The 60948-nt window shown below is 44.9% G+C and overlaps 3 protein-coding genes and 1 pseudogene across 3 annotated transcripts in view; 1 reads left to right on the forward strand and 3 right to left on the reverse strand.

Annotated features, from left to right (window-relative positions):
- Window positions 1–924, reverse strand: part of LOC109751218 (protein FAR1-RELATED SEQUENCE 5-like) — a 2236-nt gene extending 1312 nt beyond the window's left edge. Inside the window, exons 1-2 of the mRNA XM_020310108.3 lie at window positions 785–924; window positions 1–366 (exon numbers count right to left, since the gene is read on the reverse strand). The exon at window positions 1–366 is cut by the window's left edge and continues 661 nt beyond it. Of these exons, the coding sequence (XP_020165697.1) occupies window positions 1–366; window positions 785–924 (506 nt within the window). The remainder of the gene's footprint in view (window positions 367–784) is intronic.
- Window positions 925–2581: 1657 nt separating this feature from the next.
- On the reverse strand, window positions 2582–3220 carry LOC109751224 (uncharacterized). The gene has a single exon (XM_020310113.3). It carries the CDS (start codon window positions 3203–3205, stop codon window positions 2582–2584), a length of 624 nt encoding a protein of 207 aa, XP_020165702.1. The 5' UTR covers window positions 3206–3220.
- Window positions 3221–29132: 25912 nt separating this feature from the next.
- Window positions 29133–30822, reverse strand: LOC109751219 (uncharacterized; annotated as a pseudogene).
- Window positions 30823–54883: 24061 nt separating this feature from the next.
- Window positions 54884–59950, forward strand: LOC109751228 (uncharacterized). The gene is made up of 2 exons (XM_020310116.4): window positions 54884–55380; window positions 59614–59950. The coding sequence occupies exons 1-2, from the start codon at window positions 54980–54982 to the stop codon at window positions 59831–59833; spliced, it is 621 nt and encodes a 206-aa protein (XP_020165705.1). The 5' UTR covers window positions 54884–54979; the 3' UTR covers window positions 59834–59950.
- The last annotated feature ends 998 nt before the right edge of the window (window positions 59951–60948 follow it).

Genomic DNA, 60948 nt, shown 5'->3' on the forward strand with positions numbered 1-60948 from the left:
ATTGCAAGGTCCCCATCTGTGATCACAGATATCGGATGCTTCTGTGCCATGCAATCAGAAAAGGTCCGCAACATCCACTCGTATGCTTGGCTTGTTTCATGAGAAATTATACCACAGCCAAAAATAACAGTGTTGCGGTGGTGATTCAACCCGACAAACGGCACGAATGGCAGATTGTATTTGTTGGTTCTGTATGTGCTATCGAAAACAATCACGTCTCCGAAAGCCTCGTAGTCAAGTCGCGATTGACTATCAGCCCAGAACAGTCCCTTCAGATGGCCATGCTTGTCTACCAAGTACTTGAAGAAAAAATCCACATCTCGCTCTCGCCTCGCCATCATGTGCATCACCGGCACTGATTGTCTCCTGCTTATTAGCATGGCAGAAATTATAAATGACCCTCTTTATGCATCCAACCTTATCAAATCCACCGTATTGAAAGCACAAAATATCCATAATACGGTATTTGCGGATCCCACATTTTTCCATGTCCGCAATGTCCGCTTTCTGCTCATCGCTAATTCATCTGTGCAAACACAGCAGACAAGAAAGATCCCGTGGGGCTAGAGGATGGCTGTGCTCATCGATGAAATCCTTGACAAACCACCGACCGGTTTCCTCCTGTCTAGTAATGACCAATTTAGCATTACACCCAACACGAGTTAAACTTCGTGGCCTCCTCTTTCTATCTTCCATCTTTCTTTTCATGTGCTTCTCTTCGCGAAACCCTTGACGACTACACACAATTTTCCTTAAAATTATGTATTTGTTGGATCCATCCCACTCAACGTAGCTTCTCCTCACACTAAAACCTTTTTCAAGAGCATATTTGTTGTAGAATTCATAGCCTTCAGCCTCACTATCAAACATCTTGCTGACAACATTTAGATACTCGAACATACTCTCATCACTTGCATACGCCATGTCTTCCTGCATATGACATGTGAGGGAAACCAATCATCAACATCTTTCTGTTTATCAATGTTGCAGGTGTAAAATAGCTTATAGGCAAAGACAAGTGCATGGAAAAGACTTTGCTCGTTTGACATGTGAGGGAAACCAATCATCAACGCCCAACAAGTACTATCCTAGCATGGATGATGACTCTAATAAACTCAAGTTTAATTCCCCGCAAGATCGGACGGCTAATAAAAATCAGACGTGATCAGAGATGTAAGTACTGCTAAATTGAATTGCATGCACTAGGGAAACCTAAATCGATGATGACTAAACAAATCTAAGTAGGAAGTGAAGGCTACGAATCAAAGTAAGTTGAGATTCAGACGATTCATACCTTAAGATGCAAGTCCGGAAGCGATGGGATCAGTGGGGGGCTTTCTCCTATACCGCCGCCACCGTCGCCACCGACACTGCCGCCGCAGATGTCACGCCTTATTCTTCTTCCTGCCGCCGACCACGTCTTTTATAGTGAAGGGGACCAGGAGGAGGACGAGAACGACGCCGACGACGGTGAATTGGTTCCTCTCGCCGGGCTCGTCGGACAGAAGGAAGAGGACGAGAAGGAGGACTTGACCGAGCTACTAGATCTAGACGTGGTTCTGGTCGTGGACGTGATCGGTTGAAAAAAAAAATTTACCCTGGACCATTATGCCCTTCTCTGATTAAACTAATTAAGTTAATTCATTTTTAATCCCCCACCAGATCAGACGGCTAATAAAAATCGAAGGGGTAAGTACTTGAAAGTACTCCCAGTACCGCCCCAATCACCGTAAAAGGGCTCAAGTATAAATTATAAGTTTCTGGTGAATCACAAAACAAAAAGTATAAGTGAACAATTATCATACTGAAACTGTGGAGTTTTTTATTTAAAAGTTAGCATATGTGCCAATAAACAAATAGCAAAAGAACAAATCATTAGAACATGACCAAATAATTGTTCAGTCCCTCGATAACTCGAATGACATATTATTGCTTGCGATCTCTGAAACATTTACACCCGACATCCTAACACAAGAACAACACCATAGTGCTTATAAAAAATAGGCTTGTAAGATAAAATTATGTGAACTAATATTCAGAATAGTGGCTTTTTGGCCTAATCATTTACTCAAAAAGAAAAGAATCTATAAGCAGGTGATTCGAGAAATAAAAAATGAACTCCTAAGATTATTTTTCATAAACATAACCTCCTATTGTAGGGAAAATCAGTACAGACAATGTGTTCTTCACATGGAAATGTCTCCATGTTGATTGATGGAGCACAATCGAGACACAGTCATGCAAGGACATCTCATTGTTTCTTGTAAGGAAAATTAGTGATAGGTGAGGAAAATGCAGGACAGTACAATATGATTATGACGTGCGTTCACCTATATATATCTGATGGTTGCTCCTAGCTAGCTCAATCATACTGTTTTCTAGAAAATATATGTATGGTAATGCGAGGTTAGACAGATCCTCTCATTTCATAATGCGAGGGAGACGTTCCGGGTGCAATTCAAACAAGCGAGTTGAGGCTCAGAGAAAAAGAGAGAGAGAGAGATATGAATACATGTTTTTTCCTTTGAGTCCAGATATGAGTACATGTGAGAAGATGAATGTAGAACAAATGAATGCATTTTCAAGCGCCATGGGGCGGGGCCGAGACGAGGGCAGGAGAAATGAGCTTGCATGAAACGAGGCACTTGTCATTCGTGGCATCCTTTTCCTTTGCACAACGCTTGAAGCAATCCATGTCTTCCCCTATGGCTTTCTTGTTGGCCGGGGTGGCCATGATGTAGCCGAACCTCGCGGCCGTGTAGGGGCAGTCGATGTAGCAGCGGTCGGAGCAAGCAGGATCCTTGCATGCCATGTCGCAGTCCACGGCGCAATGGGAGGAGAATGCATAGACCGTCTTGTTGCCGGGGCAGCCGCCATGCTTGTCGACGGATCCGTTCAGGGCATCCTGCCCCCCGGACGTGGGCAGGGTGTTTGATTCACGCTTCTTTTGGCCGACCGTGGCGAGCTCGGCAAACAAGCGCTCGATGAAGGCCACGCTGTTGGCCTCGGTGCCGCAGGCCTTGTCGACCATGGTGGCGCACGCCACGTCCTTCTTCTCGTCTTTGCCGCAGAGCTTGGAGTACTCGCTGAGGCAAGCGGCCTTCGCCTCCCCCCTGGCCACCGGCACGGATGATGGGGCCGCCACCACCACGAGGGCGACGACGAGCAGCTGCCCGGCAACGCTGGCCTCACGCTTGGCGGCCATCTTCTTGTCGATTTCTCTTTGTGAGTTGTGACAGACGACGAATGCTGGTGTTGATCGAGATATATGCCAGCGTTGCATTATGTTTATATTTAGGCGAAGCCGATGGCCAATGGTCGGGTGATATGATTGTGAGGCCATGATCCATTAGACTCCATATATGCCAAATTTGTTGCATGCATTTCTATAAGACCGGCCAAAACGACAACGCACACACGACGATATAATTTTAGTACTAATACATACTAGTAAATTGCACATGATTTGCACGCCGCCTATCATTATAGAGACATATGCCTAAATAGATAAAAGCCCGCATGTAGCTGCGGGAATTTTTGAAGGATTTAAAACATACTCCCTCCGTTCCTAAATATAAGTCTTTGTAGAGATTCCACTATGAACCACATACGGATGTAGATAGATGCATTTTAGAGTGTAGATTCATTCATTTTGCTCCATATGTGGTCCATAGTGAAATCTCTACAAAGACTTATATTTAGGAACGGAGGGAGTGTACATGAGCAGATCCATCCCAACAATAAGTATTTTCAAGTGTAACAGATAATAGCATGTATTTTTTTGGAAGAAAAAGATATTATCACGTACTCCCTCCGTTCCTAAATATAAGTCTTTGTAGATATTTCATTATGGACCACATACGGATGTATATAGATGCATTTTAGAGTATAGTTCACTTATTTTGCTCCGTATGTAGTCCATAGTGAAATATCTACAAAGACTTATATTTAGGTACGGAGGGAGTAGATGGAGAAAAAGCTAAGCACGCGTGTCATCTAGATGGAGAAATGGAGAAAAACAATTTGCAAGGACACGCATGTCATCTTCAGGATAGAATTTACTTCCATGCAAGCACGTAGATCCAAAGGCTTGAAATAAATGGTATGCAAATGCTACCGTCAAAGGACACTGGAGCAGGAGGCGGAGGAGGTCCTGCTCATTGCTCGGCTCCGATGTCAAACACTCCTGGCTTTGAATTCTATCTACTTGCATGCGATCCGATCTTGCTCCGCACATGACGCACAGCTCGCCTCTTTGTCATGCGGATCACGGCCTTCTTCTCCACCTACCGGCCACCACGCTACTAGGAAAAGGGCTATTGATGAAATGGCCACTAATGGCGCACCAGACATGTGGTGCGCCACTACTATATAGCAGTGACGTACCATGTGCTAGTGCGCCATTAGTGTGAAAGACACTAATGGCGCACCAGACACACGGTGCGCCACTAGTAATAAAAAAATTATTATTTTTCCAAACATACTAATGGCGCACCAGGGCACAGTGCGCCACCAGCCTCATAGTGCGCCACTACTATATTTTTTTTTGCAAAACTACTAATGGCGCACCAGTGTATAAACTAGTAATGGCGCACTGTGCCCTGGTGCGCCATTAGTGTATTTTTTTATTATTATTTTTTTGCAAAACTACTAATAGCGCACCACCAGCAGGTGCGCCATTAGTAACCAGGGTTACTAATGGCGCATTTGTAGGTGGTGCGCCATTAGTAACCTGGGACCAGCTAGATATTTTGAACAGCCACACCTACCCACTCATTTTCCCCACTTCATTCTCTCCACCTCCTCCTCCAAGCTTGTCTCGGCTGCCTCCTCCTCCTCACCTCATTTGCACCATAAATTCATCCAAATTAAGTGGTTAAATTACCTTTTTTGATAGGTAAGTAAGGGGGAAGCCATCTTTATGTTGTTCTCCCTCCAACAACGTGCACATGCACTTTTTATGGCCTAGCTAGATCTATGTATGTTTGTGGTGTTGGATATGTTTGTGGTGTTGCATATATGTTTGTGTTTGCAGGTACCGGTATTTGAAATGCGATAGTTGCCAATATTTTGCCGGAATGTTGATTTATTTCCGTTTCGGCGAGAATTTTGGCACTATGCATTTTTTTGGTCCTATTTTTAGGGGAAGTCATGCCAAATTTTTTTCTTGGTTCTAAAATATCGTTTTGCTCTACCCCGCAGGCGACCATGGTCCGCACGATGACCGAAGGCATCGTGAATAGGTTTTTGAGCTCCGCGAAGGCCGAGATGCTTCAAAAGAACGAGACGGAGATAAGATGTCCGTGTTGAAGATGCAAGCTGAAGAGCCTTATTGCGGACCCGGATTCCGGGCAGGTGCGGGACCACCTGCTCTTGCGTGGTTTCATGGATGGCTATCGGTGGCAAGGTGATGAAGATGACTATGAAGTCGTCCATGGGGGCCGGGCAAGAAATGAGGAAGGGCAGCAAGACAACCACCGCGGCTCGGGCGGGCGAGAAGACGAAGAATCTCTAGGACATGATCACGACGGTGATGCTGTACACAGTCATCATGTAGAAGATGCCGGACATGATGATGAGGAAGATGCCGGAGCAGACGAAGGGCATGATCATGAAGATGAAGATGCCGGCGGAGCAGACGACGATGGACCATCGATGGGCTGGGTGCAGGACCCTCATATTCAAGAGCTTCTTCTCAAGCAGACGGATAACACAAGAGCTGCCGCCCGAGAAAAAGCCAAGCTGGATCAACTGGAGATAGACGCGGTTACTCCATTGTATGAAGGATGCATGCCCGAGGATACCCGCCTGAAAGTAACGCTCATGGCTCTGGAGATGAAGGTAAAACACAAAATGACCGACGCATGCTTCGACGAGAACATGTCATTCTGGCACGAACGTCTTCCCAAGAGGAACAAGTGCCCGACCAGTTTCGAGGAGGCGAAGAAAATCGTGTGTCCTCTGGATTTACCGCACGTGAAATACCATGTGTGCATGAACAATTGCATCATTTATCGGGACGAGCACGCGGAGTCTACCATATGTCCGGTGTGCGGCGTCACTCGATACAAGAAGAGGAAGAAAGCTCCTCGAAAAGTGGTGTGGTACTTTCCGATCACTCCTCGTCTGCAGCGGTATTTCGCGGACCCTAAGGTAGCAAAGCTCCTGCGTTGGCACGCGGATAGGGAGGAGAAGAAGCGAGAAGATGACGCAAATGATCTGGAGATAAATAAAAAAGACAAGATGCTGAGTCACCCTAAGGATGGGAGCCAGTGGCAAGCGTTGAACTTCGAACACCCAGAATTTGGGAAGGATCCAAGGAACATCGTGCTGGGCGCGAGCACCGATGGAGTCAATCCGTTTGGTAGCCAGAGAAGCGCACATAGCACCTGGCCTGTGTTTGTGTGGATGTACAACCTTCCCCCCTGGTTGTGCATGAAGAGGAAGTACATTCACATGAGTATGCTAATTGAAGGACCGAAACAACTAGGGAACGACATCAATCTGTATCTGGGGCTGCTGAAAGAGGAGCTAGACACGCTGTGGAAAACGCCAGCCAATACGTGGGACGCCGCAGAGAAAGAATATTTCCCTATGAGAGCCGCACTGCTCACGACGGTGCACGACTATCTCGGTTACGGATATCTCGCGGGGCAGGTGGTCCACGGATTTTCTGGATGCATCAGGTGCATGGATGACACAACGTATCGCTAGCTATATAGAGATCCCGGGTCTTCGAAAACCGTGTTCATGGGACATCGAAGGTGGCTTCGCGACGATGACCCGTGGAGGAAACGCAAGGATCTGTTCGATGGTGAAACCGAACCCCGAAGACGCCCGCGTACGAGGAGCGGCGAGGAAATAGACGAGCTGTTGAAAAATTGGAAAGATTGCCCACTGCCGGGAAAGAAGCAAAAGGCGCCAGAGCCGGGAAAGAAGCGAAAGGCGCTAGAGCCGCTGCTGAAGGTATGGAAAACGAGGTCTGTTTTCTGGGACTTGCCGTACTGGAAGATCCACCGTGTGCCTCACAGCCTTGATGTCATGCATATCACGAAGAACGTGTGCGAGAGTCTGCTTGGTACCCTGCTCAACATGCCAGAGAGGACCAAAGATGGGCCGAAAGCAAGGGCAGACTTGAAATCAATGGGCATCAGGGAGGAGTTTCACGCTAATGATGATGATGATGATGAGGCGAAGCAGGACACGGAAAGTCGTCGCGGAGGAGATCGATCAGTTTTTCACCTGCCTCGTACGAGTAAAACTTCCTTACGGTTACGCGGGGAAGATAAGCAGATACCTAGACTCAGCGAAGCAGAAGTTCAGCGGGATGAAGTCTCACGACTGTCACGTGCTGATGACGCAGATACTTCCAGTTGCAATCCGTGGGATCATGGACGCGCACGTCCGTGAAACGCTATTTGGCCTATGCAACTTTTTCGACGTCATCTCTCGGAAGTCGGTTGGCGTGAGGCAACTCAGAAGGCTACATGAAGAGATCGTGGTGATACTATGCGAGCTTGAGATGTACTTCCCGCCCACATTCTTCGACGTTATGGTGCATCTGCTGGTCCATATCGTGGAGGATATCATCCAACTCGGGCCGACGTTCCTGCACAGCATGATGCCGTTCGAAAGGATGAATGGTGTCATCAAAGGATACGTTCGCAACATGTCACGTCTAGAGGGAAGCATAGCCAGGGGCTTTCTGACCGAAGAGTGCATCTCCTACTGCACGAATTATCTACGCATCGAGAACCCCGTTGGTCTGCCCGTCAACAGGCACCTCGGCAGGCTCGCTGGATGGGGTCACCGTGAGGGTCGCCGCGAAATGCATGTCGACTTCGAGGGTCGACTCGCCGACTTTGAAAGAGCAAACCTAGTCGCGCTACAACACATAGACGTGGTCGATCCTTGGGTGGTAGAGCACAAAACCTTTATTGAGAAGACGTACAATGACCGTGGCCAACAGAGGACGGACGGAGATATAATCAAAGAGCACAACTCATGTTTCACGCGTTGGTTCAAGCAGAAGCTTCTGTCGTACCCTTTACATGAGGATTCTTCCGCGGAAGAACAACTCATATTCGCCTTGTCACAGGGCGCCGAGCACAACCTGATGACGTATGAGGCATACGATATCAACGGCTACACATTCTACACCGAGGACAAGGACATGAAGAGCGATGGTTATCAGAACTCCGAGGTAACGATGGAATCCTACACCGGTAACGACAAGGACAGATACTACAGAAGGATCGAGGAGATCTGGGAGCTGAGCTACGCTGGAGAGAAGGTCCCGACGTTCCGTGTCAGATGGGCCAAGAGCGTCATAAAAGAAGACCGGTATTTCACCACCATGGTTATACCCGAAGCCAAATCCAAGACCGCAGGCGTGAACGTCACCGCAAAAAATGAGCCATGGGTACTGGCTTCCCAAGTGGACCAATGCTTCTTCATTACCGACCCGTCAAAGCCCAGTCGTGTTGTCGTGAGGAGAGGCAAAAGGAAGATCATCGGAATGGATGGAGTCGCCAATGAGCAAGACTTCGACAAGTACGGCGACCCGAAGATGGAACATGACGACGACGATGAAGTATCAGCATACACCACAAGAAGAAGCAGGACCACCCTACCTAAAGGACGTCCGTTCAAGAGAAGAACTCCATTTACAAAAAATAAGGGCAAGAAGATTGTGAACAGATAGCTAGCTAAGATCGATTGTATTTAAATTGTAGCCTTCATTTCTCGATTGTAATCATAGTCTGAATTTGTTAATATTTTTTGAACTCATGAATATTTTTAAATTTCATGGGCACTTTTTGAATTCATGAATATTTTTTGAAATTTTGATGATATTTTTTCATATTCATAAATGTTTTACCAATTCACAAATGAATGCAACTAAAAATCCAAAAACAATATTGATGATATTTTTAAATAACAAATTTGATGATATTTTCAAATAACAAATTTGATGATATCTTCAATTAAAAATAAAAAAACAAATTTGATGATAGTTTCAAAAAAAAATTGATGATATCTTCTGTTCTAGTCCTCATGAAAATAATAAATTTGATAAAAAACAAATTATTAGATGCAACAAAAAATAATGAAAAAAAAAGGTTACTAATGGCGCACCAGAGAAGGGTGCGCCATTGCTATTAGAAAAAAAAAGTTACTAATGGCGCACCAGAGGGGGTGCGCCATTGCTATCAGAAAAAAAAAAGTTACTAATGGCGCACCCCTAGATGGTGCGCCATTACTAACCTTCCCCCTTGTGTGTGTTGTCCATCTCGCGTTCGTCCTTCTCTCCCAATCTCACATCTCTCCGACCCACTGCCCGACCCACTGCGCCGCCGCCCCTACTGCGTCGCCGCCCGTAAGCCCCCCTCCTCCTCCGCCCGTCCTCCTCCGCCCGTAAGCCCGCCTCCCCCTGACTGACTCCCCTGGCCTCCGTGCGCAATTCACCGTCCCGGATCTCCGACTGCATCGCCTCCCGCGGCGGCAAAATCCACAGCGTCGACGTCTTCGTCCCCGACGACGCCCCCGCGTCCACCAGGAGAGGATGCCCGAGCACCTCGCGACCTCCCCGCCGTCTATCCCCGCCTCCCCCAAGCTCGCCGTCTCCGCCCTCCGTCGTCTCCGCTCCGGCCACCACCTCATCGTGGTCAGGTAATCTTCATTGCCCTCCTCCCTCTGCCTCTCTTCCTCCTCTCCTCCCTCCCGGCCATGCCCTCTTCTTCTCTCTTTTGCTAGGTTTAGGTCAAATCCCTCTCGAATTTAGGTCAAATTAGGTTCAAATCCCTCTGAAATTAGTATGTAAAGCTCACTGTTCTGAAGTTCTGATCAGTTCAGTACCTTAGTAAGCAATAACACAAGCTTCCATACAAGCCAACAAGCCAAGAAGATACCTGCTACTACTATAGTGTTGATTCTGAATTTGTGGAGAGAGGAGTGCATTCAGAGAAGAGAAGAGAATACAAATGAATTGGCTTGTTTATGTCAAATACAAATGAATTGCTATTTGTGGAGTTTAGGCTCCATTGAATCAAGGCAGCACTGTCAAATGAGCTCCTCTTCTTTCTACTCCTTACCTAGACATAAACTTGGCAAGTTTTAGCAACAAGAATACAAATGATAGTCACTGCAGCTGCACATGATCTCTGCTAGTTATAGAAATTCATTGCTTGTCCTATGTTTTCTGTCAGGGTATTGTTCAGGAAGCTTGCTTGAGTTTGTGTCCTTTAATTTGTAAATCTGCAGTTCTAGCCACTGTTTGTAGTATGCTTCATCTCCTGTAAAATGTAATATTTGCTGCCTTGTTGTGCGATGACCCTGCATGCTACTATGTTCTTTTGTGTAGACAGCTGATGTGACTTAAATTTGTTGCATAGCACTGTTATCTGCATTTATCCTGATTACCACAATAAATTCGTTGGAGCCTACATGTCTGAATCTGCATAATAATCCCCTTTACCCCATAAACACACTTTTGGATCTGTTTGAACCTATGCGAAGTAGCTGGAGCTGCCGTACTGTTGTCTTTTATTTCTCCAATGTCATTTAGTATGTGTGCTTTACTGTTACTTGTTGGCTCCATCTTGCAAGTTCATTGAAATTGTTGTAGTCTAAAAAACAGTTAACTGAAACTGCTGTAGTCTGAAACTGTCAGGAGTTGGTAATTATCGGCAACTGTTGTGGTCTTGTAGATAAGTGTGAAAGATGATTACACACAACCTTGGTATGGAAAGCATTGATTTCATACTATTCTCATCGATTCAGATAATGCAGTACTATATGATGAGTGATGAATAACCTGAATTGTGATGCTTGTGCGTTGACGTGGAGCAGGAGGAGTTTCAGTTGGCGCTTTTCAAGACCAGTAAGAAGGAGAGTTTGTTTGCTGATCGAGTAAGTCCACATATAGTGCTACTCCTACTCCTCTGGTATACATGTTCTGCTCCTACTCCTCTGGTATTCGAAAATCTCTATATGCTAGTACAAATGTGCGAGGGAACACTATAGTGCTATTTTTGTAAGTGAACTAGTAATGTGAGTGAGCTACCAAGTACACATGCACAGTTTATTCTATTGTTGTACTTTAGTAGTGGAAGTAGTACTGCTTTCTGTGACCAAATAATAAGCTTAATAGGTTAATAAAAAGGATGGCAGCTTCATTCTTTTCCAAACTAATACTGTATAATTCTCTGTGCCTGGTTCTGCATTGTATACTCCACTAAAGATACTAACACCCTAGTTGCATATACCAGCCTTCTAACACACTAGTTGAAACATAATCTTTGTGAACTACTACTTTCCTACTACTGCTGTGATTGTTCCACAATTGTATCTTGAATCATCAGCCCCCTATGCCATTTTGATCTTCTGGACATGATGTGCGGCATCTAGAATTATGTTAGCTTTGTTCTGTAGGACTGTAACTACAAGACCAAAGTTTCTTGCTCACCTATGGAATAAAAGAAAGTAGAAAAGGGGCTATAAAGTTCCTGTGCTTTTCTTTGAACATGCAAGTATTATTATTTTTTCTTTCTGTTAACTGTCCATTTGGGGGCAAACTGTGACCCCAAACTGTCGATTTCCCTTGGTATATGTTGTGTTCAGCTTTGGCAGAAGTTCAGAACTGTTATGCAGTGTTGGCTGTTAGTCTGATATGAATCTAGAAGTGTTGATTTTCCTTGGTATATGTTGTGTTCAGTTTTGGTAGGAGTTCAGAACTGTTAGGCTTGTAAAGATGATCACATGTTTTACGTGTTTGTAAAGAACTGTTAGGCTTGTAAAGATGATCATATGTTGTGTTCAGTTTTACTGTTTGGCAGGAGTTCAGAACTGTTATTGGACATGTTTTACGTGTTGATCCATCAATTGATCACATTGAGAAAGACTTGTAAAGATGATGGTCATCTTTTACAGAAAACAATTTCTGTAAACACGTCAGTAACTTTGCTAGTTTGTTGGGTTTTGTCTCCGACCATCGTGTCGTGATGATTTTGCAGGTACCCCGAGAGGCCCTTGAGTTTGCTGGAATGTCAATTAACTTCCGTTCCGGCAAATTCGGGTACTCCATATGTCCTATTTTCAGCAAAGGTCATGCTAAAATTTTCCGTGAATTTTAGCATGACTTTGCTAAAAATAGGACATATGGGGTACTTGTGACTAATGCATGGGCCGGGGTCTTAGTACTTAATTAAGTAGGATCAACTGCCCCTTTATTCTTGCTGCATTAAACCATAGGTGGCAATAGAGCCAAGTGATTAGGCCCAACTTAGAATTCTCCTTCCCAGCTTAGCTTTTAGGGTGCCTCGGTGTCGATGAGAACCTAAATGGTGTACGCTTAGGCTTTTAGGGTGCCTCGGCGTCGACAAACCCTAAATGATAAAAGCTTAGCTTTTAGGATGCCTCGGTGTCGACAAACCCTAAATGATGAGACCACGATCTTGTTCCTTGACAATAACCAACTTTTTGACCAAACTTTTTTCCTATTTAGAGCGAAACATGGCCCACAACGATGAGGCCGGTGGTTCGGGCGGCAAGCAATTCTGGGAGCTGTCCCAGGAGCTGTAGGAAGAACCTCGCCGCTATGAGGACGCCGCAGAAGACACCGATCCTGACTACACAACCCCTAGTGGCGTCGGGGAGGATGCCACCACTAATGATGGCGGCGCACGCACAGATGGCAGCCAACCGAAGAGGCAACGGAAGGACCGGCGCCCGAGCGTGCTCGGCACCGTCAAGGAGGAATTTACTGAAGTGAACTCCGACGGGCATCCAACGGCGCCCAAACAAGTAGTCAAGGGGTACTCGGTTCAGCTCGGGTGCATTCTCCGGAGCACCGTCTCGATCAACACCGAGAACCTAAGGCATAAGGACCGAGGGAATTTGCGCAGCCTCCTCTTCACGAAGCTGCAAGTTCCCCGTTGACTTTGCAAACACACACCTCTCAGGGAATGAAGTGAACAGTGCCGCCCTCACGAGGATGAGCATGGCCCTGTCTACTTGGAGAAGCACGGTGAAGGCAATGATTAAAAAAGGTGATAGTTATGAGAAGATCAAGGCGAAATATCCTTTGATCAGCGAAGATGACTACAAGGAGTTCAAGATCAAGTGCGAGAGCAGCGCAACCTCCGAATCAAGTCAGTGGGGGAAAGAAATGCGGCAGTTGAACTTAGGGGTCCACCAACTCGGTCCCGGCGGTTACAGAGTGGCGGAGCCTATATGGGACAAGGAGGACGCGGAGCGTGCCGAGCAAGGCCTACCGCCCCGCTTCGAGAAATTCTGTGACAAGCAGACCAGGAACTTTGTCAGGGCCCGGTACAAGGAGGACCCGGTAACAAAGGAGCTTACCACGGATCCGAAGACCAGGGCGCTTGAGCTTGTTCTGGTAAGGAATACACCCCGCGTAATTAGCTCCATATGGTTGCATTCTAATTAATGAAGCCAAATTTCTAAATGGTTCACATTCCTTCCGCAGGAGGCTGAAAGCAGTAGCGCGGGGTCATCTCAGAGCTCCCCTTTTGACACCCCTTTAAATAGGGCGTTGAACGTAGTGAAAAACAAGGATAAGCTCAGTAAGCCGTCGTCAGCTGGTCGTGTGGCCGGCAACGGCTTGTCCACAAAATGGTCGTCATACTATACCGCTGGTGGGCGAAAGGAGAAAAAGACCAGCTCGGAAAGCCAGTCGCGCGAGGTTCAAGAACTCAAGGCACAAGTGGCGCGGATTCCGGAGATTGTCCAAGAGCAAGTGCAACAACAACTGGGAACGACGCTCACCGCCATGGTGCCTACCTTGATTCAGGGGCTGACGACGTGGATTGCGGGCGGCCAACAGGGGCCTCCCCCGGTTCCCAGCTTCACGGCCAGCAACTCGCACAATGCGCAGAAGGCGCCATTGGTGTCTCCGGCGGAGGCGGTATTCGTGTCTCCGGCGCCGGCATGGGCATTGGAGCTTAATGCACCCGGGTGTACGCCGGCCGGCACCTCGCCAGCAAGCGGCCCCTCCGTCAGTTGCACGCCCGCCGTTGGCGGTGCCTCAACATTAGCCGAGCTCGACGGCATCACGGTAACTAAGCCTCTCGGCCGATGACTTCATCTCCTTGCCTTTGACTGGGCATCCCTGACGCCCTACATGTTTTCGCAGGGCGCCGCCGATGTTCCTTGCACTCTCCTGCACTTCATGGGCGGCGAGTTGGTCGATGTCACCAAGGGCAGAATCGTTCAACCGGGCAACCGCGTGTTCCACGGTAATCCGATGCCACCCACCTTGTATAGGGTTGAACTGGTTCGGGTGCTATCAGGCTGCGACGAGTTGTTACCTCCGATTCGACCCGCTGGGGCCGACGAAGATGATGTGATGACCCTCAGTGCATGCGTAAGCTGGCCCCTGCTTTGGCCAAAGAGCCAGATTCGTTTGGGGGCGAGGGACACCACCCCACAGACAAGACCGCCAGTCGTGCCAGCGCCAAGCCATGGCAAGAACGCCGCAACGCTACCGGACATGCCGGACATCCCTATGGCACAGGATCCGGACATGCATATGGCACAGGATCCGGACGACGACGACAACGACGACGGTACATTTACCAACGTCGATAAGTACTTTGCCGAACATGGGTACGGTGACGAGTTCTGCGGGCCTCCTTCTCAAGAACCCAACCCTGAAAAAGACGACCGCGTTCTAGCTGGTACGGCGGAGAAACCCGATTGCAACAGGCGTCGTCTGGCGTTCAGTTCTCAGGAGACGCCTCCAGCTGCCGCCTTCACCGAGCCTCAGATAGCTGAGGTGCGAAATATTATCAGCCCCAACACGCTCAAGAAGGCGGTCTGTGAGCAGAACTCGATCCCATTACAGCAGATCAGGAAGAAGGGACGGAAACGAAAGACTAACAAGGGCGCCGGTGCGAGCCAGCCGGCACCGAGTACGATCCGTGCTCAGGACGGGCCACCTTCACCTAAGGATATCTCGAGGAGGGTGCATGTGGCGGGTAGGGCGATGCTATCGACAAATATGCTCAATGCTGCAACCGGTGCTATGCGGAGTCTGCATGACAGTGTTCTTTCTTTGGAGAAGCGGCGTCTCAGAGAGAATGATGTGGCATACCCGGTTTTCGTGGCCAAGGTGCCAGAGGGCAAGGGCTTTGTGGATAGCGCCGTCGGGGGTACGATCGTCCTGCGGTTTGATGACATCTTTGCTATGTTTAACCTTCATCCGCTGCACTACACCTTCGTTCGGCTGTTTTCGCTGAGTATGGAGATGCGGATCATTAGAGACAAGACCCCGGACATTGTGATAGTCGACCCCTTCTACATGCGTGCCAAGATCTTGGGCAGCGCTGGGGACCGGCAAGTCGCGAGTTCACACCTCGAAGGCGTCATTCTGGCAAACCCAGATAAGGATAACTTCCTCGTGCATTACTTTCCCGAGTAAGTCATCCCCTAACCGCCCCGTAACATATGATTTCTTAGATTTCGATCGTTCTTTTTTTTCTAACATTCCGTGTTCTGTGCAGTGACACACATTGCACACTCATCCCCTTAAGCCCGAAATATTCCATGGCCACGTATTTCGACCCGGACCGTGACTCCAAGATAGACTACACAAATATCAAGAAAGTTCTTGATGATGCTCTCCCCGGCTACGCCGCATCTGGAGGCACCTTTAAGAGGCCAGCTCGTAGGTACGGCAGGCACGTGTTCACCCACAATACGACGTTCCCCTGCGTCAAGCAGCCGCCTGGCGGTCAGAAGGATGCCTACTACGCCCTCCATCACATGCGGGCGATCGTACGGGACCATAATCACCTTCTGCTACCAAATAATCTCAAAGATTGGGCCGCAAGCTTGGCGGCAATCCAGGACGCGGACATCCGACAAGAATTCTTCCGCATCCAGTCGGAGTTTGCAGAAATCATCCATCAAGATGTCCTTCGTACCTCGGGGCAGTTCTACCTCAAATATCAACCGTCCAACAGTGAGATGGACACAACGCTACAAATGCAGGCTGACAACGCCCGCGACTTCATGACCATCACGACAGACGGCGGATTCATCCACGCTCCGGTCCCATGAGTCGAGTCGAAAGTAGTGATGCTATGTGTAGTTCTGAAACATCGATTAGCTCATGTTGTAATTAAACTTTAATGAACTTGTATATCTCTTTGGTTTGGACAGTCATTCAACTTAGATGTAATCGATGCTATTTATTAGTAGGACCATGAATCGTGCTATTAATGTCTTGCTTTTTTCTTCCGATCCTTTTGTTGCATATTTATATATTGCTTATTAGCTCAGCCCCACACTGTGACCCTGGATCTACCTCTGCGACACAGACGCTGCTGTTCCTAATGCATCTCTCGATCATACCAAAGAAAGCAGAAGGGAAACTCAGACTCGTCAGCAAAGTTTTAAATAGCGCACTAAGCCTCTTAGCAGCGGACCTCTTCTAAATGCTATAGCGGTGCTATATCGAGCTATTTAAAATATTTGCTCATGTGTTTAGATAAAAGAAAAACTTAGCGCAGGACCTCTTCTAAAGCATGCTATAACACTATTAAAAACCATGCTCGTTAGTACAAATTGTGAATCGATCGGCGAAGGGGAAAAGACAACACCCACCGAGATACATGACTTTTGGACTACAGGGGTAATCTGTTCTGGGTAAACCTGGGAATAGTTTGACATCCAAACTAAACCCAGCCCAAACCATATGACTACACCTCCAGCAACCAAACCAAACCAAACCAAAATAATTAAGCTAGCATCCAAACCAAACCAAACTACATGCGTTTTCCACCCAGACCAATCCAAACCATATGCCATTTATGGATTTAACCCATAGTTTCAATCCATGGACAAGGAATAAGAATGGCAACCCAGTTTTACTAGGAAAAGGATAGCTTGCTGACTAACTAAGTAGCCGTTGGATGTTACAGCATGGGGTCTAAAATTATTACACAGAATGCTGGATGTTACACAATAACTCAGTTACAGAATGCATTTTACATAGTTGCTGGACATCCATCTCCCTTTTCTGAATGGTTTATTCTACCCCGGCTTTCTTCTTGATACCTGAGTGTATTAGCAGGTACATCAGAATGATATATAGCAATTCAAAACATTTGCAGGCTTAGAAGAATATCACTTCTATGGTTGCTACGCTTAGTTTTTATCTTCACATGGAAAGCAAGAATTCCCTATGGATGCTTCTAAAGAAACAAAGAAAAATCGGACGTCCATCACATCCCTGTCACTATACACTGTTAGTATGTGGTCAAATGAAGAGAATTTTCGTGACGGGAAAGCAGAGTATTTTGACCAAAGAACATTATGTCACTTGAGACTAGTTTGCTGAGGTGAAGTGTGAACCATCACTCAAAGTCCAAGGAGAATTGACCAAATATCACTCTATTTGGCACATCAATTTCTCTGTGCATAATCAGTCAAATTTGGCAACAAGAAAGGTATTGTATTTATGTACTAAAGTGCAAATGAATATAACTTGGGGCATCCAGTACAGTTAACTATACTACTAGTAGTACTAGTTGTTTCATAATCTACAATATGTATCGCTGACATAATGATGAAGATTTAGACCGGAACCTCTCGGCAACATGATGAAGATTTAGACCAGAACATTAGCATTACAGCCATGACATGAGACGGTCTAAAACTGAATCTATGCAAATGTCCATATATTTTACTTACCAATTTGTTAACATAAGACCTTTTCTCCATTGTGCTGTCCCACTTGGGCCTGCACTTTCAAAGTACATGTTAAGCAACATAAAGCTTTCTCGGTCTACTAGTAAAGAGGTTTCCAGACCAACAAGGAAAATAATATCATACCTTCATTATTTGGAATTTTGATAAGCCAATCTTTTCCGCAAACTAAAGCCTCAAGCATTTCGGGCGTCATCGAGCATCGGGAATCTCCTAAAGTCCTTCCACTGCAACTGAATGCTGATTCAGATGACACGGTGCTAAGAGGTATTGCAAGGAAATAACGAGCCATGGTTGAGAGCACGGGATATTTTTCAGCATGTGTTTTCCACCATATCAAAATATCAAAACTTCCCCTGGAGCTGTCGAAATTTTCCTCCAAATACATGTCCAGCTCAGACTTTGGTTGCATGTAGGACCTCCTTCTTGACTTGTATTGAGCAAACTCTTCTTCCAACCTCCTTTTGCCAAGAACTGGTGATCCTATATTGGCGCTGACTTGCCGAGATACCGAGTGCTCGGTGGTTCTTCTAGCTTCCTCGTATTTCTCATAATACGACCTCATCATGTCTTTTACACCTTCTAGACACTTCTCAATATCATCCACATTTTCACAATACTTTTCAAAGAAGAATTCCAAGAAGTCAGATTTCTTGGTTGGATCTAACACCGTTGCGATGACAACTGCAACATTCAGTTTTGACTCTTTCCAGTATTTATCAAACTTTTGGCCCATAGCATAGACAAGGTTTGACATAGTGCCACTAGTGCTCCACTAAGGGTCCCTTAGCACTTGGCGGATGCACAACACCATGTGCAAAAAAAGATGGGATGTTGGTGTTCTATCGGCTGATACTAACTTTGTCGCTTCTTCAAAAGCTTTTAGAAATGCGCACATTACTTCAGCATTAGTCCACTCCACATCGTTCGGTGCTATTTCACCATTTCCACTTGCATAATTATTGAGGGCTCCCTTGTATTCCAGAGCTTCTCCAATCATTAGATATGTAGAGTTCCAACGGTTTGGAATATCAAGATTTATGCCACCAGCCTTTTCAGGAAGATCCAAATTTGTGGCAATCGCATTGAAGGATTGAATTCTTGATGGCGAAGAAGCGATATGCCTTAAAAGTTCACGGATTTTTTCTATGGTCTTGTGCACATATCTTGTTCCATCTTGAACTAAGATATTAAGGATGTGTGCCGAACACCTTACATGAAAATCCACACCACCAAACAACATGCCATGGTCTTGATGTTGCACAAATGAGTCAACTGCTGGTTTATTGTTTGCTGCATTGTCCAAGGTCAAAGTAAACAATTTCCTTTTGATGCCCCATTCATTCAAACACTTGCACAAAGTCTCTTCAATGGCCGCACTTGTGTGCGGATACTTGACTTTTTTGAAGGATATGACCTTCTTCTTCAGGTTGAAATTGCCATCAATGTAGTGAGCGGTAACACACATATAGCCTAGTTCTTGTACAGAGGTCCACATGTCCGAGGTCAAACAAACACGGGAATCAAGAGACTCGAACTCAATGCGCAGCTGATCCTTCATTTGCTCACATGCGTCCACACAGTCGTTGCGAACAGTCTGGCGCCGAATGACTTTAAAGGTGGGCTGCATCGGGTCCATCCACTCTTCAAAGTAAGGTCGTCAAACCTCCTGAATGCAACCTCGGCGTGGATGCAATATTTGATCATGAGCTGACGACTTCTCTGAGGATCGAAAACAAACCCCACATCTGATGGTTTTTTCTTAATTGTTGCAAGAAACCTATTTCTGGACTCATCATCAATTTTGGGGCATGACTCACCAATGTGGTTTCTAAGGCTGCTCGTCCCGGACTTGCATGCTAATTTCATGGAACAATACTTACACACAGCCTTCTGGACATTGTCCACCTCTACCAAATCTGGCTCATAGTATTCCCAGACTTTAGCCCGCCTACTATGTGGTGTTTGCAACAACTCATCAGCTGATTCACCAATACCTGAGCTGTCCGACACATTCCCAGACATGGTTCAAGCCTGTTTATCACACCAATCAAACACCTCCTGTCCTGCCTTCCTTCTGTCCCAAATCACAACACCTTCAAAGTATGAAAGGCTTGGTATGAAGAGAACAAGAATGATGAAACCTGCATGTGACAAACATAATAAAAGGTTCAGAACAATATGACCCCTCAAGAATATAGGCAAATCATCCAGAAGCTAGATAATTATAGTTAACCAAATCATCCATGCTATTCTGGAACAACTAAGAATACTTCACATGCTATTCTGAAGGTGAGCAGTGTCATAATCACTTTATTAAAAACAGAGGAGGTGAGCAATGACAAAAGCAGAGATGCACAGCAGCACATGATTCATGTCCAAGATGAAAAATTTCACACAAAATTCCCCAAATCTCACACAATAGGTAACAGGCATCGATCAAATGTTTCAGAATCCAACCAACTTTTGCAGCCGTATCTTGAGTCACCGGCGGCGGCGTCTTGAGTTACCTGCAGCCTGCAGAGACGAGTAAGGTTCAGAGAGAGAGAGAGAGAGAGAGAGAGAGAAGGGTGAGGATGCACTGACCTGCCGAGCTCCAGCCAGCGGCAGCCGGCGAGCCCTAACCGCAGCGGTGAGCGGCGGCCAAGCTCCAGCCAAGGGAGGGGAAGGCGGCGACCATGCTCCAGCCGACGGCAACGACAGCGGCAGCAGAAGATCCCTCGATTTGGTCCGCGGCGGCAGCGGAAGATCCCTAGATTTGGTCGGCGGCGGCAGCGGAAGATCCTACGAGTGGCGGGCGGCGGCCGTCGCTCAGTACAGAGGCGCTCCTCACGTAGGTCACGATTTGGTCTATCGATTTGGTTCCAGAGAGTTAATTGCACAGAAGTACCACAATTGAGACGTCACATGCAGATTGGTACCACGATTGCTAATTTTTACGTGTCAGTACCAACATTGCTCTAGATTTTTGCAAATAGGTCTAAACTGTGTATAAACACGTATTGACGGTGTATCTGACTAGCGGGGCCCGCCCGTCAGGTGCCGACGTGGCATGTTTTTTGCAGAAAACCCCCGCCCTCGCCCTCACCCTCGCACTCTCGCTCCGCGCCCGCCTCGCCGCCCTCGCGGTAGTTTCAGCAGCGGGGTGTGCAACAATCTGAGTGCTAAGGGGGTGATCCATGGTTAGTTTTGTTTGGATTTACAAAGCGGGCGAATGGCTGGACCGCCGAATGGTACTCGGTCGACTTGAGCAGTCAGCAGATGTTTGTTATGTACATTTCCTCCTGATTGGCGCATGATATGGGCGGGACCCGTCTGAATCCAATCGGTGTTGTATGCAGTCGGAGCTAAGCCGGTTGATCGAGTCGATATGTGCGTTTTAATGCTTGGGGTCATTTGTCGTGAGGGTATGCTTGCCTTTTCTACAATTTCGGTTGTCCGGCTGCCATGGTTTGGCCCTCTTTGCGAGTATCCGTCTGGCCGTGCCCTGCGGATGACAGAAATAAAAATAATATTTCAACATTGTAACAAGTTCAACCAAATGTTTGCGTGCGTACGCCGGTATGGATTATATGATTTCATACCCGTACCTGCTCTAAACTCGATGGATTTGACACTCTCTACTTCACACACACACACACACACACACACACACATATATATATATATATATATATATATATATATATATATATATGTGTGTGTGTGTGTGTGTGTGTGTGTGTGTGTGTGCGCGCGTGTGTGTGGACCATCTAGCGACGACTTCAAACACCGGAGCAAGCCGAAGACATGCCGCCGTCATCGACCATCCGTCACCGGAGCCAGGCAAACTTTATTGTAGTAGACGGTTGGGAAGTCGTGCCAAGGCCTCATAGGACCAACGCACCAGAGCAACAAGCATCACCCGTGAAGTCTTAGATCCGAAGGATCAAACCTGTAAATACCCAAACAAAGACGACGAATGCAGACCGGCCAAACAGATCCAGAAGGATCCAAAAATGTTCATGATTCCATAAAATGTTCACAAATTCGTAAATTTTCATGATTATAAAAATTATTCAGGATTTTCAAAGATTTTCACAAATGAGATAAAATAAAAATAATGGAATAAGAGGACAACAAAGAAAGGAAAATAAAAACAAAATAGAAAATTAAAAAGAAAAGTAAATAGAAAAAGAAAATGAAAACGTTAAAAGAAAGAAAAACCCAGAAAAAACAAATAAAAAGGTAAAAAAGTGATTTTTGAAGGTTCTAGAATCTTGCCTAAACTGATGGAAAATAACCATAATGATACGTGTTTTTTTAGATCAACCATAATGGTACGTCTAATGACGCTATCCCGCGATCTATGCGCCAAATGGCAATTCCTATTTCCCGGTTCGCGTGGTTGTTTCGCTCGCTGTTATTTCTTCCGTTGTTTTTTTTTCTTCTTACACGTTTTTGTTTTCTTTTCTGGTTTTGTTTCTGTTTTTCGTTTTTCTGATTTGGTTCCTTTTTCCTTTTTGGGTTTTGGTTCGTTTTTTCATTTATTTTTTTCTATGTATTACAAAAAATTTCACTGCATATTAAAAAATTCAGCATATATTAAAGAAATTTGTTCAGTGTATATTACACAAATGTACAACGTGTATTAGAAAACTGTTCAACGTATATTACAAAATGTTCACAGCGTATTCAAAAATTGTTCAATGCATATATTGATATTTCCTCAAAAAAGTTCATCGTATATTAAAAAAAGTTCATCACATATTAGGAAAATGTTGAACGCACTTTTACAAAATGGTCAATGTGTATTTTTCGGAACTTTTCAAAAGATGTTCGATACATAAACTATGGCACCACGAGTCTATCACTGGAACTCGCAAGTTCGATCGATTAGTTGCGCTCGATCACAAGAAGGAGGTCGCGAGTTCTCGCTCGCGCAACACTTAGTGGGATTTTTTTTCCACGCCTCTTGATTGATAGCTCCAAATGGGCCAGCCCATTCATGACTACCTTCAACGAAGGCTCTACAATTTGCCGCCCGCAAGCGGCAAAAAAGAGCTCTCGCGTCAAATAACAATCGCCTTACTTGATCCCCTCTCTCTCTCTCTCTCTCTCTCTCTCTCTCTCTCTCTCTCTCGTCTGCAAGGCAAGGCCTGGTCGTGCACGTCATGGCTCCACTGAAATTTTCTATTCCTCGCTCGCTGCGCGAAACAGTATTTTTCTTGTGTAAAACCGCACCCTTTTGTGCTTCTAGGCCAGCCCATATGGAAAGGTTTTAGCGGTATTTTTCTGTGTTTTCTCTGTCGGTCTAATGTGCCTTCTTTTGTTTTAAAATTTTCTTAATTTATTTTTTATTGTCATTTCTTTTTTCCCTTTTCAGTTCGTTTTGTTTCCATTCTTTTTTCCTTCATTGTTTTCCATTTTCCCTGTTTCTTTTTCTCTTCATCATTCTCTTAATAGTTCTAGACCAGATCGGTTAGCATTAAACCGTTTGCATAAGACGGCTTTGCACTAGTGCATGCGTGGCTGAGTGGATTGATGAGTAGTTCTCTTAATCGTTCTAGCTGAAATTGGTTAGAATTACCGGGAGGTTCGCTATCTCAAAAAGCCATCCTACAAGTCTGTTTATGCCTAGTTTCAAAAAAAAAAGGTATTTTTATGCCTAACTCAAACACAATAGCACACACGTCCACCTCCCTTGTATGTAGGGGCGAATCTAGCGGCGAGGCTTGGATAGGTTCAAGTCTACCCTCCAAAATCGTGAATATTTTTTTTACTACTAAGCATCGACAGGCCCAACCAATGAAGGCTGGCGCGAGGCCACGGGCAGATAGCAGGCGCACCCGCACGACGCACACTCTCTCGACGACCTAGCGACCGGAAGGCCGGAGGAGGCGGAGGCGCGGAGCTTGCCACCCCACCGGCCGCCGGACGCCGCCACAACACGCAAACCTTGGCATCCCGCTGGTCGCCGCCACACTATCCGAGCTCCGATCTCGCCGCCAACCAGGGAACCAGCACGAGTAGGCAGACAGCTCACAGCCGTCGCATGTCGGCCGTCGCCCAGGCCTTCGGAGCTTGCCAGGGATCCAGGCCCAGGGAGGACCTCTGAGGCTCTCCTACCTCAGTTGCCATAGATTCTTCTCTCTTTCTAATTTCTTCTCTGTCCTTGGCATTGACAAACTTATTCAGTGTTGTAGACTCTGGCTATGGGTCGGTGTTGTGTTGTCAAATGTCAATCATATGTTTGGTGTAGGCTTTAGCTAGTTTATTCTAGTCGGTAGCTACTAGCTAGTTCTAGTTATAATAAGTTCACGAACTAATTTGTATCCTTGTTATTATTTGTAGAAATGAAGATAATGAAGACTTTGCATAGTTGGTTTGCAAGCCGTTTAAAATTTGATGTTTTTCAAAATATCCAGAAAAAATCTAGTAAATAGTATTACTTGATGTGACCATAGAGAGTGCTATTCCATATACATTGCAGGTTGGCTCTATTTGTATGGAAGTGCCAGAGGCTGAACTAGAGAAGCAAAAGATCAACAGTTTGTCTAATTCACATCTAGAACCCACGTTCAGAACACCATGCAGCAATTATATTGATTGTGCGTGCAGAGTATGTGGACGTGAAGATCGAAAGCCCCAAACCAACATGAGATATATTTCCTTGCAACATAATTTGTTTCTTTAGATTTCCTTGCGTGAGCAATTACTTGTAGGAGTCCGACCCATGTTGGTTCAGCCAAGTTACGTACTAGTAGTACTAGAAGAACTTGCAACGGGGCCACATTAACTTTAAAAGTTCAATATCAATTATGTTAATATTATATTTAATATTCTCATACATATTAAGTGACATTGACGACCTTTTTTACCATCAAATTCTCACACACACACACCCTCCCTCCCTCTTCCTCACTCTATCTCCCCCTCTCCCTCACTCGGGAGGTGGGACGAAAATAAACCCGGAACGGAGACTATCAACTGAGACATTAGGAGTAGAGATCATTTAGTTGATAAGAATAAATAGAAAACGGTGCTAAAAAGAAGAAACAGATTAGAATACATTGAAAAACCAAAAGGACGATGTAAAAGGGGATTCGCCCTGCCCCCGGGCCTTGCCACCGAATCGGCTCAGCAGTCCAGTCCCCGCGCGGTCGTCTTCTCCTGTTCCCCGAGCCGCGTCGCTACAGAGCCGGGCTCCCGCCCGACCACCTCGCTGGCATCGAAGGGGAATGGATAAGGGTGACGCCCTTCCTTCCTTGCCCCCATGGCCTCACTCCTCCTCGATGCCCCTCCCAAATCCACTTCTCCTCCTCGCTCGCTCGATCCCGTCGATCTGGACGAAGTCAGACGCCACGGCCACCATGACCAACCCCATCCACATGGCCACTGCCCTCCCTGCGGGCTAGGAGCTTGTCGAGGAGCTCCGAACGCCTTCGCTACTTCGTCTGCGCCAACGAGATCATGTCCAGCACCCCCGCATCGACGCCGCTGCCGTCTTCCTCAACCTTGGGCCACCGCGACATTGCCTTTTGATCCGCGCCGCCCCGAGCTCCCATGTCTACCCCTAGGGCGCCATTGACACCGCCATGATCTCCTCTTGCCTTTCCCCTGTTTCCCCTCTCGTTTGCTCTCGTTAGGTATTTCGCCGTGGACGAGAACCGCCGTCCGCCATGGCCATTGTAGGGGTAGCCACCGAGCTCCTCGGATTGACCCCGTGGCACATGCCCTCTCCTATGCACGCCCATGCCCGAGCCTGCCGCTCTTCTTCCGCGCCCGCGGGGCCACTCCCTCTCCATGCCCACGTCCGTGCTACACCGCGTCGGTCGTGCCCGCCGCTGCCGTCGAACTCGCCGCAGCCACCGCACCACTGTGCCCCGCGCGACACACACCCTGGCCGCGCGACACACACCCTGGCCGCGCGCCACACTCTCGCTGGCTGCGCTCGCCCCGTCTGCTGCCGCCTATCCCTTCGCTCGCCCCGCTGTCGCGCCCCTGCCTCGCGCCGCCTCCAGTCATGGCCATCTTCTGACGGCCGCCCCCTCAGCCACGCCGGCCGCATCTCTGCCCTCCACCGTCGGCCGCTCGCCTCGCCTGCTACGTGTTGCTTCCTGCTGCTATGCCCTGCTCTACCGCTGGTACACTGCTGCGCCATGCCCTTGACACCGCCGTGGACAAATGTGGCGGAGGGATTGTTAATGGAGTACGAGAAGGAGGTGGCGGAGAAGGTGTGGAGAGGCAGGAGGTCTGGGGCGGTGTCACCTGGCTGTGGTGGAGGTATTTATGCGAGAAGGAGCCGGAGTGGAAGGAGAGGTCACAATTGGAAAGAATTGCAAAAAAATCATAACCCGGAGATCTCAGTCAAAAAAATGCTAATATCGATGGAGGGGTGATTTCCTTCAATAGGTGAAAAACATAGGAAATATTGGTTGTTAAAAATTTAGTAAAGTTAGGATTTTTGAACTGATTTCTATGCAAATGGGGTTATATTGTTTGGTAACGTGATATCAGTACCTGCCCGTTTGTGCCGTGTCTAATTAGGAAAGTTTGCAAATGTTAAGAAACTATTTATTGGAAGGAAAGTTGTGACATGTCTGTTATTTGTTTCCTAAAACAAATTTCACTAATAAGAGAAATAGATTGATTTAGATAAGTTAGGAAAGTTAGATTAAAATATATTATTTGTTTCCTGAAAATCTGTTATTTATTTCCTAAGACAAATTGAACCAATAAAAGGAATCGATTGATTTGCATAATTTAAGGAAGTTAGATTAAAATATATTATTTGTTTTCTGAAAATCTGTCATTTGTTTCCTAAGACAAATTGAACCAATAAAAGGAATCGATTGATTTGCATAATTTAAGGAAGTTAGATCCGTGATTTGTTATACGTTAGGAAAGTTCTGGTTGTAATAAAGAGTGGAGAGAAAAATAAACTAGACCAGGGTGGGAGGGGGTGGTGGGAGGAGAGACGAAAAAACCCAGCAAAAATAAACCGCAGACCAGGGTGGGAGGGGGTGGTGGGAGGAGAGACGAAAAAAACCCAGCGAAAATAAACCGCGGAGACGATTCACCAACTCCTTCATTAAAAGTAGAGACTAGTTTGTTGGGAATCTATAGTGATCAGCGCTGCCGGATTTTTAATTAGTTAAATCATGGTTAGTTAGAATAGGAAAGAGATAAGAGTCATATCTTTTTGGTCTATTTGAGGCCGGTTTGCTCAGGTGGGGTTGCGCCTATATAACAGGCAGGCTTTGGCCTTTGTACGGGAGTTTATTTGGAGTTGAGAAAAATACCTGAAAAGTACCATGTTTGGGTATGCCAAATACCTGCGTTTGTTTGCTAATCTTTGAGAGATTTAGTTGCTGCTACGTGCGCGGTTCGATCTGTTTGATTCTGTTCGTAAGTTTTATTCTTTGGTTTTCTTGCTTATTGCTTGATCTAAAGAACCGATCTGCTAGTTCGCCGTCTATTTCTGCTATTACGAGAATTGTTCGTCGTGGTTCGTCGCTGATCTTCTTGTACCGTGAAAGATTGGGCGAACGAACGACTCGCCATCTAGTCGGGTTGTATCAAGTGGTATCAGAGTAAGGTTTATCACGGTACAATTTTTGTTCTCTGGTTTTTTGAATTGATCTACTTGAGTTGCCGCAATGGTGAATTCATAGAAATCAAATTCAAGTGTGCACGGTGCACATGAAGGAGATGTAGAAGACGAGCTGCCCTTGCCCACCTATGATCAGAGTATTGCATCGGCTATTGTGCTAGGATTGGAGGCAACTCGTGACTATGTGCTCAATCGAGTGGAGAGACGCATCGACAAGGTTGAGGAAAGTCTAGGAAAAAAGATTGCTGATTTGACTGAGGCCGTTCATCGATTGAGACCACGTTCACCACCTAGTGATGGGTCTGCTGCATCGCGTCGTCATCGGTAATTATCTGGACAGCGGGTAGGCGAACAAGTTCGCAACAATGGTGAGCATCAAGACCATCAGTCTGAGGGGGCTGGAAGTTATTATGAGCATGTGCGGCGTGCTTATAACCATCATGAAGGTGGCCTACACCATGGGGGAGGACATGAACGTCCGCTGCGCGCCTACGAAGATGATGGTATTGGAAGAATAAAAATTTCCATACCGTCGTTTAGCGGCAAAGACAACTCGGATGATTATTTGGAGTAGGAGATGCACGTGGATCAGATTTTTGATGGACAGCGTTACACCGAGGAGAAAAAGGTTCGTGCTGCATCTATTGAGTTCACGGGCTATGCTTTAATATGGTGGAACCAACTATGTCGCGCGGGAGGACGTCCGGAGTCTTGGAATCAGATGAAGAGTATTATGAAGAGACACTTTGTTCCGGGACACTTCACTAGGACCTTGTACACACGCTTGCAGCAGCTTTGACAAGGTAACTCTAGTGTTGAGGAGTATTATAAGAAGATGGAAATATTATTGATTCGTACAGGGGTAGAGGAGCAAGAAGAGGCTACAATGGCACTATTCATGCATGGTTTGAAATCAGAGATACGAGATCGTGTCGATATGCTAGAATATAATGGATTATAGGGGTTATTAGACCATGCCATTCGAGCAGAGCAGCAAGTAAAGCGTCGTGGTGGTCATGATAATTTATCAAACTCGATGCGACGTAATTATCAGCGAGAAGGTGGTGGTAATAGTGGTTTCAAATCAGATTCTAAGTCGGCTACGAAGGAAGTAACTCAATCCAAGGTTGAATCGTCTCGTGCTTCTAACTCTCGTACGAGTGATATTGTGTGGTTCAGGTGTGGTGGCAGGGGGCATAAGAAGTTTGAGTGTCCTAATGAAAGGAGAGTGGATATTTTGCTAAATAATTCAAACTTTTGTTCATAATTTGATATTTTTCACAAAATCCAAAAAAAAAACCTAGTAAATACCACTCCCTCCGTCCCACAATGTAAGACGTTTTAGCAACCTAAACTAGGTTGCAGAAATGATTGTGGAACAGCGGGAGTACATGTTTCCGGTAGTAATCTAGAAAAAAAAAATCAGTTTTTCTGCACAAAAGGATTTTTTCTTCAAAAGAGGGTCCAGTTTTCCGAGCGTAAACTTTGGGCCCACCCTTCATTTTCTTTCTTGATACGTCACTGCTTGTATGTACCCAATATATGTCGCGTAAGACGTTACCCTATATATACGGTAATGTGAAGGTAGAGATATATCCTCTCATTTCAGCATGCCAGGGAGATATATGTTGTGATGCAATTCAAACAAGTGAGTTGAGACGACTCAGAGAGAAAAGTAAAAGGTTTACTTGCTGCTCTTTTATTTATAGATAGATAGATAGATTTTACGAGAATAAGACGGCACGTTTAAAAAAAAAAGAGAGATGAATGAAGCATGGGTTAAAAAAAGAGAGAGTATGCATTTTCAAGGGAGCGAGGCAGCCAGCTTGCATGCAACGCGGCATTTGTCATTTGTGGCATCCTTTTCCTTTGAGCAACGCTTGAAGCATTCCATGTCTTGGTCGATGGCTTTCTTATTGGCAGGTGTAGCCATGATGTAGCCAAATCTTGCGGCTATGTAGGGGCAGTCCATGTCGCAGTGGTTAGAGCATGCCTCGTTGCAGTCCGCGCTGCATTGGGCAGAATATAGATAGACCGTCTTGTTGCCGGGGCAGCCGCCATGCTTGTCCACGGATTCCTTGAGGGCATCCTGCCCACCAGACGTGGACAGCATATTGAATTGAAGCACCTTCTGACCGACCGAGGAGAGCTCGGCAAACAAGTGCTAGATGTGGGCGACGCTGCTGGCCTCCTTCTCGGTGCCCCCGCAGGCCTTGTCGACCATGGTGGCGCACGCGGCGTCCTTCTTCTCGCCCGTGCCACAGAGCTTGGAGTACTCGCTGAGGCAAGTGGGAGGAGCAGGGACCTGACAACGCTAGCCTTTCGCTTGGCTGCCATCATATCTTGTAGTCGATTTCTCTTTAATTTGTGACAGACGATCGATGAATGCTGGTGTTGATCGAGATGCCAGCGTTTCATTATGTGATTATTATATATAGGCCAAGGCAATGGCCATGATCTGGTGATGTGATTGTGAGGCCATGAGCCATTAGAGCTCCGTGCATGCCAAATTTTTTGCATGCATTTCTATATGATATGACCGGCCAAAACGCCCACCCACACGACGACCGAGCTCCAAATTTCCTTTTAGGGACCGAGCTCCAATTTTAGCACTAAAGACATGCATATATATGTGAGGTGTGGATTTTCTTCTACGTACTTATGTCTTTTATATAAGAAAAAGACTTGGGTGATTTTCTATAGACGGAAACTAAGCACCAGTGTCGTTGTTAATTATATTGAGCTCACTAGTTTTCTCCCACATCAACACACCCTTCTTTCCCGACTGAGACCGCCCCCCGGTCATGAACCCATGTGACGCTCCTCCTCTCTTGGATGAGACATCCTATTCCGTGCCTTGCCGCTCACCCTTTTATGTGTATATGAAAAATGTTTCTCACCCATATGAAAAAATGTCAATCCTGTATTAAAGAACTGCTGTCAAAATTTTAAAATAATTTTCACGTATTCAAAATATGTGAATTGCCTACTTGAGGTATGGCAATTGTATAGCCAAGAAATGGTCATCACATATTTTTTCAGTTTTCATAGTTTCATTAAAATTGTTCATTGCCTAAGAAATTGTTCAAGTTTGCGTGTATAAAAACAAAACATTTAAAAGGAAACGAACATCTAAAAATGAATAAGAAATGAAAACATGTTTGGTGTATTTTTAAAATGTTTATCATATTTTTTAACGTTCATCACGTGTTCAAAAATAACATGGGAAAAGAAAATATGGTACAAAAGTAAAGAATAAAAACCAAAAGGGGTAAAGGAGAAAAACCAGAAATAACCAAGAGGAAAAAGAGAGAAAACAAAAAAAGCAAAAAAATTAAGGGAGCACAAAAGAACCTGCGGATATCGTTCAGCCCGCAACTATCGGGTGCCCGACATAACTATTCTATGCGCCATGCACGGAATAGAATTCTTCCAGCGCGCTGGATACTCCAAAATCATCAACTGACGGTAGCCCTTACAAAGGTCACACCCATCTTCCTAGGCGCTGACAATGTGCACCACTTGTCGCAACATGGTTTTTTCTTTGCTTTTCTGTAGTTCCAATTATTCCAAAAATATATATCTCTTGAAATGTGCGTCCGCATTCCTAACCGGTTTCATCATTGGATTTCTCGCGTCAAGATCTTCATAACTAGATCCCACGTTAATAGGTCTTGATGGAAAAGTTCGGAAAAGGCCAGAGAAAAAAAAATCTGAAAAAAAATCTCTGCTTCCACGAGAAACAAAAAATCCTATAAAAACGAAAACCGAAAAACCCGGCAACCAAATAAAATAGAGCCAGGAAGCATGGTTGCGATTTTTTACTTCTTTTCCTTTTCAAGAAGCTCCAATGTTTTTTCTCCGAGAAGCACATCGCGGAGGCAAATCTCTGCTTCCACGAATAGCAAAAATGTACTTCGCATGGAAGAAAAAAATTCCTTTCCAACAAGCACAATTGTGCATCTTGCAGAAGCAACTCTGTGTTTCTCATGGAAGCACTTTTTTTTTCCTTTTCGAGGAGCACAGATGTACTTCAAGAAATATGTGCTTTCACGAGAAGCAATTTGTGCTTCTCTTTAAAGCATAGATTTTTATCCCAAGAAGCACACGTATGCTTCGGAAAAAAGATAAAAAGAAACAGGCAAAAACAAAAAAGCCAAAAGAACCAAAAAACATTTAAAATCCAAAAAATACGTACAAATAAAAATAAAATTAAGAGGAAGCGCTCAGCACGCGACATGTTGACAGCTGGGCGCACTCGCATTCCAAGAAAGTGAACCTTGCGAATGCGCAAAAAAAAGGACCCTTGGGGAAGCCCCGCAAGGGGTAACCCCCTTGGATAGTTGCTCTCTGGATAATCAGCGAACGCGCAGCCCCCCCCCCCCCCCTCCTCCGTGCATGATTTGGGCCGGCCCATGTGTGGGCACTTGGCAGCCCTATTTTTCTTCTTCTTTAATTGTATTTTTCTTTTACTTATTTATTTTACTTTGAGAATTGTTCATCTCCAAATCGGAAAAATGAGAGGTTTCAACAAAAATAATTTCAAAAATTGTTCTTGAATTTGCAATATGTTCACAAAACAAAAACTATTCATGAAGAATTTCATAAAACGTTCATGATTCAAACAATGTTGACTTCAAAAAATATGAAAATGTTAACAATAATTTTTAACTCAGATCTCTAAAAAGTTCATCGATTCGAAAAAATGGGCTGATTCAAAATTTGTTCATGAATTCCAAAAAAGTTGTTAAATTTCGAAAAATTTCACCTTAATTCCAAAAATCAGCATCGAGTAAGAAAATGTTCAGGGAGTTTCAACAAATGTTCCTGAATTTGTATAAAATCTTTTCGAATTCGAGAATTTTCAAGATTTCAAAAAATGTTCACGAATTAGTGAAATAATATTGCGAATTTAAAAATTGTTCAAAATATTTAAAAGTGCACGAACCATAAAACGTTCATGAATTCAGAAACTGTCAATGACTGTAAAAGATATTCACGAACTTGAAAGATGTTCACAAAATGAAAAGAAAATAAAGAAAATAAAAAAGGTAGAAAAGTAGAAATAAACTAAAAATGAAAAATAAGAAGAGAATAGAAAACGGACATGAAAAAAACGTAAACAGAAATTGAAATTGAAAGTTAAATTGAAAAGAAAATATAAAAATGGAAAGGAAATCAGAAAAGAAAAAGGGGAAATGAAAAAGATAAAAGATCGAAAAACCCAGAAGAAAAAAACAAAGGAAAGGAGAAAAAACTGGTTCACGGAGGTTCTAGAACCTTCCTAAAAACGGTGTGACAAAAACGTACTGGGCCCACTCATACAGAGAATGTGGCCCAGAGAGGGTGCGCGTCAGGTCCTAGAATTATTCCACGCTTGCTGCGTGAAATAGCATTTTTCTTGTGAATAAAGCAGCACCCTTGTGCATCTAGATTTTGTAAAGGTTTTAGCGGGTTTTCTGTGTGTCTGTTTTCTCTGTCGGTCTAGTATGCCTTCTTTCCTTTTTAATTTTATTCATTTTTTATTTTCATTTCTTTTTCCCTATTTCAGTTTATTTTGTTTTCCATTATTTTTCCTTCACTATTTTTTGTTTTTCCTTTTTTCTAATTTTAAATTCATGAACGAGCTTTAAATCTGTGAACATTATTAAAATTATTGAATAGTTTTAAAACTTTGTAATAAATTAAATTCAATAATGATATTTCAAATTTCTATTTTAAAAAATCAGGAATATTATTAAATCCAAGAAGATTTTCAAATTTGCGAATGTCTTTCAAAAAATATTGCACTTTATAAAAAGGTCATGAATGTTATACATTCTAATGCTTAATTAGTTCACATTTTAAAATACTACAGGGCCATTTGGATCGAAGCCATGGTCTGCCCAGCCAAAATATTTGTGTTGGCCGAGGCTTGGGGTTCTGTTTGGATGGGTTCCAAATTTTTGGCACAGCCCAGCCCGCCTGCACTCATCCCATCTGTTTTTACGCCAAATCGTTGGCGAAACCTCGGCTAGCAAATCAGTCGCCAACTTTTTGGTATGCCCACGATTTGGCTGAGTGAACGTGGGTAGCAACCAAACAACCCCTACTTCTCTTGTTTCGTTTTTTAAGATGTACTTCCTCTTTTTTTCATAAAATTGTGGGATTTAGTTTTCTATGTTTTTTCTTCATATTAAAATGAGTATTGTATAATCAAGATTTAACAAGCTAATCTATGTAGAGCCACTTATGATTGGCGGCTTCATGTGCTAATACATAAAGCTTATAGAAACACCTCTAAACCTTTTTCTTGGTACGTGATAGGTGTTAGAGCATATTTCTCCCTAAGTGGTTCTGGTGATTGATGACAATGTGTTCGCAGACTAATCGTGTGCATTGAGCATTTCAAACTATCAAGCAATTGGCACAAGACGATTCGTGTCCCTCGGAGTTTCAAGTGAAGACGGTTTTCTTTCCTGCGTTTCTTTTTGGTGGACGTGATTCGTAGGGAAAACCGTACTATCAAGAGGGGGTCCGCTTCGAAAAGGTTTGGGTGGATTCAATACGTACACATTCATATTGCACCAATCGCCACTTTCCGCCTCTTTGCAGTTGTCCTTCTTCTGTGTTGCAGAAGTGGTGGAGTGCTGCAAGCGGTAGTACCGCGGGCAGCAGCGGTAGTACCGCTTATTGACGGTAGTACCGCTGCTAGTCCCGCTCGTACTACCACTCGTGGTTGGGGCCTTGATTTTTCGTCTCGGGTTTTACGGTAGTGCCTACGGGTCTCTACCGTGCTACCTATTTGCCCCTAGAGAACAAGCGGAAGTAGGACCGGTAGTAGAGGCGGTAGTACCGCCCTTGCCACCGCTGCTACTACCGCCCGTTCCTCTGTTCTCCCCTGTTTCTTCACTCTCCGGTGCTTCCTGTAGAAAGCAGTAGTACCGCTCCTGGAGCGGTAGTATCTTTTTGTTGCGGGTAGAGCAGTGCATAACGGTTGGATTTGTCCCCCACTATAAAAGGGGGTCTTCTTCCTCAAGAAGACCTACCTCTTCCTCCCCCAATCTTCATTGTTGCTCCAAAGCTCATTTTCGCCCGATCTCTCTCCCTAGCCAATCAAACTTGTTGATTTTCTAGGGATTGGTTGAGAAGGCCCCGATCTATATTTCCACCAAGAGAAATTTGATTCCCCCCACTAATCCCTTGCGGATCTTGTTACTCTTGGGTGTTTGAGCACCCTAGATGCTTGAGGTCACCTCGGAGCCATATTTCATTGTGGTGAAGCTTCGTGGTGTTGTTGGGAGCCTCCAATTAAGTTGTGGAGATTGCCCCAACCTTGTTTGTAAAGGTTCGGTCGCCGCCTTCAGGGGCACCACTAGTGGAATCACAGCATCTCGCATTGTGTGAGGGTGTGAGGAGAATACGGTGGCCCTAGTGGCTTCTTGGGGAGCATTGTGCCTCCACACCGCTCCAACAGAGATGTACTTCCCCTCAAAGGGAAGGAACTTGGGTAACACATCCTTGTCTCCTTCGGCTCCACTTGTGGTTATTTCTTACCTTTACTTTGTGCAAGCTTTACTTGTGTTGTATCCTTTGCTTGTACTTGTTGTAGTTGTTCTTAGCATCATATAGGTTGCTCACCTAGTTACACATCTAGACAACCTATTTATTGGTAAACCTAATTTGTGAAGAAAAGCTAAAAATTGGTAGTTGCCTATTCACTCCCCCAGTCAACCATATCGATCCTTTCAATAGGGATGGACAAAAATAGATTGGTCATTAAATTTGTGGCCCGCGCCTTAATGAAGCAAATCAATCACTGATTTTAGCTTGTTAAGCTCGACAATATTAATGAATGATCTAACAAATTTGATGAGCAGATCATTAAGCCCGTCGATGCAATGCATCATCGTGAATCCTAGTGGTTGCAGTGACCTTAGTACACCTCAGGTCCTGGGTTTGACTCCTGATGGGAGCGGATTTAAATAGGCTTGGTCAAAAAATTCTGTAATAAAGGATTGTAGGGCTATTATTGCCCTCCAGTAAATACAAAACAGTGCAGTGCACCATAGATTCTTACCCTAAGTGGCAACATTTCATGGTAGCCTAACCCATCTATTCAATATAATCAACCATAGTGTTTAGTTAGTTCCAGAAACTGGAATTTGATTTGTGACAAAATATTTGAGAATTTGGATGTCTGCTAGAAGCTTGTGGTAATATATGTCAATGAGCACTCTTGAGGTTATGAACTTCAAGTGAACTGAGCCGAACAGAACAAGATTTTTCACTCGTTAAGGTTACCGAGCTTAGATATCACGAGCTAAACGAGCCGGGCAACTCGTTAACACCCCCCCCCCCCCCCCCAATCGTCAGTGAGTTGTTCATGGCTGAATTCATTTTAGGGCCAATTGCATTTGTATCCCTAACTCGAACCCGGCCACTACTCACATTTACCCCTAATATTTTGTTGTGCTCAAATTGACCCCTAAAAAGCATTTTAGGTCACCTGGATGCCCTTTCGTCTGGTCAAAGTCGTTTGACCGTTAATTTGAAAATTTATAACAAATTCATATGAACTCGGAGACATACAATTAAGATATCAAAATGTTCAGAAAACATCATCTGGACGTGCATGCCATTTACATTCACCACCTATATGTGCATTCATTTGCATTCACCCTAAATAGATCATTAATCTTATTAACCGTAAAAAAAGATTAGACAAGACTCTTGTCATAAATGCGAATGACATGCACATATATAAGATGTTTTACTGAACATTTTAATATCTTATTTACAATTTTCTGAGTGCATACGAATTTGTTATGAATCTTCAGAGTAATGATCAAACGTCTTTGACCAGACGAAAGGGTATTCGGGTGACCTAAAATGCTTTTTAGGGGCAAATTTGAGCAGAACAAAAAATTAGGGGCAAATATCAGTAGTGTGTTCAAGTTAGGGGTAAAAATGTAAATGTTCCGTTATTTTATTGAAGTTCAAGACTTATCTGTGCTGCTACAGAAAAGATGAAGTACCTGTTGGGGATCGTAGCAGAAATTAAAATTTTCTACGCATCACCAAGATCAATCTATGGAGTTTACTAGCAACGAGAGGGGAGGAGTGCATCTACATACCCTTGTAGATCGCGAGCGGAAGCGTTCAAGAGAACGGGGTTGATGGAGTCGTACTCGTCGTAATCCAAATCACCGATGATCCAAGCGCCGAACGGACGGCACCTCCGCGTTCAACACACGTACGGAGCGGTGACGTCTCCCACGCCTTGATCCAGCAAGGAGGAGGGAGAGGTTGAGGAAGAAGGCTCCAATAGCAGCACGATGGCGTGGTGGTGGTGGAGTGACAGTTCTCCGGCAGGGCTTCGCCAAGCACACGCGGAGGAGGAGAGGTGTTGGGGAGGGGAGGGGCTGCGCCTTGGATGTGGTGCTACAGCCCTCCCCTCACCCCTCTATTTATAGGGAGAAGTGGGAAGGGGGCCGTTCCCCTCTAGATGAGATCTAGAGGGCGGGCGGCGGCCAAGGGGGGAGGGAGCTTGCCCCCCAAGCAAGGGGGGCGGGCCCCCTTTAGGGTTCCCCCCAAACCCTAGGCGCATGGGCCCTAGGGGGGTTGGCGCCCAGCCCACTAAGGGCTGGTTCCCTTCCACCTACAGCCCATAAGGCCCTCCAGGGCAGGTGGACCCTCCCGGTGGACCCCCGGAACCCCTCCGGTGGTCCCGGTACAGTACCGGTATACCCCGGAATATTTCCGGTGACCGTATGGTGACTTCCCATATATAAATATTTACCTCCGGACCATTCCGGAACTCCTCGTGACGTCCGGGATCTCATCCGGGACTCCGAACAACATTCAGTAATCACATACAAACCTTCCTTATAACCTTAGTGTCATCGAACCTTAAGTGTGTAGACCCTACGGGTTCGGGAATCATGCAGAGATGACCGAGACACCTCTCTAGCCAATAACCAACAACGGGATCTGGATACCCATGTTGGCTCCCACATGTTCCACGATGATCTCATCGGATGAACCACGATGTCGAGGATTCAAGCAATCCCGTATACAATTCCCTTTATCAATCGGTACGTTCCTTGCCCGAGATTCGATCGTCGGTATCCCAATACCTCGTTCAATCTCGTTACCGGCAAGTCACTTTACTCGTTCTGTAATGCATGATCCCATGACTAACTACTTAGTCACATTGAGCTCATTATGATGATGCAATACCGAGTGGGCCCAGAGATACCTCTCCGTCATACGGAATGACAAATTCTAGTCTCGATCCGAGCCAACCCAACAGACACTTTCGGAGATACCTGTAGTGCACCTTTATAGCCACCCAGTTACGTTGTGACGTTTGGTACACCCAAATCATTCCTACGGTATCCGGGAGTTGCACGATCTCATGGTCTAAGGAAATGATACTTGACATTAGAAAAGCTTTAGCAAACGAACTACACGATCTAGTGCTATGCTTAGGATTGAGTCTTGTCCATCACATCATTCTCCTAATGATGTGATCCCGTTATCAATGACATCCAATGTCCATGGTCAGGAAACCGTAACCATCTATTGATCAACGAGCTAGTCAACTAGAGGCTCACTAGGGACATGTTATGGTCTATGTATTCACACATGTATTACAATTTCCGGATAACACAATTAAAGCATGAACAATAGACAATTATCATGAATAAGGAAATATAATAATAACCATTTTATTATTGCCTCTAGGGCATATTTCCAACAGTCTTCCACTTGCACTAGAGTCAATAATCTAGTTACATTGTGATGAATCGTACACCCATAGAGTTCTGGTGTTGATCATGTTTCGCTCGTGGAAGAGGTTTAGTCAACGGATCTACGACATTCAAATCCGTATGCACTTTACAAATATCTATGTCTCCATTTTGAACATTTTCACGAATGGAGTTGAAGCGACGCTTGATGTGCCTGGTGTTCTTGTGAAACCTGGGCTCCTTGGCAAGGGCAATAGCTCCAGTGTTGTCACAGAAGAGAGTCATCGGCCCCGATGCATTGGGAATAACTCCTAGGTCGGCAATGAACTCCTTCATCCAGATTGCTTCATGTGCTGCCTCCGAGGCTGCCATGTACTCTGCTTCACATGTAGCTCCCGCCACGACGCTTTGCTTGCAACTGCACCAGCTGACTGCCCCACCATTCAAAATGTACATGTATCCGGTTTGTGACTTAGAGTCATCCAGATCTGTGTCGAAGCTAGCATCGACGTAACCCTTTACGATGAGCTCTTCGTCACCTCCATAAACGAGAAACATATCCTTAGTCCTTTTCAGGTACTTCAGGATGTTCTTGACCGCTGTCCAGTGTTCCATGCCGGGATTACTTTGGTACCTTCCTACCAAACTTACGGCAAGGTTTACATCAGGTCTGGTACACAACATGGCATACATAATAGACCCTATGGCCGAGGCATAGGGGACGACACTCATCTTTTCTCTATCTTCTGCCGTGGTCGGGCATTGAGCCGTGCTCAATCTCACACCTTGCAATACAGGCAAGAACCCCTTCTTGGACTGATCCATATTGAACTTCTTCAATATCTTGTCAAGGTATGTGCTTTGTGAAAGACCTATGAGGCATCTCGATCTATCTCTATAGATCTTGATGCCTAATATGTAAGCAGCTTCTCCAAGGTCCTTCATTGAAAAACACTTATTCAAGTAGGCCTTTATACTTTCCAAGAATTCTATATCATTTCCCATCAATAGTATGTCATCCACATATAATAAGAAAAATGCTACAGAGCTCCCACTCACTTTCTTGTAAACACAGGCTTCTCCATAAGTCTGCATAAACCCAAACGCTTTGATCATCTCATCAAAGCGAATGTTCCAACTCCGAGATGCTTGCACCAGCCCATAGATTGAGCGCTGGAGCTTGCATACTTTGTCAGCATTCTTAGGATCGACAAAACCTTCCGGCTGCATCATATACAATTCTTCCTTAAGGAAGCCGTTAAGGAATGCCGTTTTGACGTCCATTTGCCATATTTCATAATCGTAGAATGCGGCAATTGCTAACATGATTCGGACGGACTTCAGCTTCGCTACGGGTGAGAAGGTCTCATCGTAGTCAACTCCTTGAACTTGTCGATAACCCTTAGCGACAAGTCGAGCTTTATAGATGGTAACATTTTCATCCGCGTCCGTCTTCTTCTTAAAGATCCATTTATTTTCTATCGCTCGCCGATCATCGGGCAAGTCTGTCAAAGTCCATACTTTGTTTTCATACATGGATCCTATCTCGGATTGCATGGCTTCAAGCCATTTGTTGGAATCTGGACCCGCCATTGCTTCTTCATAGTTCGAAGGTTCACCGTTGTCCAACAACATGGTTTCCAGGACAGGGTTGCCGTACCACTCTGGTGCGGAACGTGTCCTTGTGGACCTACGAAGTTCAGTGGTAACTTGATCATGATCGTCATCATTAACTTCCTCTCTAGTCGGTGCAAGCACCACAGAAATATTTTCTTGTGCTGCGCTACTTTCTGGTTCGAGAGGGGTCATCTCATCAAGTTCCACTTTCCTCCCACTTACTTCTTTCGAGAGAAACTCTTTCTCCAGAAAGGACCCGTTCTTGGCAACGAAGATCTTGCCTTCGGATCTGAGGTAGAAGGTATACCCAATGGTTTCCTTAGGGTATCCTATGAAGACGCATTTTTCCGACTTGGGTTCGAGCTTTTCAGGTTGAAGTTTCTTGACAGAAGCATCGCATCCCCAAACTTTAAGAAACGACAACTTAGGTTTCTTTACAAACCATAATTCATACGGTGTCGTCTCAACGGATTTCGACGGAGCCCTATTTAAAGTGAATGCGGCAGTCTCTAAAGCATAACCCCAGAATGATAGCGGTAGATCGGTAAGAGACATCATAGATCGCACCATATCCAATAGAGTGCGATTACGACATTCGGACACACCATTACGCTGAGGTGTTCCAGGCGGCGTGAGTTGTGAAATAATTCCACATTTCCTTAAGTGCGTGCCAAATTCGTGACTCAAATATTCCCCTCCACGATCTGATCGTAAGAACTTTATTTTCCTGTCACGTTGATTCTCAACCTCACTCTGAAATTCCTTGAACTTTTCAAAGGTCTCAGACTTGTGTTTCATTAAGTAGACATACCCATATCTACTCAAGTCATCAGTGAGGGTGAGAACATAATGATAGCCACCGCGAGCCTCAACGCTCATTGGACCGCACACATCAGTATGTATGATTTCCAATAAGTTGGTTGGTCGCTCCATTGTTCTGGAGAACGGAGTCTTGGTCATTTTGCCCATGAGGCATGGTTCGCACGTGTCAAATGATTTATAATCAAGAGACTCCAAAAGTCCATCTGCATGGAGTTTCTTCATGCGTTTGACACCAATGTGACCAAGGCGGCAGTGCCACAAGTATGTGGGACTATCATTATCAACCTTACATTTCTTGGCATTCACACTATGAATATGTGTAACATCACGTTCGAGATTCATTAAGAATAAACCATTGACTAGCGGGGCATGACCATAAAACATATCTCTCATATAAATAGAACAACCATTATTCTCGGATTTAAATGAGTAGCCATCTCGCATTAAACGAGATCCAGATACAATGTTCATGCTCAAAGCTGGCACTAAATAACAATTATTGAGGTTTAAAACTAATCCCGCAGGTAAATGTAGAGGTAGCGTGCCGACGGCGATCGCATCGACCTTGGAACCATTCCCGACGCGCATCGCCACCTTGTCCTTTGCCAGTCTCCGTTTATTCCGCAGCTCCTGCTTTGAGTTACAAATATGAGCAACCGCACCGGTATCAAACACCCAGGAGCTACTATGAGCGCTGGTTAGGTACACATCAATAACATGTATATCACATATACTTTTGGTATTGCCGGCCTTCTTATCCATTAAGTACTTGGGGCAGTTCCGCTTCCAGTGACCGTTTCCCTTGCAATAAAAGCACTCAGTCTCAGGCTTGGGTCCATTCTTTGTCTTCTTCCCAGCAGCTTGCTTACCGGGCGTGGCAACTCCCTTGCCGTCTTTCTTGAAGTTCTTCTTACCCTTGCCTTTCTTGAACTTAGTGGTCTTATTCACCATCAACACTTGATGTTCCTTTTTGATCTCCACCTCCGCTGATTTCAGCATTGAATATACCTCAGGAATGGTCTTTTCCATCCCTTGCATATTGAAGTTCATCACAAAGCTCTTGTAGCTAGGTGGGAGCGACTGAAGGATTCTGTCAACGACCGCGTCATCCGGGAGATTAACTCCCAGTTGAGACAAGCGGTTGTGCAACCCAGACATTTTGAGTATGTGTTCGCTGACGGAACTATTCTCCTCCATCTTACAACTGTAGAACTTGTCGGAGACTTCATATCTCTCGACCCGGGCATGAGCTTGGAAAACCATTTTCAGCTCTTGGAACATCTCATATGCTCCGTGCTGCTCGAAACGCTTTTGGAGCCCCGGTTCTAAGCTGTAAAGCATGCCGCACTGAACCAGGGAGTAATCATCAACACGTGTTTGCCAGGCGTTCATAACGTCTTGGTTTGCTGGGACGGGTGCTTCACCTAGCGGTGCTTCAAGGACATATGCTTTCTTGGCAGCTATGAGGATGATCCTCAAGTTCCGGACCCAGTCCGTATAGTTGCTACCATCGTCTTTCAGCTTGGTTTTCTCTAGGAACGCATTGAAGTTGAGGTTGACATTAGCGTGGGCCATTTGATCTACAAGACATATTATAAAGATTTTAGACTAAATTCATGATAATTAAGTTCATCTAATCAAATTATTAATGAACTCCCACTCAGACAGACATCCCTCTAGTCATCTAAGTGATACATGATCCGAGTCAACTAGGCCGTGTCCGATCATCACGTGAGACGGACTAGTCATCATCGGTGAACATCTTCATGTTGATCGTATCTGCTATACGACTCATGCTCGACCTTTCGGTCTCTTGTGTTCCGAGGCCATGTATGTACATGCTAGGCTCGTCAAGTCAACCTAAGTGTATTGCGTGTGTAAATGTGGCTTACACCCGTTGTATGCGAACGTTAGAACCTATCACACCCGATCATCACGTGGTGCTTCGGAACAACGAACCTTCGCAACGGTGCACAGTTAGGGGAACACTTTCTTGAAATTTTAGCGAGGGATCATCTTATTTATGCCACCGTCGTTCTAAGCAAATAAGATATAAAACATGATAAACATCACATGCAATCAAATAGTGACATGATATGGCCAATATCATTTTGCTCCTTTTGATCTCCATCTTCGGGGCGCCATGTTCATCATCGTCACCGGCATGACACCATGATCTTCATCATCATGATCTCCATCATTGTGTCTTCATGAAATTGTCTCGCCAACTATTACTTCTACTACTATGGCTAACGGTTAGCAATAAAGTAAAGTAATTACATGACGTTCCAGTTGACACGCAGGTCATAAATAAATTAAGACAACTCCTATGGCTCCTGCCGGTTGTCATACTCATCGACATGCAAGTCGTGATTCCTATTACAAGAACATGATCAATCTCATACATCACATATATCATTCATCACATCCTTCTGGCCATATCACATCACATGACACTTGCTGCAAAAACAAGTTAGACGTCCTCTAATTGTTGTTGCAAACTTTTACGTGGCTGCTATAGGTTTCTAGCAAGAACGATTCTTACCTACGCCAAAACCACAACGTGATATGCCAATTTCTATTTACCCTTCATAAGGACCCTTTTCATCGAATCCGATCCGACTAAAGTGGGAGAGACAGACACCCGCTAGCCACCTTATGCAACTAGTGCATGTCAGTCGGTGGAACCTGTCTCACGTAAGCGTACGTGTAAGGTCGGTCCGGGCCGCTTCATCCCACGATGCCGCCGAATCAAGATAAGACTAGTAACGGCAAGTAAATTGACAAAATCGACGCCCACAACAACTTGTGTTCTACTCGTGCATAGAAACTACGCATAGACCTAGCTCATGATGCCCTTGTTGAGGATCGTAGCAGAAATTAAAATTTTCTACGCATCACCAAGATCAATCTATGGAGTTTACTAGCAACGAGAGGGGAGGAGTGCATCTACATACCCTTGTAGATCGCGAGTGGAAGCGTTCAAGAGAACGGGGTTGATGGAGTCATACTCGTCGTGATCCAAATCACCGATGATCCAAGCGCCGAACGGACGGCACCTCCGCGTTCAACACACGTACGGAGCGGTGACGTCTCCCACGCCTTGATCCAGCAAGGAGGAGGGAGAGGTTGAGGAAGAAGGCTCCAACAGCAGCACGACGGCGTGGTGGTGGTGGAGTGACAGTTCTCCGGCAGGGCTTCGCCAAGCACACGCGGAGGAGGAGAGGTGTTGGGGAGGGGAGGGGCTGCGCCTTGGATGTGGTGCTGCAGCCCTCCCCTCACCCCTCTATTTATAGGGAGAAGGGGGAAGGGGGCCGGCCCCTCTAGATGAGATCTAGAGGAGGGGCGGCGGCCAAGGGGGAGGGAGCTTTCCCCCCAAGCAAGGGGGGCGCCCTCCCTTTAGGGTTCCCCCCAAACCCTAGGCGCATGGGCCCTAGGGGGGTTGGCGCCCAGCCCACTAAGGGCTGGTTCCCTTCCACCTACAGCCCATAAGGACCTCCGGTGCAGGTGGACCCTCCCGGTGGACCCCCGGAACCCCTCCGGTGGTCCCGGTACAATACCGGTATACCCCCGAATATTTCCGGTGACCGTATGGTGACTTCCCATATATAAATCTTTACCTCCGGACCATTCCGGAACTCCTCGTGACGTCCGGGATCTCATCCGGGACTCCGAATAACATTCGGTAATCACATACAAACCTTCCTTATAACCCTAACGTCATCGAACCTTAAGTGTGTAGACCCTACGGGTTCGGGAATCATGCAGACATGACCGAGACACCTCTCTAGCCAATAACCAACAGCGGGATCTGGATACCCATGTTGGCTCCCACATGTTCCACGATGATCTCATCGGATGAACCACGATGTCGAGGATTCAAGCAATCCCGTATACAATTCCCTTTATCAATCGGTACGTTACTTGCCCGAGATTCGATCGTCGGTATCCCAATACCTCGTTCAATCTCGTTACCGGCAAGTCACTTTACTCGTTCCGTAATGCATGATCCCTTGACTAACTACTTAGTCACATTGAGCTCATTATGATGATGCAATACCGAGTGGGCCCAGAGATACCTCTCCGTCATACGGAGTGACAAATTTCAGTCTCGATCCGAGCCAACCCAACAGACACTTTCGGAGATACCTGTAGTGCACCTTTATAGCCACCCAGTTACGTTGTGACGTTTGGTACACCCAAAGCATTCCTACGGTATCCGGGAGTTGCACGATCTCATGGTCTAAGGAAATGATACTTGACATTAGAAAAGCTTTAGCAAACAAACTACACGATCTAGTGCTATGCTTAGGATTGGGTCTTATCCATCACATCATTCTCCTAATGATGTGATCCCGTTATCAATGACATCCAATGTCCATGGTCAGGAAACCGTAACCATCTATTGATCAACGAGCTAGTCAACTAGAGGCTCAATAGGGACATGTTATGGTCTATGTATTCACACATGTATTACGATTTCCGGATAACACAATTAAAGCATGAACAATAGACAATTATCATGAACAAGGAAATATAATAATAACCATTTTATTATTGCCTCTAGGGCATATTTCCAACAGTACCTGGCAGGTGTCAAGCATGCATGAGAAAATGCCTAAATTTCACTTTAAAAGGGCACATGTTGGGGTAGAAAATGGGGATTGACATGAATTTTCGAAATGCCCGGTTCGTCTGGTACGAGGCGAGACCTAGCCCGGCTTTCCTTGGTTCTTCCAGCTTGAGACTAGTTTCAGGCAGTTTCCAGGTTGTCATAGTCTATGGCCACATTTGAACTTCTCATGTGTACACCAACCGGGCAATGTACTGTGGGGTCAGAATATTTATGCACACACAAAACGCAAGCTTCTACTCCCTCAGTCCCATAATAGTGTCAAAAACGTTTTTATATTATGGAGTGGAGAGAGTAGGTATTAATATGTATTTCTGTACCAAGAGAGACCTTATTTTATTAAGGAAAACACATGTTGACCTAAAATACACCTACATTGACCTTATCCTAGAATCCAATAAAAAAAATTGTTCGCCTGGAAAAATGGGTTCCCAACTGCACCTTTGAATTTCCAGTACACGAACCCAAGTTTCGCCTTGATTTATCTTAATAACGAAGATACTACTTGTGCTGCTCTATATATCTGATGAGATAAAGATCAGAGTGTTGCGAAAGCTTCATCAGCTAGTTTTATAGACCGTGAGCTAGAGACAGAGACCCGAGTATGCATGGTTCCACTTCCTTTTTCTTCTTTTTCCTTAGGGCTTAAGGAAGTTTATCCATTGAAGATAACGTTTCTTGTCAGTTGTTACTGCTATAGCGCACACATCACTGATTATAAACTGCTCAGGATTGAAGGGCTGGAAGACTCGAAGGACTATTTGCAATGGTGGCAGTGGTGCCGATTTAGAAAATAATTTTCCTTGAGTCTCACCATGTTGATGGTGTCGGCTGTCGTGGTGTCGATATATTGTTGGCATAGATTCCTGCCCACCTCTATGGCCGATGAGGTTAGGGTTTGCGGGATTTGTCGGTGTGACGACGATGGTTTTCCCTTTGAGGTTTGGTTCTCCTGCCTCATCTTAGTCATGTTTGTACGACCTCTAGGTTGGGGTCATGGATCTGTGGATCTTCCGGCGCCGTATCGTGGCCTTGATGACTTTTCGTCCGTGATCAACAATACCTTTCTGGCTCCGGCATTGAAGAGACGGCGGTGATGCGCCATCGATCCATTTGGGAGGAAGAAGGTGATCACCACATCCATTTGGGAGGAAGAAGGTGATCACCACATGTATCTCGGTATTTTTTTTCTTTATTATTGGGGGTGCCTTTATTATTGGATTGATAAATAAATCTAAGGCCATTCTTGGGGGAAAATACTGATTACACTTTATTTCTGAACCTTTGTATATATATGTCGCTTAAATAATAAAATCTTATGACAAGGAACAACAACATGTTGTTATCATTTACGAAAATAGTAACTGGCGAATGTTCCCTAGGAGGTGGATGGCAAGCGAACATTTTATATGGCATTTTTAGGTGGTAGGAGATGGCAATTTATGCCCCTTTTTGCCGAAATTTTCTTCTTTCCAGAGAATGTCATACGTCTCTGAAGAAATCGCCGTGCGTCAAACTGCCAGCAACAATGTTTGCAAATGTTACCCCTCCCAGCAAACTTTTGCTGGCCATTGGCACCCATCATTTATTAGCGGAATCTTTTTTGGAGAGCTTATGTCTGTCCATGTGCCAAGTATATATCTTGCCCCTCTAGGCCTCTAGAGAACTTCTCTTCCGACATATAGATATACTCCCTCCATCTTATTTAACTGCCACTCAAACGGGTGTATCTAGGCGTACTTAAGTGCTAGATACACCCGTTTGAGCGACAGTTAATATGGGACGGAGCGGTACATCTAGATACATCTGTTTGAATGGTAATTAATATGAACGGAGGTATATTATATTACGTTTGACATTCTGCTTGATCAAATTAAGAAACCATCAATTCTTAGAAGTGATGAGAAGTCATCAATCAGCAGGCAATTCACAAGTTACTTGAGCTTTCGTTTCTTCTGGCTCAAACTAAGCCAGGTACATGCATGCATGCCCAGACTTTTCTTAGCCGCCATGCCAAGTAGGATCCATATAGTACGTCAAACAAACTTTGTTGACGGCTCTCAACGTCGCATATCTGGATTGATTCTTCACATAACATCACGATAAGGGCCTGGTACTACGCACATATTGTCATGTCCCAAAGTATCATTGTTTTTTTGCGGCAAAACTTTTAATCTATTCATCATTAATCATGATACAACGTATACCAGAAATATCGGGGACCGACGTTGGCCTCATACCAGAAATATTCATCCTCTTCCCTCCCCTAGACAAGACCGACGTTGCCCTCATATCGGGGAGTCATTCCCTTTACGCCCCCACATCATGTTATGATCTCAGTCATGGTGTGAGGAGGAGACTGGTGATTTACCTGTCACTGGCTGTCTGCCACCTGATCCCCATGGTACTATACAATGGCCTTTCACTGTGTTCAATAACATTATATTTCTGGCTGGGCAAAGCGTGCATATCCCCCTAGTACAAGATATAACGTTGGTAAGAGAAACTGGATGGGGAACACAAGAATCACCAATATTTTCAGTAATTGTCTATCTGGGATAGGCTAGGAGCTCTGATATCTCATTTTCTTAATAATTAAATTATCATGATCCTTGCGCATACCGTGTTGCCACCTCTCCTCCATCGGCTCTATCAGTGGTGGAATGCGGGGAGGCTCCATTCTACCGTCGAAAGCTGTAGCTAACCTTGTTCGGCCCATTAGGTAAGTCTCGCCTCTCCGTTACTTCGGCCCTTCCAGTGGGGGTGGCATCGTCCTTCAAGAATGTTTCCTCTAGCGCTGGTGGCATGTGAGATGCCGAATCTAGCGACAAGACTGAGTGGACAAGTATGTATGTGTTGTCCGTCTCTTGGTCCTTCTGGAGGTGGTGCTCAATAAGTTTCACTCAAGCTCAGGCGGCAAATGTGCGATCGGATGTAACTACAGGATTGGGTCGACAGGTTTGTATTTTCCCCTTTTGTGGTCTAAGCAAGGGGGAGTTGTCCGTGTATTTGGTCTGCTCGGCCATTCAAGGTGGCGCTTCCGAGTTGTGTTCAGGTCAGTTGTGCTTTGGCAGCAGGGGTGCGAAATCTACTAATTTGAGTGGACAGCTATGTGTGCTCGACCCAGCGTCGTGCTTTTATCGAGGAAGTGGATCATTTGGGGTCGATGCCGCTCGCTCTTCTCAACAAAGATCGGTGACTTTACAATTGTCTTCATGGATACTACTCTCATGTTTCAGCGGCGGCAACATTTGGCGCGCCATTGCCAATGTGCGGTATGGAGAAATGGTGTATTTCTTGAGGACTGCCTTGCAATTTCAGTTTCTTTAAGGGGTTGTCTCGTAAAGTTGTAATCTTGGTGCAAAGAGAAAAGATAAAGCATTTTCTTGTGTACTAGCTTCGCTCTTGGTGTACGCCCTTGTTGGAGCGCTCAGAGGCCCTTGTTCTACAAACATAGTATAGACATAGATGCTTACATCCATGCATGCACACTCATCTCTATGAGCGTATCTCGCATGCACGGATTCTCATATGAGCATCTTCCAAAGGTTGAGTTGGTTGAACGCCAACTCATATGAGCACGTTCGAGAGACTGAGCAGCAGAACTTGAGATTGACGTTGTACCACCGGAAAAATAGCGCTGAAAAAGGCTAAAGTAAATTCAAAAAATGTGACCATCCATGCCAAATCTAAGACTTGAAGCCGGGTGAGCAAGTTCCACCACAAAGAACCTACCCATCTGCTACGCTCAGTTCACGAGTGCTCGGAAGCGCTTGCTAGCTTGCCAATCACCTGACGGCAGCGCACCAGACTTTGTGATGTCTAAGTGCACTTAGTCATAATTGACCAATTTTATCATTTCATTTCTTATGTGTTGGCCTTGGTCGACCGGCTTTATCCACATAATTAACTTTGTAATAATCTCACCGCTATGGGCAATGTTATGATGCGGTGGCCAGACGACACGTACTTTATGGTCACTTGTAGATAAACTCTCGTTTATCTATACCAATATAAAAAAACTCAAATGGGCAGATCCAAACCATCTCGTGTTATCTAGCGGTTTAAATCGCTCTCCAATGTTGAGCACCAAACACGTTTAACGCTGTAATTACCCACCACTGCCATTGGTTATAAACACTTTTTGACTCAACACAATCCCTTGAAATCTGCCATGTAATTAAGATCCTACCATTCCCGCGAAAAAGTAATTGATATCTGACCAAATACCAACGTGCAACAGATAAATCTTACCTAATACTTCCTCCGTTCCTAAAAATTTGTCTTTCTAGAGATTTCAACAAATGACTACATACGGAGCAAAATGAGTGAATCTACGCTCTAAAATAGTCTATATACATCCGTATGTGGTAGTCTATTTAAAATCTCTAAAAAGACAAATATTTAGGAACGGAAGGAGTATAACGTGCAACTAATATCCTACCTAATATAAACGTGCATTGCACGTACATTAGTACTAGTATCTAAAAAGAACCAAACAAACTGGACTCAAGGTGCTTGGTTGAGGATTTTGAAATTTCACTGAGGGCCCTATGGTTGTCTAGGTGCGCAATCTGCATGCTTTGCTTCCCTTTGCCAGTTCAACCCCGTGGGGATCCCTCCTAAAACTGCTTCTACATTAATTCGCCCATCTGTGTTTCTGGCACCTTTGGAAGCACCAAAATGTGGTCGTGTTCCGGCTCTGTCTACCCGAGAAGGTTCGCCCCGCCACGAGCTCGGCCGCTGTCTCATCCAAGCAGCTGTGAAGATGAAAAAAAAAACCCTCCACCAACCCTCGTCCTCGCCTCCTGCGATGACAACGGCATGGCAAACCACGTTGGCCCCGTCTCCGGTGATGATCGGTCCTGTCTCGGCCTTGCCAAGGCCGACCGCATCACCCCAATCTCAGTGTGGGGCTATGAGCTGCGCCTCCACGCGGAATCGACTGACGCGAGCAGAACGAATTCTTGGGCAACTGAGAAATAGCAAGTCCAGAGAAGTAAAGAAATTTCGGGCTTGCAATGCCTGATGAATGTGACCCAACCTGTTGCAACTACCAGCATGCATGCATGCATCCAGATCCAGGTTGGTCAAAGCACGACTTGAGGCATCGCTGACGCATGATGTTAGGTTAACTTGTGTACTGCTTAGCTTAGCTAGCAGCAGTAGTACTACTTAGAAGAGGGCGACGCGGCACACGGCACGACTTGGACTGCACACACGATCTTCTTGCTGTTTCCGTGTTCCTGACAACTATACATGGTTTGGTTGTTATATACTGTGAGTAGTAAGAATTAGTTTGGATTGGAGCGGGGTGGATGGCACGAGCATGGCCACAAATTAGTTGCTCCCACCATTGTTTTCCAGCTCGTTTACTCTACTTATTGGTGATTTTGGCCCCTTTTGCCTTGCATTAACTATAATTAATAATATTGTTTTGATTCCTTCCTTCTCAAAAAAGTTAAATAACCATACTTCATGGATAATCAAATATTGTTTTGATTCCTTCTAGGGGGAGGGGGAGGAGGGGGCGGTAAATTGGAGCCCATAACACAAGTTGAAATATAGCGGCGCCACAAAGGGAGATTGTGCACCGTTTATTTCCTGTTTATTTAGACATGTATTAGTGTGTGTTTTTCTTACAAAGTAATCTTCAAATTCAAAAGATAAAGTATTCAATGACCATATAAAGTAGAATATATATTATCATTTTAGTATCATTTTCCGAGATAAAAAATAGTTAGTTGCACAAGAAAGATATATTATTCCATTTTAGTATCATTTTCCAAGATACATAAAAGTAGTTAGTTGCACAACAAATATATGCATGACTCCTATTTCTTGAACTGGCTATTTGAGATGGAAATAACATCAAAGTATTTTTTCTAGAAAATTGTGATGCATCATGAATGCAACTGATAAATTTTTCATTATAGGTAAATACTCACTACAACATGGCACTTGGTTAGAGCATCTCCAGCCGCGCCCCCAACAAGGCCTCCCATGCGACTTTTCGGCCGCCGGCGCCAAAATATCAGCCCTGTCGCGCCCCCAAGGGCCCAATTTTCGCCGGCTCGGGCCGAAATTGGCGCCGGCGGACCCAACCCGACCCCGGCGAGCTGGGGGCGCTCGGGGGCGCCGGGCGAATCATTTTTGGCGTGAAAGAGCCGCGGGCCCTCCTTGCCAGCGACTCGTCTCGCTTCTCGCCGCTTCATCGTCCTCATCGCCTCGTTTCCCGGTCAGCCTCCGCCATTGATGCCTCACGGGCGGCGCAGTGAAGGCGTGATGACGCGCGTCCCCGCGCATGCCACGCGTAAACGCGGCGGCCACGCGTGCGCGCGGCGCCTCCGCCTATATAAGCCGACCCCCAGCGCGCCGGTGGCACGCACAGAGTCTCCACCGCCGACGCGCCCTCTCTCCCCCTTCCTCCCTCTCCCCTCGCCGTCCCCAGTTCAAAGACATGGCCGAACGCTTCCCAGGCGACGGCGCGGCGGCAAACGGCTTCGGCCGCCGTCACCTTCACGAGGACGAAGCTCGGCTCCTCTTCGAGGCCGAGTACCCAGTCCCGCCGGACATGCGGGTGCCCGGGGCATGGAGAATCAGCGCCGGTGGGGTCCCGGTGCCACCACCGCCCACCGAGGCGGCGCGGCGTGCGGAGATCGCGCGTATCCGCGCCTCCCTGCCGCGGGCGGCGAGGGAGGGGCCGCGCTACGTCCCCGACAGCCCGCTCTGGGAGCCGTACTTCCGCCGCCGTCATGCCGAGCAGCTCGAGGCCACCAACGGCGTCGTGCCCTCCGGCAGGCTCAACTCCGAGGGGCGGCGCCGATGGTGGGGCGTGCCCGGCCGCACGCTGGAGGCCGTCCTCGAGTACATCGAGGGCGGCAACACGCCGAGGCTGGAGTACCCCGAGCCCCCGTCCTTCTCTCGCCGCCGTGGGAGCTCGTGGACGCCGAGGCGCATGGACCCCGAGGCGTCCTCCTCCTCGTCCGGTTGGTCGACCGGCTCTCCCTGCCTCCGCCCCGTCAAGCCGGAGCCCCAGGACACGCCTGTCAGCCGGCGCACCCGCAGCTCCGGTGTCCGCATCGTCGACTCCACCCCCGCCTCGGGCCGCCTCGTCCTCGTCGCCCCAAACCGGAGCCCAGCCTCCCCCCGGAGTACGAGGAGATAGCCGCGCGGCTTCTCCGACGAGGACGCCCTACGGTGGGCGCGCGACGACTACCTCCGTGACAAGATGGTCTGGCAGCGTCGGGCCCTGGAGGAGATCGCCGCCCGCAAGCGTGGGCGCGAGGACGATCACGGCGTCGTGATCCTCGACAGCGACGACGACGAGGACGCCGCCGGACCGTCCAACCCGCCGCGCCAAACCGGGGGAGGGTTGCAGCAGGGACGGCGGCCGTGGCGGAGGCGACGACGACGACGACAACGACGACGACGACGACGGCGGCGGCGGCGGCGACTACACGCGGTTCTACAGCCTCCTCGGCATGTAGAACTGCGCGGGCGGCGGGCGGCGAGGCGAGGGAGACGGCGGGCGGGCCTAGTAGTGTGTTTTTTTCTTTTTTTGTAAAATATTGGCGTGTTTGTGCCTTGTTTGGTTGAATTTGGTTTGAACTCGCCGAAATATGTATGAACTCGCCGAAAATGGTTGAATTTGCGTCATGTTTGTGCCGCACTTTAATTTTCAAAAAAATCCGTGAGCGCCGCGACTAGGTGGCATCACGCCCCCAGCGCGCGTTTTGCGCCGGTGCGCCCCCCAGGGGGCGATTTTTAGCGCCTCCTGGGGGCCCAACGGCTGGAGATGCTCTTAGGGGCAGAAAATCTGTCAGAAAAGTTGCTCATTGGGGTAATTTTGCGGTTCGAAGCCATATCATAATGCTTAGGAGACACAGTGACTAGCCGTGGTTCTCGCCACATTTTTTACCATAAAGCATAATTAATATGTTAGCTGGCAGACAAATTTCCCATTTTATAAATATTTCCCAGCTGATGCATTAACATGCATATTTTTTTTCTGGCAGTTACAATATTCCTGGTAGAAAGAATTACCCCTATAATCATATTTCCCTAATAGTTGAATGCTCTTAATCTTGTGTTGTTTTGAAGTAACTATTCAACGCCCATGAGAACACAAAAGATGCTGGCTGAGAAGGTGACCCACGCATTTGCGGGGCTAGATTTGAACTTTATGATGCAAACAATGTGTTTTTATTTTCACTTTTAAATATCATCAATTATAATTATGATCCACCATATAATTATTTATGCAGATTATTCAGTCTGCATGGAAGAAAGTGGTGACTCGTTTGGCTCTTGTTTTAGTAATCCTACATAACTAAGTAGGTGATCCCCACTAAGCTATTTATCTCAACAAGCACACATGTGACATCAACATGCAAACATGCATGGCAAAAAGCCACCTAAACGTGCAGACATGCATGAAAAAATGTCACCTCAATAAGTAAATAGTAAAGCATATGTATTTTAAATTTTAGTTCACATATTATTGATCAAAATATCTATAATCCATCCAATCAAATAGAATTGGAATATATTGCAACGATATCCTGAAGGGTAAAGTCTAGTTTAATATAGTAGATAGTGCCTTGCCTTGTCAGTCAAGCATGGTGTTGCTATAACCTAGCTACTCCCTCCAATAAACTTTAATTGTACTAAACCATCGACAAGTACTACCTCCATCCCGGTTTATATATCCTCTTTGTATTTTATGTCAAATTTTGACTAGAGATTTAACAAACAAAATATTAATGCATGCCACCAAAAGTTACATAGTTGGATTCATATTTAAGCATAGTTTCTAATTATATTATTTTTGTGACATGCATTATTATTTTGTTAGTTAAATTTAAGGTCAAAATTTGGTACAGAATAAAAGGGGGCTAATAAACCAGGACGGAGGTAGTACTATGGATTGAGGGAGTATTAAAGTTCAAGTAAACCGGGCTTATTCTCCAATTTAATTATCAAGCTAGGGCAACTAGTTGCTACATAAATATTAAGAGTGATTGTTATGTTCTGTATACAAAAAAAATCATGCTTCCAAAAGTTAGAACATGACTTTTTTTATCAGATGCGTGATTAAGCTAACTAATCAAGCTGACCCCACAGTGAAAAATCCTAGAAATTAGAGCACATCACGCAACGCACGTGGTTCAAGACTATTTTGGAGCTTCTAGGCCCTTTGATTTTTCAGCTGCCCCCACACCCACTGCAGGGCGCCTATATTTTCTAGCTTTATTCCTTTTCACGAGTTGGTGGAATACATTTCAACACACAATGACCTGAGCTTGACGACCAATCTGCAACGCTATTAATAATTCCTACACACGCACATAATAAACAAAAAAAAGGGGAAGGTTCGTCTCTGGTCCGGCGCTTCAACAATATCACGGGAATGGTCAAATCGAGGATGGCACTCGTGCGCATTCGCTATCGATCCCACCATGCAAACAGTCTTTTTACCATTCCGGCCTTGTCCATCCATCTGCGTGTCCTCTACGACAACCCCCAGCTCCAGGAATCCTCTCTCTCTCTCTCTCTGTCTCTCTCTCTCTCTCTCTCTCTCTCTCTCTCTCTCTCCCTCCCTCTCTCATGACGCATGCATGTGATCCGTGGTATATGTAAGGCAGATCGAGGAAGCCGCCTTCAGCAGACTACGGGTCAAAGTGAGGCACGATTATCCTAGCCTACTATATAACCCTGGGTGTAACTTGTGAAACTCTTTTCAGCTACTTCCCCTCTCTCTCTCTCTCTCTCTCTCTCTCTCTCTCTCTCTCTCTCTCTCTCTCTCTCTCTCTACCTCTAGCTTGAGCTCAACATAGCACGGCCATGGAGAATTACCCCATTCTCTTTGGGACGCAGCCCTCATCTTCCACCTCCAATTCATACCACTTCGTGGCAGGAGCGAGCAGCCATGACCATCTCCATCACCATGGTCAAGCAGCTGGCAATAACTCCAGCGGGGGCGGCGGCTTGAACCAAGGCCTCTTCCCGGGGGCCAAGCAGGAGGAGCCCTCCAACTCAAAGGATGGTGGTGGTGATGATGGTGCGGGAAGTAGTTCACAGGGCGTCGGCGAGGCGGACGTCGTTGTCGGGAGGAAGAAAGGCGAGAAAAGGGAGCGGCGGCCTCGGTTCGCGTTCCAGACGCGCAGCCAGGTCGACATCCTCGACGACGGCTACCGGTGGAGGAAGTACGGGCAGAAGGCCGTCAAGAACAACAACTTCCCCAGGTTCGTAAACCCGTGCCCTAATTTCTCATATGACACCTTGACTTGCTGATCCTGACTGATGATCAGATTGTTTTGATGCTTGATATACTTCTGGATGCTATTTGGGACTCCTGTTGATTGTTTCTCCTTTTGGGTTCCTTTTTCCATTTGTTTGGCGTGCAATTTCATTTCATGTTTTTGATGGGCATGAAGAAGAAAGTAGGTGAGATGGAGTCCCAGTGAATCTTCCAAGCTCTGGTAGTGGTTGCCTACATGGGATAACGACATGTCTCATCCTCATCATCTAGTCTAGGCGAAAAAGCTAGCTAAGTTCCACGTGATTTTGATGGGCATCGCCAATAAATAGAGAGCTGATGGTGATCGTATTTGACTAGGAATAATTTGAACCACCAGTTAGAGGTGGATTGAACGCTCCACATTATCTAATCCTTGTGTCTATAGATTATCCTGTAATTAAGTCACCATATTAGCATGCCACCTGGAGCACAAAAGACTGTCTCTCTGGGATTACCGACTACAGACGCTGTCTGGCCTTTTCCCCTCTAGGGCCCTGAGTTATGCATATATTATTAGTACTAGGCAACTAGCGGAGTGATCCGCGCATTTGCGCGGCTAGCTAGATTTCTTGCATACATGGATTGCTCTGATGTTAGAAATTATCATACATGAAACTGTAAATGATGGTGCTATGGAAAAAATAGTGAAGAATAAAATTATTCTATTTTTATATAAAAGCCTTATATACGTTAATCGCTGCTCTGATGTTAGAAAAGTGCAGCCACACCAGGATTCCTCTCAAGCAAAATATATGACAGTGTGATATATTGTTGATATTTTTAGACACTAATGCTAATTACAATGCATTGACTTACATTTTAAGGATAATTAAAATGACTTTGCTATATACTTTACATGATTTGTTGCTTGCTACATTTTTTATCAATATTCTCTCTCAGCCCCTCTTATCATATTTTCTTTTCTCTCATGATGGACATTATTTTTTTTAATTTTTTTCAATTGCTCATCTATGTTAACGTAGTTATCAATAAGGAAGCAAGAATAAGTCACATGGTGAGTGGTAGATCTTCGGTGTCATCATGTCGGCGAAGACGCACATGTACTAGAACCTAAGTTCATAATTAGTATATCTGATGGCCTCTCCTATAGGTTTCCTAGAAACAAATATAATTATCAGTTCATATTGAGTGGGAATTTCTATATATAATAGGCAATTTCATTTCACGCAGCTTCTGCTATCCTGACACACATTTATAGCATAACCAAAAAAACTATCATATACTCAACATGATTTGTTCATTTCAATCTTTACACAATAGTATTTAGCTTCATTCGTATGATATGCCACTTACATATATATCACACATTCAAAACAATCTAACTCTTTCCATGTCTTGCACGTAGTCCTCGTATACGCATACACTACTGGATTCTTCAAAATCTACTCTTTCAGTCTCAGCTCCAATTTGCCATGAACTTTGAAAGTGACTGACAATTCAAACATTACCAAGCTTGACTCTTTTATACTTGATTAAAACTTAATTTCCATATAATTGAATTCACTAAGGTTTATACATTTAACAAATCCAAGAATGTCAATACATCAGATGTGTGCTGCTTGGTGTGTAACTGCTTGATGTTAATCCTCGGTCACTACATACTCCATGGTATTGAATGGGAATCAATTGGTTTGAGTATAATTAGCAGTTATATTTTTGTGAAAATTTTCTATAACATATTTCTTCCCTTTGCTTCATAGTATGTGACTAATGTTTTTCAACATAACCGAGACAACTTTACTACATACTTGACTTCCAAACTTTATGTTGCAGAACAATAATATTTAGCTTCCAGGTCTAGTACAAGAAAATGTACTATTTTATTGTTAATTACAACTGTCGTGAACTCTGCAAATGACATGCAATTCAAGCATATATACCTTAGTTAAATCCATGCATGTTGATCCTTCTAACTAATCCATACATATTGACACATCTAAAACATGATGAGTTTGTTGTTGGTCCTCTGTCACTGCAAACTACATGATACCAGATGTAATTCAAATAGTTTATTTTAGTTCTATTCTACATTTTCAGTTTAGTTTGATTTTACATATAAATCCATTTGTTTTGGTAAAAAAAATATTGGTTTACCCATTTGTGACCATAATAATGGAGTACGAAAATCAATTGGCTCTATTTTATTTCTGACCAAACTAATCCATGCATATTGAGATATCTAAGACATGTTGTGTTTGGTGTTGGTCCTCTATCATTGCAAACTACATGATACCAAATGGAAATCAAATAGTTTTTTAAAAATTGGTTCTACATTTTCATTTTCAGATTAATTGTACGTATAGACCCAATCACTCTGAGTAAACAATTAAATGTGTTTAGCTATATGTCACCATAATAATGTAGTACGAATATCAAATTTGGCTATGTTTTATTTCTGATCAAACTATGTATGTGAAAAGAGTTCTATATCTTTACCTACTATTTATATATACTACTCTTCTGTCAAGAAGTTCATTCTTAAATTTAGCTATTTGTAACCCTAATACTAATAGTCATATATCTTTACCTATTGTTTTGCATGAACTGAGAGAATAGCACAATAAACATCTATCAATGATTAACTTATATACTTGCTAAAATAAATTGTAGTATAGTAGAAAGGGTCATATTGTATAGTTGATTAGAAATAATGCATGCACATCATAGTCTGATTCGTATGTAAACCATTGTCCAATTATTATTCGTATGTAAACCATTGTCCAATCTATTCATCTTCAATCATGGTAGTACAACGAACACTAGAAATAATAAAAATTACATCCAGATCCGTAGACCACCTAGCGACGACTACAAGCACTGAAGCGAGCCGAAGGCGCGCCGCTGTCATCGCCCCTCCCTCGCCGGAGCCGGGCAAACCTTGTTGTAGTAGACAGTCGAGAAGTCGTCGTGCTAAGGCTCCGTAGAACCAACGCACCAGAACAGCAACCGCCGCGGATGAAGAGTGTAGATCAAAAGGATCCAACCTGAAAACACACGAACGAAGACGAACGACGAACAGATCCGAGCAAATCCACCAAAGACAGATCCGAGCAAACCATTGTCCAATTAATTCCCAAGTCATTGTCAATTCAAATTCTTGCTGATGTTAGAGGTGATGTTATCCATGTTCTACCGTTGTCATACACAATGTGCTGATTTGTGATTGCTTTGATATAACAACCTTTATGAGATATTGATATGTATGTTTAATTGTTAACTGACTTTAGACCAAAGACATTACCACATATAATGGAAGGACTAGTTTAGCCTATCTGGACGAAGATGGTGGCTTATTTTCCTCTTCTTTTAATAATAACATAATAGATAGATAGATAGATAGATAGATAGATAGATAGATAGATAGATAGTCTCCGCTAACATCAGCGCAAGAAATAGATGACTTATGTGTATGTTGATGCATGTCTTAATTAAATCTATACACTTTCAAAAATAATATAATACTTAAAGTAACAAATATTTATGGCAGACCAAAAAATGAGATCAAATGACAACTACCAAATATTTATTATACTTCAATCCTTAAGAACAACGATTTACCATTGTGATATAGGCTTTTTCCAGAACAATTAGATCTTAAAAAATTGGTGATATGGCACATCACGGTAATCTCATGAACAGTTATGAACCATCCCAACATAGAAAGTATATTAATGTCAATTGAATTGGAAGGGACTAAAGCAACAAATGATGAAATCATTTTGCTACTAGTTTAATCATTTATTAGTCATATATCTAAGAACATATACCGATTGATAATGCTTGGTAACTTTTGTGAACCTCAATGGATTGTAAAACTGAATAACATTGGAAGAAAAAGAGCACAAGAGTTCGAGAGGAATGCAAGTGTGGAACAAAGATTGCAAAATATATACAATTGTAGGACAAACTGCTGAGACAAAATACAACAAGCATACGTGGAAAGCTCCTTTGTAGATCATCCATGCAGGACTTTTAACATGTAGCCTAACTAGTTTCTTATACGTATCTATGTAGGATCTCCCTACTCTAATTAAGTCTAGTCTACCCCCCCCCCCCCCCCCCCCCAAACTTATTGCTAGAAGGCTTTGTTGTTGTTCTTATGATCCCTATAGCACAATAGCCTTTTATAAAGTACTAACTTGTTTGTTACATGCAGGAGCTACTACCGGTGCACGCACCAAGGATGCAACGTGAAGAAGCAGGTGCAGCGGCTATCGCGGGACGAAGGTGTGGTGGTAACGACATACGAGGGCACCCACACGCACCCAATTGAGAAGTCTAATGACAACTTTGAGCACATACTCACCCAGATGCAGGTCTACTCAGGCATCAACAACGTCTCCCAAACCTTTGGCAACCAACACATGTTTCAATGAACATCACATGCATGGCTAAATAATGCCTATGCACACTCGCAGAGATTATGTTGATTTGTACATTAACCCTAGACATGTGAAAACGTAAAAGAGTAATAAAGCGCGATGTCATAGCTAGATAGATGTTGGTTGCTCATGCGAGTTTTTTTTTCATTCCTTTGTTGATGTTTTTTTCAATTGTAGATGAACTATTATGGGCTAACCGATCAATACAAACACATAAACTATTAGCACCTTGGGGGTACGTGTGCACTAGTGTTGTACAGCTCCTCATCATCCATTTCAGATCTAGTAAAAAGTTATCCATATCATATCCACGATGCATATATGCATGTGTTTGTTTTTAATTTTTCACATTAGTATGACTTGTTTAAGTAGTACTTGTTTGGTTGTATTCCTATTTAGCATTGATCCAAATATTCCAATCAAAATTGATGAAATACATATGAGAAACAATCTCTATCGGAATTAGTCCATGCACATATAACCACAGGAGGACCCCTTTTTCGTGACAAAAAATGCAATAATTGTACTGTGTGTATAATGTGAGTATAGAGCAAAGTTGGGCTTGGTATTAGCGGAGGGTTTGATATTTTTTGAACACAGTAGAGACGCAAGCGCTCATATAAACGTGCATACACTCACCCCTATGAACGCACACACGCATACCCTACCCCTATGAGCACCTCCGAGAGGTTGAGCCGGCATATCATCTTCAGATTTTACGAAGTCATCGTAGTCGACGAGAACGTCTCCTCCCACTGAAAGCGTGCGTATCGCCGCAAATCCTGAATAAATACAGGATAAATGCGAGCACCGGGATTTGAACACTTGTAACAGAGGCTTAATATAGTGTGGCAGCGGAAATAGACTATACGAAGCTGGTAGGTAGTCAAATACACGGGGTCAAGCGAGGGGCGGGCTAAACGCCTGCCTACAGGAGGGGTGTGTAGATCGGGTGTGGTGGTTGGCCAGGGATGTTTTCAAAGCTAGCCTTAGCCGTCTTTGTCACCGGATCGATGTATTATATTGACTAGTACACGGGGAGAAGCAAGCAAGGGTTCCAGGAAATGCAGCACTCGTCCAACTCTATAATCAAAGCACGTCTCATTGTC

Source organism: Aegilops tauschii, chromosome 2 (genome assembly GCF_002575655.3).
Source record: "Aegilops tauschii subsp. strangulata cultivar AL8/78 chromosome 2, Aet v6.0, whole genome shotgun sequence".
NCBI classification, from domain to species: Eukaryota; Viridiplantae; Streptophyta; class Magnoliopsida; order Poales; family Poaceae; genus Aegilops; species Aegilops tauschii.

Excerpts from the sequence above, each read along its gene's own strand:
- LOC109751224 (XM_020310113.3), bottom strand. The coding sequence starts at position 3,205 with ATGGCCGCCAAGCGTGAGGCCAGCGTTGCCGGGCAGCTGCTCGTCGTC.
- LOC109751228 (XM_020310116.4), top strand. The coding sequence starts at position 54,980 with ATGGAGAATTACCCCATTCTCTTTGGGACGCAGCCCTCATCTTCCACC. Across the intron at positions 55,381-59,613 it reads AAGAACAACAACTTCCCCAG|GAGCTACTACCGGTGCACGC; the intron begins GTTCGTAAACCC and ends TGTTACATGCAG.